Source organism: Cornus florida, unplaced genomic scaffold, assembly GCF_030987335.1.
Source record: "Cornus florida cultivar Cherokee Brave unplaced genomic scaffold, ASM3098733v1 CherokeeBrave_3.0.0_Hap2_Chr03, whole genome shotgun sequence".
NCBI lineage: Eukaryota > Viridiplantae > Streptophyta > Magnoliopsida > Cornales > Cornaceae > Cornus > Cornus florida.
In genome coordinates this window covers 16,701,986-16,774,074 of record NW_026775573.1, presented here as the reverse complement: position 1 = coordinate 16,774,074, position 72,089 = coordinate 16,701,986, and the positions used below count along the sequence as shown (strand labels likewise).

The following is a 72,089-nucleotide window of genomic DNA, read 5'->3' as shown; positions in this document are numbered from 1 at the left end:
ATATTTGACCCCAACTTTAGAAACCTACTCAGTCATTGAACTCGACGTTGTATTCCAATTGGGTAGTCCGCAACACTTAAACAGGTAGGATTTAATTTATCTACAACTTCTCCAACAACAGTCTCGATAAACGTTGACTCACACCTGCCAAATTATTTATTTATTTTTTAGATTATGAAAAAAAAATATGAAACAAAGCAATTTTTATAGTGAAAGATCAAATTAAATAAGTGATCAGATCGTTAATGTTTTAGATTGCTATTTTGAATAGAAGAAAGAGAATTTAGTACCCGTTGGCCACATTTTGTAGGACGTAACCGGACAAATTGCCAACCTTAGCTAGAGCTGACCTCCAATTTTTCACCGATTTGAAGTTGAACTGATTTTTGTGACTGGCAAACGCTTCTGCATAACAGCCCCTCTGTGATCGAACGTCGGAAGGTTGGACGTCATAGAAGACGGGAATAACAATCTGATTGAGTTTCCTCTTGCAATCCATAATCTTCACTAGCTCATCAAGGCACCATCTTGAGGACGCGTAATTTTGCGAGAATACAATAACAGAAACCCTTGATTCCTCAATTGCTTTGAACAATCGGGGACCAACTTCTTCTCCTCTTTTGAGTTTGGTGTCATCTCTGAATGTGTAAAAACCATGCCGATCCAAAGCGGCCAAAAGGTGGCCTGTAAATTTCTTGCGAGTATCAACACCGCTGAATGACAAGAACACATCGTAAACACAGGAATCCGCCATTTTCTAAGCTCAAGGACGAGATCAATTGACAGAATACGATCATTTAACACTCAATTTGAAAGGAATTAGGAGTCTCGACTGTTTATGTGGGTAAGTGAATGTCTTTTAGGCATCTCAACTGGGTTCAGCAATTAAAAAAAAGAGCTACTAATGTTGTTTGCTTTTGTGACCCCACTTGAGGAGAGTGGTAGGTATTCACCGCAGCCGCAGCGTAGTTTCTTTATCACCCAATTAAACCCAAAAAACAGTTCATGACTCCCCCATATGCCTCATCAGAACATGTTTTGAGTTTGATTTAACTTCTGCACCCAAAAAAAAAAAAAAAAAAATTAATAAAAAAAATTACTTGATCATTTATAAAAAATAAAAAATAAAAAATAAAAACTTACTAACCATTTTTACAATTAAATACTTCCATTATCGGTATTGTTTCGAGTCTAAAAATAAGATACGAATTCTCTCCTTGGGACATCTTTCCCATGCTGTCTTCAAAACTAATCTGAAAGCTAATATTAAGACAGTGTAGGAATGGTCTTCATCTTGAATTATTATTATTTTTTTTTCTTAGAGCACGTATATCGACCTAACAACACACATGTTATTCAAGTCAAGAGTGTATTACGAAAGCGAGACTTCAAAAACTTACCTGCTAAATTCTTACCAACACCGTTATACCCTGGGGCCTTCACCATGAATCCTTGATCAATATGAATCCTTTGATTTGTATGGAAAGGAAGTTTTTCTTATTCAATCACATTTGAAACAATTAAAAATCAGTTATCTTTAAGTGGATTTTTCTATATTTTTTTAGTGAAAATTTTATTTGATTTGAGAATAATTTGATATTTTGGTATAAGAGTATGGAAGGTATTTTAGTCCTAAACAATAATTATTAATGCATATATAATTATTTTATTTAATTTAATTAAAATTAAAATTAAACTTTTTAAATAGACCAATTTATAACAAATGTAAATGTTTATAACTCCGGACCTAAATGTAATATATATATATATATATATATATATATATAATCGGGTACAACCGATGACAAATTTAATAGGACGTATATCACTAAGCCGCTTTTCCATAATTTTTTGTCATTGTATAGTGTTTTATGGTAGGGCCTATTTAAGATATACTCAATTGGGATTCATAGTCCAAGGAACCTCCCTCATGTAATACCCTTTTGTTATTATAAAATATATAAATGTACCGTTCTCGTTGGTCCTTAATTAAAATCTTCACCCAATCCCCAAGACCTGAGCCTTGTTTGGATTTGAAGACTTTGATAAATAAAAAGCCTATCAACCTCTTATTATCATTGTATATTATAATTGGAAAACGATTTTTGAAATGAACCAAACATAACAAACATAGGCCGATAGGCGTGTGAGCTGTTTGATGCATTCATATTGATTTTAATAGTGATTTCAGACTATGACTTATTGGCTTAATTCAGTTGGAAAAGTATCAAATGACGACTCCCTTGCCTATGTTCTTAATAATGTCGAAGTGTTATGCTTGTAAACGAGTTGTCGAAAGACTTCAAAATCAATTACTTGAAAACTTAACTCTTATTCTTATTCATTATTGTGGGGGCAAAAATCTCTCCTTCCAATTAAGACAAGACACATCAACACATAAAGGACCACCACAATCACTAAGACTATTCAACTTTTAAATTGGGCCTCTACAAGAAGCTTAGGCCGGGTTGACTAAGCATGATGGGCTGAACTCATTAAGAAGGCCCGAGATGATAAGACCCCAAGCCCAATTACGAATATATTACTAAACCCATTTTAGTAACAGTTCTATTAGAAGAAAGATTATAATCTATCGAAACCAAATAATGTAAATCCTTGTTATAAGGATAGTATGATGTAATTCAGATTCTTAAGGGACAAGCAATGCGAGTCCTGAAAGGAATCAATTAGGGTTTTTTCCTATATAAAAAGGGCTTAGTACCCTCAATAAGGGGACAGGGGAAAAAGGGCAAAGTTACCAAAAAAGAGATCCAATTCTCATCGTCAGAACTACGTCCGGGTCCGGGACCTGATTCCCACACTCTATGAGGTGGGATACCTAGGCAATCTAGGTAATCCTAAGTTTGGTCATATCATCAAAATACCCCCTCAAGGTAACCCTAAGTTTGGTCATATCATCAAAATACTCCCTCATCTCTTTACAATCTCTCTAGTTTGTTATTTTTTCTCCATTATTATTTTGGGTGTATTAATTACAGAGATTTTGTTAACTTGTCAAAGTCGAACAAATTTTTGCACCTACACTTTGGCACCGTCTGTGGGAATTGTATAGAAATATATCCCCACCAAAGTTACAACACTTTAAATTAAAATCTCCAAGTCCAGCAACGTGACTTGAAATTAAAATCTTCTAAGTCCAGGATTTGAACCCAAGTCCTCTCCAACACACGTAACAAGCGCTGCAAGCGCAGACGTCCAAAAGTGCAAGCTGGCCGAGTCCAACATCCGAACGACCCACAAGGTTCTTTCCATCAACAATGCCGCTTAATATGCTTTCGCACAATAATGCGTAGCAAGACTGATGAATGGAAAGCCCATGAGGCATCACGTGTATTTGCCCTGGTAATCAGATGTCCATTCGAACCCAAAAAGCCATAAACTAATCAGATAAGTGTTTTGATCTTGATTTCCTGTTAATATTGATTTTATATATATATATATATTCTTGATCAACAAACCCAACCTGCATAATTATCATATAAGCACTAGCTAGGGTGAAGTGGTTAAGTGGTTAATTAGTCCCATAAGCCCTTTGTAGATCTACTATTTCGTGCTACAATTTTGCACTCACAGGCATGGAAAACCCCTCTGCAGACACACTGCTACTCTAACCCGGTGATATGTTTCCCAACTCATTTGCTTACTTCTTTGCCTTACTTGCAAACCAGCATGATTAAGTGTCTAGTTGCTCTCTGTTGATATTACTTATTTACTTATGCACACAAGTCATTTCACTTTGCCTTACTGATCGAGCACCACCTATATGTCAAAATCGTCTATATTTGCTGATTCTGCAGAAAAAATCAATGACCCATTCTTCTGATGCACTTTGCAAACCCACCAACGCAATTGCCCAATCAGTAAGCTTCCATGTGTTCTACACCACACATTTGTTCTTCTTATCTGCTTGAAAATATGTGTGTGTGTATATATATATATATATATATATATATATATATATATATATATATATACCCTCGGTAAATTAATTTTGCCAAGATATATTATCATCTTATCTTTACTTTTACATAAAACAAATTCTAAGCTGGATCCTACAGCTTTTCTCTTTGACAGTACAATAAAGCCTAAAAATTAGGCAATCAAGCATCTAAAGGAAATATATATTTGAGTACTACATCACATGAACAGAGGTTTTTGGGTGGACCAATATCTTAAGATCTCAATTATTAGGCAAACTGCCCAATCCGCGATCTCCTGAGGAAATTTTTGCTAACAACTAGTATGCTTTCATAAATTTTTGCTAACAACCAGTATGCTTTCATAAACATGTTCTTTAACTGCAAAATATATTTGTTGGGTCATACTAATCTGAACTCAAGCCTATTAAATCAAGTTAATCTTCAGAACTCAAGTTCGTAACTTAACCATCAAGTTAATAGAAAAACTAATTTTGAAAAAAATAACTCAAGTTCGTAACTTAACCATCAGGTTAATAGAAAAAATAATTTTGAAAAAAATACCTTTATGTTTTTGAAGAAACATGAATTCTCCCTCGCTCAAAATAAGCTATATCACTAGTAGCTATACCTTACGTAATGCTCTAAAAAGAATTATTGATGGAGTCTACTGCAAAATCTGATTTATTTTTACATATTCTGGTCAATTTTTATAAGGCCAATTACTTCATAAACCATTCATCTCAAAAACAAGATTACAGCAATAAAAAAGTACTACATTTGTATGACACCATCACTGATGTGGAGGAAAAATAAATAAAAAGTTCTTCCCAAATATATGTATGTATGTAAATACCAGTATGAGAATTGAGAAATTAGCTTATTGCTTCGTGCCCTCAAACGTAATCTGCTTTCAATAGCAAAAGAGTGAGCAAATCCTGTACTAGAATCCTTTCTTCTTCTTCTTTGCAGCCGAGACTTCAGCTCTCTCTCTTAGCAACGAAATCAGCCATGTATTGAACGACAGCCTAATGAATAAAGAAATCGAAGAACTTAATGTTCAAGCATCTCAAGGTTTCCAATGGATCTTGGCAAGGCTCTTAGGTCGGCAAAGTTCTTCCTAGCATTCAATTTTTCAAGACTAATGGCGAAAGAAAGGCTTTCAGAATATTCTTAAAGATGAGCTGTGTGATACCCCTCATTTCTAGAGCCACGGGTGATCAAGTCCGAGCACAGATCCGAAGGATACCAAACAATCAATATATAAATAAGCAAGAATAAAACTGAATTAAGAATAAAATACTAATACGCTGAAAGAAATCTAAAATAAAAACCCTTAAACTTTAAATAATAAATCAATATCATTTAAATCCTTCCAATCCGTACAACTCGGGAATCCATCTAGTGGACCCCTAATAATCCCAAATGATAATTAATATTACAGGATTAAAATCCAAAACTAAAAAAAGAAAAAGAAAATCCTATGCAGTCGGAAGAGTGAATGTCTGTATCTACATCAACACGATCAAGCTCTAAGCCTGGTACTGGCGAACACCTGAAAAATAGGAGTGGGTCAGGCCCACATGCAAGTTCCAATCTACTACAATCCGTACATAAACCCGATACGCAGATACATCCTAGATAGCTCGGCAATATCTACAATAGTCCATATATATATATATACACACTATAGGATGCTCACTGGCCTATAACATAGTTCAGCCTGGGTAGAAAGGTGACATACAAAACACGTTTTTCAGCGGCCAAGTACCTAGACTTACCAGGGAACTTTAGCTATATCTAGCTACTCAACCTTTGCAATATACGCACCCTAACCAGGATCAGGAGACTCAAGCTCGTACTACGGTACCATAAATATATATATATATATAAATTCCTTCCTGGTGCAGAAAGATAAAACAAATATCCATTATGTCGTTCAACTGTTTTAGTTGACAGGACATGTATCCATGTAAGATTTAACTATTTGAGTTAATCCATTCCTTATGTATGAATGGGTAGGGATTAGCGTTGTGACCTAATCCGTCCCTCCGTATGCCACCGTCCCATACCGGTGCATACATGCAAATGATGCAACATTTTATACAGTACATCAAATAAAGTCCACATTATCCATATAGTTGATAAACACAGAATTTAAACAAGTTATCAACTAAAAATCCAGCATCAAATGAGACAAAGCTTACTAATTCGTCAAGTTAAATTCCAGCATCCATCCAGATAATTGACAGAAAATATACATTTAATTCTTCAATTAATTCCAGGCCAACGTCCAATTAGACTGACAGAACCTAAGTACTAGTTCAGCAACTTAAATCCAAACCCTAACCCAAATAATTGCAGCGAAATGCTTAATGTTACAGCAATTAAGATTCCAAGCTTAAATCCACGTATTGCAGAAAAATAATTAGTATTTCAACAATTAACATCCAAGATATGCATAGATCAAACTTGTTAAATAAATGATCCTAGCGTACAACCAAAACAAGATTTACAAATGCATACATACTCCGTTAAATTGCTAAACCTGAATTAGGCAATTAAACTTCTTCCAACCGTTAACTGCCTGCACCGTTGTATACATTCCTACGATTAAACCCATGAGTTCAGAGACATTGATTTATCAAGTGTGGCTCTAATGTAGCATGGTACAATGATTAGAATCCATGTTCTAACCCTTTTAAATTTTTAGACACCGTTTACACATTTAAATCCTTCTGGTCCGTCAAGTTCGTAAACAGCCTGCAACTTGCATCCTAGGGCTTTAATATTCCATGAATTAATATTTAAAACCATCACAATAACCCAACCATAGTGGAAAAAACCCCAGTTAACCAAACAAGGCGTAATTTAAGCTACTGTAATCCACAAAGCCACAGAGCCTTCTCTAAAAAAACTGGAGAAGGCTCTAAACACCTAGAGACATCTCTAACCAAGGGAGAGCCTTCTCCAAGTTTTCAAGAGCCTTCTCTAAATGGATTGAGCCTTCTCTAAAAAACTGGAGCCTTCTCTAAGTGGATTGAGCCTTCTCTAAAAAACTGGAGCTTTCTCTAAGTGGATTGAGCCTTCTCTAAAAAACTGGAGCCTTCTCCAAGTAGATTGAGCCTTCTCCAAAAAAACTGGAGCCTTCTCCAAGTAGATTGAGCCTTCTCTAAAAAACTGGAGCCTTCTCTAAGTAGATTGAGCCTTCTCTAAAAAACTGGAGCCTTCTCTGAGTTTAAGCTTCTGTAACATACGTTGTAACACCCAACCACAGAACCTGCTCTGTTGTTTACTTTCTTACCATTGCATCCATTACGTCTGCAGATATAACTTATGCCATATGAGGATTTAAAGGTTCATGAAAACCATATTTAGAAACCCTTGTAAACTTCCAAACCCTTCTGAAAAATGAAACTTCTCCAAACAGTGTACAAAGAATTTTAGAACACACACACACAAGTGAGCCTGCTCTAAAAAACTGGAGCAGGCTCTTTACCACCTAGAGCCGGCTCCCTAACCCCTTGGAGCCAGCTCTTTGAAGGGGGAGACGACTCCCACAATCTGGAGCCTTCTCCTCTCCTACTTTGAGCCTTCTTTACTCCTTTGTTCATCTTCTTCTTCCACGGTGAACTTCAACCTTTTGTTCTCAGTTTTTTTTCTAAAGTTTTCAGAGTTCAAACAAGGTCTAAACAGCCCTAGAAATTCTTTGAATTCCATTATAAATTGATTTACAGAGGTTTAAATCCGAATCGAAGCAGTCTATACAAGAAAGCAAACACAGTTATACACAAAACATAGAACATATTTCAATTTAATTCCTTATGCATAAACAGTTGTTTTAAAGTTTTATTACATCCCTGGAGTCTATTTAGAATGCACAGAACACAAGTTTATAGGAAAGGAATAGACTGAAACTTGCCTTAAGATTCCGGTTTGAAACCTTTCAATGCCGTTGCTAAATTCCAGAATTCACCAAGAGCGTTTCTCCTCTGATCACAGTTTCATTCCACTATTGCTTCTTAATTCCATCCCGAAGCAACCCCTTTAATTAATCTCTCAAGACACTTGTGATTCTCTTTCTGTGTTTTCCTCTCCAGACCACTCTTTGGTTTTTCCTCTCAAGACCCTATCACGTGAATAGTGTTTTCCCACAACCCTAGCAGCCGTCTAAGAATATATATATATATATATATATATATATGCATCCCACATCCTAAGTCGGCTTAAACTTATATTTACAAGTTGTTAATTAAAACCTAATATAAGTCGGCGTCCCAAAATTATATGAAACTAAAACCCTAGCATACATATTTAAAACAAATAACCCACCTAAGCTTCTAGATAAAACACGTCAATTAAAACAAATAAATCAAATAAGTAAATTTAATCACAATTAAACGACTAACTAAAACCAACAAATAATCACACGTAACCAATTAAATAAAACAAATACATAATTACAATTAACCAATTAAATAAAACAAATAAAAAAAATAACAATTAACCAATTAAATAAAAAAAATAACAATTAACCAATTAATTTAAAATAAAGTCACACTAAATCAACTAAGCAAATAAACCACATACGTCACATAATTAAATCAAAATAATATAAAAAAACAAAATTAAATTCCCATTTTATCCCTTTTGAAAATTAGGGTTATTACAGGTTGCCGCTCAATGCCACAAACTTCAACAGACTTATCGGCTGGGTATTTTAAACATCCCAGTCCTTTTCAGACACAAATCTCTGGAATCAAATAAGTTTCCCAACTTTGATTTAAATATTAAATATATGTTTAACAGACCCCAGGTCCATATAAATTCAGATGGTGTTGAAGAAGTGCAAACTAAGTCTAACACCAAAATCGCAAAGTCAGCAAATTAGGGATTGCCAACAGAGTAGTCCCATACAATTTTGCAGCAAATATTCAAAGGACTTAAAGGTATTCCAATGGTTTAATCTTCGATCAATGTACGATTGCTGACTTTATCGACTTTAATTAATGTTTTCTTCTTAATTTCTATTATTGAATCAAAACCCAAGAGACATGATTAGGGCTAAGGTTTTTCTATTTTTCTTGTAGAAATTAAAAAGATGGTAAATCTATAGAATTTATTTACGCATATTGGGACGTTGAGTTTATGCAAAACCACTATCCCCTTGATCCACAAGGGTATATATCAAAATCTTGGTTTACCTGGATTATTTTATTTGATTTTAATCATGATCTTTAGAACAGTGGAGTATTCATCAAATTGGCATAAATGCTCAAAACTTTAGGATGAAAAGTTTTCTTTCAAAATTAAAATTTATTTTTTTCTTGGAGAAGTACCCAAAGTACTAAGCTTTCTTGATTAGATATATAAAAAATAAAAAATGCAAAAAACAAAGAGAGAAAAGAAAGACTTCGAAATCTTTATTTATATATATATATATATATATGAAGAGTATCGAGTATGAGCGTTGATGACGTCATCGCTTCTTAGATGAAAAGTGCAAAACTGATGCTTATACTTTGTGATTAATGTTTATATGGATTTTGATGGATACAAAAGCTACCTGATATCATCACTTTTTATTTGTTTATATTTGTGTTATGCTTAAACTTCATAGTTGGTTTTAGTTTTAAAAAAAACAATGCAGAACAAGAAAACTTTAGTTCAAAACACTTGCCACATAGCCAATAAAAATAAAAATAAAAATAAAAATAAAAAATGAGACTATTTTTCTTTCCTTAATGGGGGCAATACCTTCCGTAATGAGGCAAGATGAGCAGCCCTAAAGAAATAATTAAGAAAATAAAATATATTCTCTCTTTTTCTTTCTTTAGACATCGATAAAGTACAACTTTATCGACTTCTTTAGATAAGAAAACACTCAAACATTGCAAAGAAGGCCCATTGGTAACAGAGGCGGCCTCGAGCCATCTCCAAGCCTTGTGTCCAAAGGACCTCAAGAGTCCGAAGGGATTAGTACCTTCTTCTAAGGCATAAACATCTGCTGAGGAATAATAATCTTCGAACCTCAAGAGTCCGAAGGGATCAGTACCTTCCTCTAAGGCATAAACATCTGCCAAGGAATAATAATCTTTGGACCTCAACAGTTCGAGGACTTCAATTTTTCTCTAAGGTACAAAGAGCTGCCGAGGAATAAAATTCGTCTTCAGATCTCAAAAATCCGAAGACTTCAAAATTCCTCTGAGGCATAAAGAGTGTCGAGTAATAAAATTCGTCTTCAGATCTCAAGAGTGTGAGGACTTCAAAATTCCTCTAAGGCACAAAATAGCTGCCAAGGAATAAAATTCGTCTTCGGATCTCAAGAGTGCGAGGACTTCAATTTTCCTCTGAGGCACAAAGAGTTGCCGAGGAATAAAATTCATCTTCGGATCTCAAGAGTCCAAGTACTTCAATTTTCCTCTAAGGCACAAAGAGCTGTCGAGGAATAAAATTCGTCTTCGGATCTTAAAGGTCCGAGGACTTCAATTTTCCTCTAAGACACAAAGAAGTGCCGAGGAAAAAAATTCATCTTTGGATCTCAAGAGTTTGAGGTCTTCAATTTTCCTCTAAGGCACAAAGAGCTGCCGAGGAATAAAAAAATCATCTTCGGACCTCAAGGGTCCGAGGACTTCAATTTTCCTCTAAGACACAAAAAGCTGCCGAGAAATAAAATTTGTCTTCAGATCTTAAGAATCTGAAAACTTCAAAATTCCTCTAAGGCACAAAGAGCTGCCGAGGAATAAAATTCGTTTTCCGATCTCAAGAATCCGAGGACTTCAAAATTCCTCTAAGGCACAAAATAGCTGTCGAGAAATAAAATTCATCTTTGGATCTCAAGAATCCAAGGCCTTCAAAATTCCTCTAAGGCACAAAATAGCTACCGAGGAATAAAATTCATCTTCGGATCTCAAGAGTCCAAGGATTTCAAAATTCCTCTAAGGCACAAAATAGCTGCCGAGGAATAAAATTCGTCTTCGGATCTCAAGAGTCCAAGGACTTCAATTTTCCTCTAAGGCACAAAGAGCTGCTGAGAAATAAAAATCGTTTTCGGATCTCAAAAGTCCGAGAACTTCAATTTTCCTCTAAGGCACAAAGAGCTGCCTAGGAATAAAATTCATCTTCAGATCTCAAGGGTCCGAGGACTTTAATTTTCCTCTAAGGCACAAAGAGCTGCCGAGGAAAAAAATTCATCTTCAGATATTAAGAGTTCGAGGACTTCAATTTTCCTCTAAGGCACAAAGAGCTGCCGAGAAATAAAATTCATCTTCGGATCTCAAGAATCCGAGGACTTCAAAATTCCTCTAAGCCACAAAATAGCTACCGAGGAATAAAATTCGTCTTCGAATCTCAAGAGTCCGAGGACTTTAATTTTACTCTAAGGCACAAAGAGCTGCAGAGGAATAAAATTCGTCTTCGGATCTCAAGGGTTCGAGGACTTCAATTTTACTCTAAGGCACAAAGTGTGCCGAGTAATAAAATTCGTCTTCAAATCTCAAGCGTCCGATGACTTCAAAATTTCTCTAAGGCACAAAGAGCTACCAAGAAATAAAATTACATGAAAATTACTCCGAACTCAAAGAAGTTGAAGGTTAAATTTTTATGTAAAATTCCTCTAAGGCACAAAAGAGTGCCGAGAAATAAAATTACATAAAAATTACTTCAAACTCAAAGAAGTCGAAGGTTAAATTTTCATGTAAAATTCCTCTAAGGCACAAAAGAGTGCCGAGAAATAAATTTACATGAAAATTACCTACATCGCCGCCATCAAGGCATATTGTCCCAGCTTTTTCAAGTAACATGAACTTTTGGTTCACTACGGTTAATCAATACAATTCATTACACTAGATCCGATTAATCCCCTCTAGTTATGATTGCCAAATCAAACTAAAGGGAATTGGGGGCAAAGTGTGGGGGCAAAAATCTCCCTTTCCAATTAAGACAAGATACATCAGCATATAAGGGGACCACCACAAACACTGAGACTATTCAACCTTCAATTGGGCCTCTACAAGAAGCTTGGGCCGAGTTAACTAAGCATAATGGACTGAACTCATTAAGAAGGCCCGAGATGATAAGACCCCAATCCTAATTACAAATATATTACTAAACCCATTTTAGTAACAGTTCTATTAGAAGAAGGATTATAATCTATGGAAACCAAATAATGTAAATCCTTGTTATAAGGATAGTATGATGTAATTCAGATTCTTAAGGGCAAGCAATGCGAGTCTTCAAAGGAATCGATTAGGGTTTTTTCCTATATAAAAAGGGCTTAGGACCCTCAATAAAGAGACTGAGAAAGAAGGGCAAAGTTCCCAAAAAATAGATCCAATTCTCATCGTCAGAACTACGTTCTGAGACCTGATTCCCACACTCTATGAGGTGGGATACGTAGGCAATCTAGGTAACCCTAGGTTCGGTCATATCATCAAAATACCCCCTCATCTCTATACAATCTCTCTGGTTCGTTGTTTTTTCTCCATTATTATTTAGGGTGTATTAATTACAGAGATTTTGTTGACTTGTCAAAGTCGAACGAATTTTTGCACCTACAACTATGTAACATGAATTAATGAATCTCATCCTATATTATAAAGCTATTTATTAAATGAGATTAGATTCAACAATCATAGGTTATGATAAAAGTGTATTCTTTCAGAAATCTTAATAATGTAGTAGGCTACCAAGTGTTTTGTGACCTAATGATAGCATCTCCTCTACTTCTTAAAGTGAACAGTGAAGGTTCGAGTCCCCAAAAAGACAAGTTGAGTGTGTATTTCTTGCCAATGCAACAAAAAAAAGTTTCAACCATGGACCTCTTTATTGATTATGAGCTATTTTTAAAATCAAGTATAAACACTTAAATATTGGACTGGGCTTTTGTTGGGCCTTTGACATTCAATTGGCCAGTTTAGTCGGGTCACATTAAGACCCATATCCAGGCCCATATTTGGTCCAAGGCAGTCCATTTTGAGCATGGGTTGGGTAGAAAGCTAGGAAGCACAAGTAGTTCACCTAGAGGTGCCATGGCGGTATCGGAAACTTAGACACGACTTGAATACGTGGACACAGCTAAAAGTGTCATGAAATTTGAATATTTTATATTCTGGTTTGACAGGGCATGAACACAGGCTTTTGGACACTTCCAAGACACGAGGTGATTTTTGTAATTATTTTTATTAGAAAAATGAAATTCAATGCAATTTAAAATATATTATGGACTAATACTAAAAATAATATAAAATATCAAAACTAACAGATATTTAATTCTAAACTCTAAATTTGTGCTTTCATCCATGATTGTGTAAATAAAATAAATAAAAATAATTATTTTTTATATATAATAAAATATTATATTATTATTTTTTGACATATTTTTTTTTTCACCTTTTTTGACATATCAATACTATATTTGTTCACCATTCAAAAAAAAAAATACTATATTTGTTCTCTTTTTAAAAAAAAAAAAAAATTATTCTATTCCTATCGTACTCCTGTTTCGTGTCCTTTCCATGCTTGCTAGTCGAAAAGTGATATAAAGATCACAAACTTTAGGTTGGTTCTGATTACTCCTCTCTCTCTCACACACACACACATTTTGACATTAAAAATTTTGCTCTTCATGATTCTTCTGCCCAGAAACGCATCTTTGATCGTTGTTTGTTTTGTTTTGCTTCGTTTTTTTTTTTTTTTTAGGGTCTTAAACTGAAGAATGGGTCCCCCATCACCATGAAGAAGAAGCCAACTACTCATCAAACTCCAAAAATCACAAGTAGCACTCGTGTTCTTCTCATGAGCTAAAGGGAAAATAAGAAAACCGAAGTTACCAAAATTTAAATAACTTGGAGAAATATAATAACATAAGCAACATTAAATTTAAATTTAAGTGGTTTTTTATTTTTTTTATTTTTGTAAATTAAGGGACTTAAACACAAGCACATACGTTACTTCAAAATTCAATTCAAAAACTGAAGTTATTACCCAGCCCAGTCTCCTCCTTCGTCTCTTGGCGGGGATCCTCATTTAGGCAGCTTCCCTGCTTTTGTGCCATTCATTTTAATGTGGAGCATGCATCCTTTTCTAAAGTATTAGAGCCGGAAAGGAACCAAAATGTTAGCTCAGTCTTGACTTATCTAAAGTTCGGGTCGAGTTCGTTTATTAAACAAGAGAGCTAAGCTCGAACATAATTTTTAGGTTTTGTTGGTTTATTAAACAAGAGAGCTAAGCTCGAACATAATTTTTAGGTTTTGTTGGTTTAGGCTCATATATGCTTGCATGTATAATCTTCTGGTGAGAGTTGTAAACTTGGACGTCCTGAATTCAATTATCACAGAATACAAAAATACCTGGATTTAATTAATACGTGTGGTTTGCAGGTGATTGCATACGTACATCCGATGTGTACCTTACATCCATAAGTCCAAAAGGCCAGTAATTGAGATGGTTTCCCACTTCCAAAAATAAAAAATAAATTAATAAACCTTTGATCGGTCTGGTAGAAAATTCCATAACATTAGTGGCAATCAAATTATTCAACATATGAACTGGAAAGTTGAAAGCTTAAATATTTCTCTTATATATACGTCAGTGTGTCGGTTTTGACATTTCAGCAACCAAATTGGGAATCCTTCAATTAATCATGAATAATAATTATTTTATTTATTTCTTATAATGGGGCTTCATCGTAATTTAGGACATTTGTTCAAGATTTCACATTGATGAGTCATTCATGACAAAACAGCAAATGGAAGCCACTCACCATGGAGGATATATAGGATATCTGGAATTGAACAAAACAGAGGAATGTAATATTACACGAGTGATATGAACAATCTATAGTACAGGGGGAGGTTTTGTGAAATTAATCCTTTACAATCCTAGTATACCATGGATGGTTAAAAATATGAGCCTCACAGAGAATTCCATAAGTTGTCGACTTTATCACAAGCTCATTTTCATCAACTGGAGGGAACTCTGAAGCAATAGTGATTGGGTGAAGTGAGGCGGCATCATAATTGGGATCCTTCTCATCGTCCTTGTAAACCAGACAAACCCCACACTTGTTCACCGACCAGCCATTACATTGGTCTCTTACTGTTATCTCCATTTCATCTCCACTGTACAACATATAATTATGCAAGCAACGCCATAGATAATGTAACTGGTTTGGTACGTAGGTGAGCCACATCTGATCTTCAACTCTCGGATGATCTTCAATTCTTAAATGATCAAAACCAACTATTTGTGCTTCAAATTGATATGTAAACATCATGGTTTTATTTAAAAACTCACATACAATGTTAAACGAGCGAGTGTGTTTTTGGGAGCCAAGATATTCTTTCCAGCTGCCAGAAAAAGCAACACAGAGAATATAGCCTTGTAATATCCGACCCGCGAGCTGAGGCACCCGAAAACTTATAACATTTCCATCACTCTGGTAGTTGCACCACCTCGGAATCTCACTCCCGGGAACAACAATACTATACTGACCTATTTCTCGCAGTCCCTACATTGGAAGAAATTATTACTAGAATGGTCCTGAACTATTCAATAATTTCTCCTACATTGTACCTACGAGCTGGGACGAAGCCAGAAATTATGTTTAGGAGGCACAATGTAATAAAAAATAATAAGAAAGGGGAATTTTAATATCTTAAAGAATTATACATACAAAATTGAAACTTTTTAAAAGTATAGGGGATATTTTTAAAAATTTTAAAAAATATTCAACTAACCTCACTGTCCACAAGCTCTAACTTAATTGATTTTTAGTATTAAAAATTATTACATGGTGCTAGGACTATTAATCCCGACCAATTATAAAGCAATACATAAATAATAAATTAAAAAACTGATTGAAAACGACATAAGTTGACACACATTCATTTTTGTGCCGTAATTGTCCTGGGACCATATACTACATACATATAGAGAGAGAGTGAGAGTAGCGTACCGGATGACGGAGTATATTTCTTCTAAAATTATATGCCAAATTGTTGTTGACTAATATGGGACAATGGTAACAAGTCATGAATTCTGCTTCTCCAGCTTCTGATTCCATTGATATGCTTTGCAATGCGCAGCAGTGTACACGCAATCGCAATAAATTTACTGCAAGGTCCCCAATAGATTCAAGCCGACCACAATCGTCTAACTGGAGGACCTTCAGTAGCGGAAGGGTAGAGATGGTAGCTGGTAGGTTGGAAAATTTGTTTCTGCTAAGATTCAAATATTCCAAGGACATCAATCTACCAATTTCGATGGGCACATGTGTTATATTGCAGTCGTTCATAACTATTTTCCTGAGGCTACTTGATAATTGTAACGACGAGAAGCTTGATTCAAGTGGCCATCTTTGAAAGTATGTTGGCCACTGTAATTTGGAGCAGCCCGACAGATTGACTTCAATGACAGACTTCAACATGAAAATGGTAAGGGGAATCTTCTCAAGATTCTGGCAGTTATTCAAATCCAAGACAAGAAGATTTTCCAAACGTCCAATTGATTGGTGAACCTCTACCAGCTTTGTACAACCATTAAGCAACAATTTCTCAAGACTGGTGAACCCCATGAAGTCCGGAGTTTTGATCAAGAAACATGAATAACTGAGATAAAGGTATTTTAATTTGCCCAAAACCTGTCAGGAACAATAGAGAAAATAAATTTCCATCGTTCTATAAATTAAGTTTAAAGGAGATGAAAACAGTAATATAATGTACCTTAGTTCCTCTCCAAACTTGTTTGAGCTTGCTATAGCTCAAGTCAATGGCAACCAAATTATCCATAATTAAGGTTGGTGGTACACATTTCAAAGAGAACCCTTTCCAAGATAGCCATACAAGTATACCAGAGAGAGATTGGTAACTTCCACTTAAATGGACAAAATCGAGTTGAAGCAGTCTCAGCCTCTCCATCTTTATAAATGCATTCCAATTTAGTTGTAGACGATTCTGTTGGGAAACGTGCTAGTTTTAAAAACTTTTCGAGGGATTTAAATTCATAGATCTTGATTCATCACATAGAGACAAGTTTTATGCAAAAATAAAACATGATGTATCATTCAATTAAAAGATTGAATACTTACATCAATGTTTGAGTAAACCTTAGATCTCTCCGCTAAAGTGAATGTTCTCACTTATTGTAGATCCCTTTTGCTAGACACCTTTTTCATGGATCTCCATCTTCTTGGTAATTGTTTTGCCTTTAGGAATCACTCATAAGCCTCCATGAATGACCTTGGAAAACTAGGCTTGTGGGAGCCTCCATTAGATGAGAACATAAACCCTAATTTTCTAGAGAGAGAAAATTTATTCCTTTTTCCTTCTCATAAAAATCACCCCCTAAAATATACATAAACCATGTATATTTATAGGCAACATAAAAATAAAGAAAAGGAAACAACAAATCCTTCTCCATCTCTAATTCATATGTCTCAAATCTAATATGATTCCAATATCAAGTTGGGCTATGAGTGAGAATCCATTGGGCCTATTATTTTATTGGCTACAATGAATTAATAATTGGCCCGGTCCATGGACCCAATTCAATTAATTCATAAATTAATTTCTACTCCACTAAAAGAAATTAATTGAACTCCAATTAAATAATAGATAACCTCTAAGTCAATATTGCACTTTGACCCCTCTATGCATAATTAGTTATCGGATAAATATAGCCATCAATCCGACTACTTAATTAATATATTTATTTTGGTGCCTTTGATTATTTCTGGCTCGATCACAATAAAACATTTGTTTTGACAAAAATAATAATTTAAATAAATAAATATATAATAAATCATTTTGTCTAAAAACACACGAAGGCCTTCGAATTTACTTTGTGATCAAACATAATCAATACAAAATAAATACAAGTAGCAATGATGCAAATATTGAAAATATAACCCTCTAACTATTAATTACATAACTACCCAAAGTGTCGGTCTAAGGATCCCGAAGAATCCGCCGAACAAATCAAAGTAATTATTAATTATTAAAAGAGTCTATACTTTTCTCATGCTTAAGAGTCAAATGCCATGACGGTGATAGGGAGTAATTGCATACGACGGCTCTCGCAATATATCTCAACCTAACGCGGATCCAGTTCAAGTCTTAATTAATTATGAGTCCATCCATAATTATTGACTATGAACAATTTATAATTACTATTTATATATCATGCATTGATTGTCATCACATACATATATATAAATATTTCTTGTAATTACATGGACACTATCAATTTCATAGTGAATCGAAACATAATACATTGAATTCACCAATTATATAAATCATAAATATTTCAGATATGTCAGGAACATATGTCACTATAATCCAGATAGGAATTTGCTATGTCAGGGCATATAAATCCCAACAGCTCCCACTTGCCCTCATAGCCAATTCAAATTGCACCTAACTCCAATGTTATCCAGATGATGATCAAAATTATTGATCAATGACACCTTTGATAATGGATCAACAAAGTTGTGTTCCAATGCAATGTTCTAACTACAAGTGCATTTTCTTGCCGGACAATATCATATAGAACATGATACTTCCTCTCAGTGTATCTTGTTCCTCTATGGAACCTTGGGTCATTGGTTTGGACTACTTCTGCACTATTGTCACAACATAGCTCAATAGGCAGGCTAGTATACTCCACAACCTCTAAATCAGTGAGATCAAACTAATAGGCTTCCTTTGCCGCCTTTAAGGCTGCAATATATTCCACCTACAGGTTTGAGTCAGCAGTTGAAATCTGCTTAACAATCTACCAACTGATCTCCCTTCCATTAAGTGAACATACACTAAGTCATGAACCTCATAGTATCTACTTCTGATTGAAAATCAGAACTAGCATACCTGACTAGGACCATATCATTTACATCCATAAATGAGTATGATATCATTGATTCTCCTTAGGTACTTAATGATATTTTTCACAACAGACCAGTTGTCAAGTCCAGTATTGGACTGATCTCTACTGACTATCCCTACTATGTAGCGGATGTCCTGTTTGGTATAGACCATGGCATATATGAGACTCTCATATGCCGAAACATATTGTTCCAGTCTCATTTGCTCAATCTCCTTTGATAGTCTTGAAAAACTACTTACTAGAGAGAGCCATCGATATCAATAAAGCAAGAACTCATTCTTTGAGTTATGCATACCAAACCTGGTCAAAACTTTATCAATGTAGGATTATTAAGATAAGCATATTTTCCTTTTAACCTGATCTTGCAAAAGCTTGATCCTAGGAATCTAGCTTACATCCTGAAAATCCTTCATTTAAAAGTAATTGAACAACTACCTCTTTATTAATGACAAAACTTCCACATCATTCTAAATGAGTAGGATGTCATCAATATATATAGAATTGGAAAAATAATGACATTCCCTTGTATACTCATGATTTATTCACTAAGAAATCTTCTGGTATCTATTTGTAGATTAACTTACCTTCCATAGGAATCACCCTACTAGAAAGTTTTACAAGATCCCAGAATTTATTAGAATACATAGATTCCAACTCTGATTTCATAGTAACTCGCCAAAACGATCTGTATCCATATCGGTTCACGCTTCCGTGTAGCTTACTGGGTCCAACTCATGTTTAACAGGGATGTCCATAATGGTCTCACCTAAAAACATGATTCTGTCGAATTGGATGATAATCCTCCCACTACATCAATGTACCGATGCAAGAATCTGTGTTGTAGATGATGCTAACGCATCAATAGGGAATTCATATATTATTCTCAATCTCTATAATAAGTGTGTTCACTTGTGGTACATCTGGTACTCTTACCATATTCTCTAACACTATGCTACTAGGTATGTGATTCATAATATGATTCTCCTATAGATAAACAGTGAGTGTAAACAATCAACTTTTATCATTGAGATCATAAAATAATCAGTCCTAGTGACATTTTAGAGTAGCTATCAAATCTATCATGCATATGATCTGTTTCCAACTTACTTGTCCATATCAAGCGCACATGTGCAAGACTACCCCATATGTGCATGTGATTCAAACTAAGATTTAGTCAAAAACACAGCTCAACGGTATCCTTGAGACAGACTAAGATGGAATGCAGTTCATAATGCGCATCGATGTTATTAACGCTAAACTCTTAAATGAAAGAGATAATGTAGCATAGCTGATCATAGATCTAACCATGTTAAGTGGAACTCTGTTATTCCTATTTGACACCTAAATTAATTTAGCGTCAATTGCAGAAAACTGGTACACAACACCCTCATTGACCATATAGTCTTTGCACTATCCCAAGAAATACTCAAATACTCGATCAGATCGAAGTGTCTTGATAAGTTTACCTAATCTGTGCTCCACATCAGTCTTGACCCTTTCGGAATATACCAAAAGTATAAGACTTGTGTCGCAACAGGTAAATTTATCCAAAACGTGAGTAATCTTGATTGGATGTTCATAAGACTACACGTGTACGTGTGTACCGACTCCAATTGTTCTTTATGTCTATTTTATTTGGCTGATTAAGCCCTTAGAGTTATCTATCCTTCAAAACAAGATTCACAAGTTTGGTTTAGGCTCCTCTGCCTCACTAGGTAATAAACCTTCTTTAACCAATCTTTAAATCTCATTTTGATTGATTATAACCCAAAAATAGACACCAAAAATACAATGAGTCAGGAATAACAAATTTTCTCTTAACATTCAATCTAGAAGATGCAACATTAGTTTCTACATCCTGCAAATCTTAAGAGCTTGTGATTATAGTATATTAACCATCTTTCAATGCACCAGAAGCAATCGCATATCTATTCAATTTTATAAAACTAGTTTTACAAAATAACAATCTAGTTTTTATAAACCACAAGTGAAACAAAAATTAGATAGCGTCTAACCACTGTGCATAAAGATGATTCTCTAATACTAATATCCTCATACTCTCTAATTTCAGATGTAATACTCCCACTGACTTAACTACAACCTTGGCATCAGGTCAAAAGATAAATATATTTCCATATCATCAAGGCTTCTGGATTCCTGAAATCCTTACAATAAATTGCAAACATGTTTAGTGGCTCCAGAATCTATCCATCAGGAATCAATAGATACAACCACATAACATGGCTCAATGATTAAATATATATTTTCCTATGCCACGTCATTGCTTAGACAGTTTGTCCTTTAGTGTCTTAGTTAACGACAAAAGAAACAGTTTTATTCGCCCTCAACATACACTGCCTTATTCCCTTTAACCTTTTTGAATACCCATGTTCTGTGCTAGTCTAGTACTATTATCATCCTTCTTCTTTGCTTTGCCTGTCCACTTGGGCCTAGAAGAAGATGGTATAGACTAGGTTAGATTGATAGGAACGCCCAAACTCTTGATTATCCCTTCATCTGTTACCAATTCTATAAGAATATCAGCGAGTGTGAACTTAAACTGATTCCTTATTTAGTTCACTCTAACAGAGTCGAACAAGTTTGGTAACAAGGCAATAATCATGTCAACTTGAAACTTAGCACCCAAGTCAGCCCTATTGATCTCCAGCTAATTTTAAATAATAAACAATCATTTTCCAAAATTCGATTTCATACTGGAGTTCCTTAGGCTATCTTGATGCTATTCAAGTCTGATATAGTACTTTAGCATACTCTCTATCTAATCTCACCAAAACATCTTATTGACATTTAACATGATGCTTGAAGAAAATAAAATAATGTAAATGTTAGCTTTGGAGCGTATTCGAGGTAAACTCTAGAATATTGCACCAATTCATCTCATTTGTCTTATTTCACTTATTCAAAGCATTAATGTTCTCTTGGGTATCTTAAAGTAAAAGGATTAGGTTTTAGGAGTAGTAAATACATTTATACCACCACGTTGTGAATAAAATATCTAAGCTCCTTTCTCAGTCAATATTAATGAGATCCAGTTACATTGAATATGTAAGCAAGCAGATAAACTGGATTAGACATAATTAATTTGAATATAAATGCATTCATACAATATGCAAGGTGAATTATTAATAATGTCATGCATATTTAAAATTAAAATGAGCTTGTTAACCACATAATACAATAAATCTCAATCGAACAAGAGATCATTATCATTATTGGTGAACAATCCCTTTTAATTAATGCGGGTCCCTCAACTCTGTAGCATAATAAATCAACCAATCAATATGTCAATAACTTATCCTGTTGGAGGAGTTCATTATTACTATTGTTGAGATTCATTTACTATTAGGCGAGCACTTCCATTAAAATAGTATGTGGGTCCCTTAACCACTGCATGAAAAATCGAATAACCAATACGCCAATAACTTATTCGGTTGGCGAAGTTCATTATTGCTATTGGCGGGCAAATCCCATCATTTCCATATCTCTTAAGACAATTCCTTGTCTATCTATATGAAATGATTCCCGATTATGTTTAGCCTTTCTAAAATCACCTAGTATAGACCACTCCGTTGGGGAGCTAACACTATTGATTTTAGATTGAGTGTATAACGTTATTAATGCTCTAATGAAAAATAAAACATTAAATATCTTGTCATTATAATCTAGACTCTTTAAATCATGCGTAGGGCCTTATTTTTAAAGATCTAATTACAATGAACATTTAATATTATTATTTTCATGAGTTAACCATTCTTGTAATATTAAGACTCTTCAAATCATGCGTGGGGCCATATTTTTAAAGATCTAATTACAATGGTGTTAATAACAAAGGCCATGGGGCAATGTAAAAAATCCCCGCTCCCACTCAATTTTTAATCATTCATAATTAGGGTTTTCATTTTATTCATTTACATGATATAATGCATGCAAAACGTCTTGATTTTAATCCCATTAAATTTAGAAAATATTTGGACTTTAAATGATTCACTAATATTTAATTTGAAGCACACTTGAAAAATAATTTACAAAAATAATTTTTCGTTTCCCAATAAGTGCCCGCAAATTAATTAGTAATCTAATCCAATTAATTTTCATAATTTAATTAATGTAAATCAAGCCATTTAAATAAATATCATGGATACAATGCATGAATAATAATTAATTAACAATTATATATTCCATGCATTTCATACATCGCATAAATAAATAAATAACAGACAAAGCAAATAAAATGGTCAATGGAATCAGCTTTTAACATTTAACTACTCTAAGTATTGCGGGAAGATCATCCATCGGTTTGCAAACACCCACATCAGGCTGGTTCGCACCGGGAGAAGCAAAACACCACTTGGAACGCGCCTGGAGGGCCCCACACGCGCTCACACGCGCGTGGGGCATGCTGTAGGTGAAGACACGCGCCCCCATGCGCTGGCACGCGCGTGGGGCGCGTGGGACGCACCTCCACGCGCCAGCACGCGCGTGGAGGGAAGGTGGATTTGGCTGGCGCGTGAGACCCACGCGCCAGCATGTCATCTACGCCTCCAGCTCCTGGCGCGTGCTTTTCACGCGCCAGGCTCACCACCATAGACCTGCACTTGATTCTAGCCTCCTCCGACGTCTCTTCTCGCCGCCGGTGATGCTCCGGCCACCGGAAAAACGCCGAAAAATCCAGAAAAATTAATAAAAATTTCCAGAAATTAAATTAGGCCTTAAAAAATTCCAGAAAAATTCCAGAAAATTGCTAAAAAATCCCAGAAAATTTCTGAAGCCTAATTTAACCCTTTTGGACCTTCTTGAAGCTTCATAGCATCCTTTGATGAAGATTACATGGCTTTAAATAAATTTACAATTTGATATACAATGGAAAAATTAAATTACATCATTGAACTTTCAAACGGCTAAATCAAAGCCTTAATTACATTCATCCAAAGATAAAATTACATTCAATTAACCTATAAGCTTCATCCATGGCCCAAACACACATCATTATCCATTCACAATTATACATACATTATCATGTATCAATATATTAATTCATACATCAACATACATCAATAAAAATATATATGAATATAATTTTGGATCCATGAATGATGATTTTTGATAAAATCATGATCTCTAGTAATGAATCAAACCATGCTCTGATACCACTGTTGGGAAACGTGCTAGTTTTAAAAACTTTTCGAGAGATTTAAATTCATAGATCTTGATTCATCACATAGAGACAAGTTTTATGCAAAAATAAAACATGATGTATCATTCAATTAAAAGATTGAATACTTACATCAAGGTTTGAGTAAACCTTAGATCTCTCCTCTAAAGTGAATGTTCTCACTTATTGTAGATCCCTTTTGCTAGACACCTTTTTCATGGATCTCCATCTTCTTGGTAATTGTTTTGCCTTTAGGAATCACTCATAAGCCTCCATGAATGACCTTGGAAAACTAGGCTTGTGGGAGCCTCTATTAGATGAGAACATAAACCCTAATTTTCTAGAGAGAGAAAATTTATTCCTTTTTCCTTCTCATAAAAATCACCCCCTAAAATATACATAAACCATGTATATTTATATGCAACATAAAAATAAAGAAAAGGAAACAACAAATCCTTCTCCATCTCTAATTCATATGTCTCAAATCTAATATGATTCCAATATCAAGTTGGGCTATGAGTGAGAATCCATTGGGCCTATTATTTTATTGGCTACAATGAATTAATAATTGGCCCGGTCCATGGACCCAATTCAATTAATTCATAAATTAATTTCTACTCCACTAAAAGAAATTAATTGAACTCCAATTAAATAATAGATAACCTCTAAGTCAATATTGCACTTTGACCCCTCTATGCATAATTAGTTATCGGATAAATATAGCCATCAATCCGACTACTTAATTAATATATTTATTTTGGTACCTTTGATTATTTCTGGCTCGATCACAATAAAACATTTGTTTTGACAAAAATAATAATTTAAATAAATAAATATATAATAAATCATTTTGTCTAAAAACACACGAAGGCCTTCGAATTTACTTTGTGATCAACCATAATCAATACAAAATAAATACAAGTAGCAATGATGCAAATATTGAAAATATAACCCTCTAACTATTAATTACATAACTACCCAAAGTGTCGGTCTAAGGATCCCGAAGAATCCGCCGAACAAATCAAAGTAATTATTAATTAATAAAAGAGTCTATACTTTTCTCATGCTTAAGAGTCAAATGCCATGACGGTGATAGGGAGTAATTGCATACGACGGCTCTCGCAATATATCTCAACCTAACGCGGATCCAGTTCAAGTCTTAATTAATTATGAGTCCATCCATAATTACCGACTATGAACAATTTATAATTACTATTTATATATCATGCATTGATTGTCATCACATACATATATATAAATATTTCTTGTAATTATATGGACACTATCAATTTCATAGTGAATCGAAACATAATACATTGAATTCACCAATTATATAAATCATAAATATTTCAGATATGTCAGGAACATATGTCACTATAATCCAGATAGGAATTTGCTATGCCAGGGCATATAAATCCCAACAGATTCCAATTGAATCGTAGTTCCGGCAAGTTTAGGACTAAGCCTTGAACTGCTTTTGTCCCCTGATGATAGTAAAAAGTTGTAGATAAAGAATATAAATACTTGTGTATATATATATATGTGACATTGTGTTGAAAATAGGTTTGCATCCTAGATTGTGTGATTTTCATGATGTGTTGTGTGTGGAGGCATTTTCAAAGTGACAATATATGTAATCAATTAAGGTGTTGGGTTCTTACTGTGTTATTTCTCAATACATCGAGAATGTCTTCATGAAACCACAATCTACTACGTTCACCCGGCTCTTCAGGACATTCTTGACGGACGATCTCTCTAGCCATATCTTGAATTAGATCATGCATCTTCAGCTGGTTATGCCCATCAATACTTACAAGACAACGACGAGATAGAACCCCAATATCAGATTCCAGATAGAAATCACAGCCTTTTAGAATTTTGATTGGCAAATGTTGGTCCATTCCAACAAAAAAACATGCAATATCTAAGAATAAACCCTTTTGTTTATCATCAAGTGCATTGAAGCTCAATGCAAGTTTTTGTTGAACGTCATGATCAGGAATCTTTTCCAACTTCTCCAATTTACCTTTCCATTCAGGTTCAGTTTTGTCCGACAAAAAAGAACCTAAAATTTCAAGAACTAAAGGAAGCCCCTTGGCAGAACTCACTACTTTCTGAGAGAGGTACTCATAATCTTTTTCAAGACGATTACTCCTAAAGGCATGCCAACTGAAGAGTTTGAGAGATTCCTGCTCATTCAACACATCAAGCTCATACACCTCACTCACCTTATCCAATCGAAGGGAACTTAATGAAGACAAATCTCTACTTGTTACTATGATTCTACTTCCACCACGTAACAAATCACGATTTATGGCTAATGCCCTCAATTGGCGCACATTATCCACGTCATCGAGAACAAGAAGAACCCTTCGATGCCATGCTCGCTTTTTAATCACCTCAATTCTATGATCCTTGCATCTTATTTTCTCATTTCCATCCTTTAGGAGATCCGAAAGAAGCTGTTTTTGTAATTTAACAACACCATTGGTATCCCTAGAAGTTCGTCCAACATCATTAAGAAAGCTACTGCTTTGAAACTGATGAATACGATGTACGCGATTATACATTGCTTTAGCAATTGTAGTCTTGCCTATTCCACCAATCCCCCATATGGCAACAATCCAAACATCATCGCTATTGGACCCCAACTTTAGAAACTCACTCATTTGTTCAACACGATACTCTATTCCAACTTGGTACTCTGCAACACTTAAACCCGTAGGGTTTAGTTATCAGCCGCGTCTCCAACAATAGAATTAATAAATCCTGACTCGCACCTGCCCAATTTTTATTGTTTAGGAGGGGAAAAAAATTAAACTAAGCAATTTTACATACAAAGAGGTGAAAGAACAAAATAACTAGTAGAAAGTGATCATGTTTTAGATTTCCGTAAACTACACTTACACAGAGTTAAAGAGCCTCAAATAACATAATATTCTATCTTTAAAGTTCATTTATCACTTTAATTAAATTAAGCGAAATAATTACATATGCGAACTATTATTCACGCCCAAAATATCTATTACTCAAGAACAATCATTTAATTACCATGGTTGCTAGTGTACCATTTATTGAGGCAGCCATCTAAATGTATTTCAATAAATGTGTACCAATTTTTTTTTTTTTGGATAATAATTACATATGCATCAAGAACTATTGTTATGTGTATAGGAAAGTTCTTACATTTGCAGGTTTATATTGGTATGAATTAGGAGATGAGATTAACGTTAGGTGCACAGGAAAAATTTCTATATATGTTGACTGCTGCTAAATTGTTTGTTTTAAATTAACATTTGCAGGTTTGAATTAATATAGATTACGAAATACAGTGAAAAAATGGCACATAAAATTTTTCAATGTGTGTGTTTATATATATATATCATATAGAGTGGTGATCTCTTACCACCGTAGAGCAAGAAATCAATGCACACAAAAAAAATAATAATAAAAAATAAATAAATAAATAAAGAAGGTATAATGATTTTAGATGAATTATGTCAAACATTTATATTCTCCTTTTGAGGATTTCTGTTGACAAAAAAAAAAAAAAAAAATGTATAATGATTTTAGATGAATTGTGTCAAACATTTATATTCTCCTTTCTAGGATTTCTGGTGACCAGTCTTACAATTTTCTATTTCCTACTCAATTAAGGTACGATCATGTTACAATTTTCAGTAATTCTAGTTTCTAGGCAAGGCAAATCCCAAGTAGAAGACAGGTTGTTCTTTTTTTTTTTTTTTTTTTTTTTTTTCTGCCAAATCATATGTAGTGCGTAGACACCTCATTTTGCCCCTATTCATTTGTAAGGGCATTTCGACAAAAAAAATCAATTGAAGATTGTAATCTGACCACACTAATAACACTAATTTCGGAAAATTAAGAAAACAAAACAATTCGACGGCCAGATCAGAAAATGAACATTACCATTAGGTCGGAAATGTCCAAGAACTTTTGGTTATACCTAGAATTAAGTTCCTAAACAACTCCTGAAATAGTGGAACTCAATCAAGAAAAGGGCAAAATCAATATTTTGCACACCTAACATGGTTGGATTAATTTGATTTGACTTGAAAATTGGGCAAGTCTCAAATTTCAAATTAAAAAATGAATATAATAATAAATATAATAATCTATATGTATATATACTTGACACAGTTCACAGTAGCTTCTTGATGTGGACTAATGCCCAAATCATAGATATAATGTCTATATATATTATCTATATTTATTATCTATTGTGTGATTCATGCGGTGAACCAACAAAGTGATTCGTAGGTCAGTGTTCGCACTTCTAAAGTGCGAATGGAATCATAAAAATTGTTTCTTGCTGTCCAAGGAAGGAACTCTATAAATACACAAGGCTGTGAGAAAAGGAAGAGAAAACCCTAAAAACGAGTCTATCCAATCACTCACTTTCATTCACAACTCCTCCATATTCATAAGCCTTCCTCAAAAGTAAGTACTGTAATCTATCTGTCTTCTACTCCTTCTGACATGATACCCTTGAAGATATAGTGTACACCGTGACTCCCATGGACCTATATCCGGGATGGACCAAAGAATGAAAGTATTCCCTTCAACCTACCCTTCAAAGCGTAGTTTCCAAATAGGTTAATTTTATGCAAACTCAATATTATTGTGGTGTGTGCATTCATCCAAATAAAAATAAAAGTAATTCTTATTTTACTTTTTACACAAATATTCTTTTCTTTTCTTTTTTTTATTGAGCATGATGGTTTCATTACACCTTATTGAGTTATTGGACATGATAGTCATATCTTGTAAACCATGCTCCATGACTCTTAATACGTGGGTAGTTCTAAACGTTTCAAGGTCATGATATTTGTATCGCACAAATATTCACTTTTATTTTTTTATATTTATAATCTTTAACTATTATGTTGTCTAAATCAAGGTTTCCTAATAATCATTCAAAATCTTTGTTTTTTAAAAAAAATTTATTAAATATTTGGTTTTAAAATTTTTTTCATCAAATTAATATATTTTGGTTTTTAAAGTTTTTCCTCAAATTAATATATTTGATTAAATAATACCCATAAAATTCCTTAATCATTAAACTCTTTTCGAATATCTAAAATTAATATATTTTAGGTTAACTAAGGTCATTAAAAATCAAAGATAAATAAAATTATCATGTTTACGTAAAAACAACTAAAATTCTATTTTTCAATTCAAACATGAATTATAAATCTCTCAAATTTTAGGATTTTGTTCTATAGTAAGCTAGAAAATTAACTCTTTTATATTTATGTCTAATAGGTCAATCCTCTTCTAAATGATTAGAAGAATTAGTCAGGTAATCCCATAAAAAAATAAAATAAAAATAAAAATAAAAAGGCCAAGTTGCAAGAACTGCCTGGTCATAAAAGTCTATATCTTTTAGAAATTAAAAGTTTTTAAAACAATATTTTCTTAAAATATAAATTTTCTAAAAATTACACCTGCTAAAAATAAATTTTCTTAAAGCACAAGTTCTTTAAAACTCCTATTTCTTAAAATAAAACTTTCCTAAAATAGAATTTTCCTAAAACTAAAATTTCCTAAAATAAAACTTTTCTAAAAGTCACATTTCTTAAAAATAAAACTTTCCTAAAGTAGAACTTTCCTAATTAAAAGATCAATTTTCAAAAAAAAAATTTCCTAAAAGTCATATTGCCTAAAATAAAACTTTTCTAAAAGTTGTATTTGCTAAAATCAAAATTTTCTAAAAGTATGTTTCTTAACATATTTTCTATAGTTTTATTCAAGATCACCTTTTAAATTAAAATATTTTAAAGCCATAATTCAAGGTCTTTTCCAAAACATTCTTCCAAAAATATAAATTATTTTTCAAGTCTCTTTTAAAATTCAAATTCAATCTTTCGAACTTGAAAATCATATTTTTCAAATACAAAGTCTCTATTAAAATTTAAATTCTAACTTTTAGAGAACTCTAAGTCAACTTTCTTTACAAAATTAATAAGCTTTTTAAGAACTCTTTAAGTTCACTATTTTCAATTCGAACTTTTCAATAAATCTTGTTCAACGTTACCTTTGGGCTAAAAGGTACACTCTTCCAAAAACTCTTTTTGAAAACACTTGTACAAATTCACTTTTTAGGTTCATATGTCATATCTTCAAAATCAAAGTTGTCTAGAACTCTTAAGTTCACTCTTTTAAATTAATTTTATAAAACTCTTATGTTCGATAATCATTCTCTTCACCATTTAGTAATTTTTAAAGTTTCGACTTAATTGAACTAGATTAGACCTAATTCCTATATATCATGTTATATTTTAAATTTACGTATGCCTACTAAGGCATAGATCATATCACTTTGGTAAGGTCTAACTTTTATGGTAATATTAAATCATGCATCTGTAGAAAATTCTATATTTTAACTCATAAATATAACATGAAAAATAAGATAACCGTGTTTTAAGGATGCGTGGCCAGTGGGTGGGTGCCTAACACCTTTATCATGCATGAGCAGACCACCAAATCCACTAATTTGGTTCACGAAGGTTAAATGGTAGTCAAATATATCTAGGACCCTTATTAGACCTCTTGTGTGTCAAAATAGTTAGATATTCTTCTTACACCTTAGACATTCATTAGTTAACCCAACACACCTTAATCCCATGTTAGGTGGCGACTCTAAATAAACATTAATAGGCCCTATTCATAATAAGTATCGGCTCTAGCCACTCCGTCGCATTAAGCTTCCTTTTCCCCATAAACATTTAACCTTAATCCTTAGAGATGGCGAAAAACCCGAGGTGCGACAGTGTACATTACAAAAAAATAACAAAATCCATGAAGATGTATCAATAAGAACAAATATTTCTTAATTTTAATTGAATATAAAAAGATAACAAAATTTTTGTTTCAAATTATTCAATGACTTAAAGACATTGATATATATAGTGCTTTTAGTATTCAAAAGTACAACACCCAATTTTAATTTTATGCACGATGAATAAAAGAGTGAGCAGAGAGATAAAGTCATTCACCTCTAAAATATTCAAGGAGAGATTCTTTTATAACTTTGAGTTTATATATATATACACACATATATATATATGTATATATATATTTTGCCCTTTATTGTCTTTTTTTTAATCTTCCAGCAACATTTATAAACTCACAAAATATTTTTTTTTTTTATCAACCACGAAATATTGATTAATAATAGATATGTATATATTTTTAATATTAATTTAGGAAACTTTTAAATGGGGAGAAAACTAGTTTAGAAACTTTTAAATAGACTAAATAATAGTCTTGTTAGATTAGGAAAGGAGAATGGTGAGTTTGAAATATAGCCGTAGGATTATATATAATGGTCATTGTCAGTGGTGTGATATAGAGCGGTGATCTATTGCTCACTTTGTGTAACAAGATAATTAAATAAAATTTGTAATTACACAAAAATAATCACTTAAATATCTTAATAATCATGGGTACTTATTAATTAATTAATCTAACAAGCTTTCATCCAAACCCCATATCACATCCATCAGTCCAACCTTCCTTAAGCCCAATCTACTTAATTTAAATAAATTAAATTTATTAATTACAAATAATTAACAATTAAATCACACGAGCATAAACACACACATAATTAAATAAACAACTAAATCATGACATTCCACAAACCAAAACATCCTACCAATTCAACAAGTAAAATACGAAATATAATTTAATTTAAAATATAATTAAATAAAACAAGACGATTAAATAAAACACCCAATTAACTCAATCAAACTAAAAGCAATTAAATAAATCCTTTAATTAAATTAAAAATATAATTTAAATAAAACAAAATAATTAAATAAAACACACAATTAACTCAATCAAATTAAATTAATTAATTAAATCCTTTTAAATATAGGGGTATTACATTCTTCCCCCTAACAAAAGAAATTTCATTCTCGGAATTCACAAATCCATGAAATGAAAACTCTGGTTATCCTTTAATTAATAAGGACCCACGGTTTTGAAGATATTTAAATAATTATTTTGTATAACTATATATATATATATATATATTGGAGCAAGGAATTTTATCCACACGATGGACAATGACCATTGGATATAATCATACGGTCATATTTCAAACCCACCATTCTCCTTTGGGACCTTATTTAAAAGTTTTTAAACCACTTTTCTCCCCGAATTTAAAAGTTTTCTAAACTCACAATAGATATATATATATATATATATATATATATATATATATATATTATCAACCTCGAAATATTGATTAATAATAGATACTTATTTATTTTTTGGTAATGTTAATTTAAGAAACTTTTAAACGGGGAGAAAAGTGATTTATAAACTTTTAAAAAGATTAAATAATAGTTCTATTATATTAGGAAAAGAGAATGCTTGGTTTGAAATATGACTATAGGATTATATCCAATGGTCATTATCCGTGGTATGGATAATTCCTTGCTCCATGGTGAACAAGAGATCGATCACCACTATATATATATATATACCACATGCGGATCCAAATGCTTTCCAAGTTGAAAGTTTAACACAAAAATCTTATTTTTCTAAATTTTTTTGAGCAAATGAGTTATTTGATTTAAGAAAAGGATAATTTGGTATTTTAGAGTAATAGTTTGGAAGGTATTTTAAACCTAAACAAAGGATTTCAACGCTTATGTAATTATTTTGCTTAATTCAACCAAATTAAAAAATCAACTATTAAAATTAATTACTTTGTTTTTACTCCTAATTCTACTAAGAATGTGTTCGGTTACATGAAATTAAAATCTTGGAATTGGAATTGAAATTTGAGAAAATTTTGGTTCAATTTTCTTAGTTATTTTTCTCCAATTCCACAAATTTTAATTTCAATACTCCAATTCCATGCAAACCGAATACACCTAAGTATAATTTTTCCTTGGAAAGAGAACTTAGTACCGATTGGCCTCATTTTGCAGGACGTAACCGGACAAACTGGCAGCCTGAGCTAAAGCCAACCTCCATTTCTTCACCAATTCTAAGTTGAATCGCTTTCTGTGACTGGCAAATGCTTTTGCATAACAACCCCTCTGTGACCGAACGTCGGAAGGTTAGATGTCATAGAAGATTGGAATAACAATCCGATTGAGTTCCTCCTTGCAATTCAGAATCTTTACAAGCTCATCAAGGCACCATTTTGAAGAAGCATAATTTTCCGAGAATACAATAACCGAAATTCTAGATTGCTCAATTGCTTTGAGCAATCCGGGACCAATTTCTTCTCCTCTTCTGAGTTTAGTGTCATCTCTGAATGTGTTAAAACCATGCCGATCCAAAGCAGCCAAGAGGTGGCCCGTAAATTTATTGCGAGTATCAACACTGCTGAAAGACAATAACACATCGTAAACAAAGGAAGTTGCCATTTTCAGAGCTTAAAGGGATCAAACAAAAGGAAAGGTTTGTGCGTAAGAGGAGCAGGGCATGGCCTTGACTTATATAGATCACCGATGACTTCTTTATTCTTTGGGATTATTACATGTAAATGGTGCTAATGACCTATATTTGCCATTTAATGGAATCAAAGTCTCATAATTTTGAAAAAATAAAGTTGACTAAAATGCTAACGTAGATATGAAAAAATACTGTTTACCCTCACTGAGGTACCACTTTTAAGCACGTACCACTTTTTGTGTATCAGGTACCACTTTTGTTTTAGACATAAAGGTATTACTTTTATCACATAGGTACCACTTTTATGCACATAATACCACTTTTTGTGTATCAGGTAATACTTTTTTGTGCAGCACAAAGAATGGTATCTGCATGCACAAAAAAGTGGTACATATGTGCCTAAAAGTGGTACATTAGTGAAGGTAAACAGTATTTTTTCACGTTTTTATTTTTTGAAAATTATCGGACTTTGACTCCATCAAATGATAAATATGAATCATTAGTACCATTTATATGTAATAATCAAGAGCGGATCTAGGGGTGGGCTTTGACCCACCAGAGTTCACCCAAAACAAAAAAAAAATTATTTTTTTAGTAAAGGTAATTTTAGCCCAGTTCAAAAAATAAATAAATAAAGTAATACTAACTCACTCCAAAATAGATTAACCCACTCCATTATTTATATCTGAATAATAATCTCTTTTTCTTTTAACATTTTTTAATTAGCAGAGTTGGTATGAAAAGATGAGACGAAAAAGAAGATTGATGCAGAAAATGGCCAGTTCTTTTTCTTTTATGGAGTTGGTATAGAATAAGAGGGAAAAGACAAATAGGTTGATAGAAAGGTCATGTTTCTGTTTTACAATAAATAAATAAATAATACTTTCCGAAAAAATAAATAAATAAATAAATAAACAATTCTAAGATACTATAAACAAGAACTACTTTTGAAAAATTATCAACACGATGTTACGTGGATTTGACGAAATAGGTTGCCCATTAATATGTTGTGGATACATTTACCATTGTTACATATAAATTATAACCATAAATAATATTCATTCGAGATTGGAGAAGGCTCGGCTGGAACAACATCCTCTCTCCTGTTTCTGTTTTCAATTCCAACAAGTTAGTGATATAACCTGTTAAAATATTGGATAGTTGGCTTAAAATTTTTTTTTTTTTTTTTTTTTTAACGAACCATAACTAAATTAATAAAATCAAATTATTATTTCACAGAAAAGGATCCGGGTTTTGAAATGGCAAGATAAGGCATATGAAATTTAAATTTAGGAAAGTAATTAGATAAAGCCTAAGGATGAATTGTGAAGGAAGACGAGGAGATCAAGAGTTCTATTAGAAAAATGAGAAGAATCAAAGATGAAAAATTTAGAGTAAGTGTCTTTTAGAACTTAAAAAATAAATAAATAAATAAATACAAGCACATATATTCGGTATTGGAAATTCAGGTATTAAAATGATTTAAGCATTACATATCTAAATATAATGATGCTCAGGCGATGGAATTTTTACTAGTAGTACATAAAGACTTAAAAATTAGAAAGACTAAAATAGAATGAATGAAATGTAAATTTAATAAATAGCAATCCAAGATTATGGAATACTCAAAATCATCATTTCCAATACTTGGGATTGCTAATATAAAAAATAAAATAAAAAATCAGAATAGATAATGATATTACCAGTGCAATTGGTGTAGGTTGAACCAAATGGAGATACCATAGTGGTATTTAATGTAATAAAATGGGGCAGAGTGGCGGGCTGCAAAAAAACAAGACGAGAAGAATGCAATTAAAATTTTAAAAAGTTTATAAATCAGTTGTAATCAAATTTTCTTTACAATATTATTGTTAGTAGTATATATATTGAGAAAATTACAACAAAAATGAGAAAATTACAACTAAAACGAATAGATATGAAAGCTTTTATTAAAAATATATAGAGAAGAGTGAATGATAAGTTATAATAGTAGGTATGATAAAATATGAATACGATAATATGATAAATTGTTAAAAAATAAAAAAAGATACAAACACGAAATGGATACAACAATAAAATATAAATATTTTTATTTTTATTATATATAATTTAATTTTTACTTAATTTCTAAACCATTTTTTAAAACAAACCCATTCAAATTAGGTCTACAACAAAATTTTCTAAAATCATAGACCAAAATAGCCAATGAAATCATAGGCCCAAATACCATTAATGTAATATATATATATATATATATATATATATATATATATATATATATATTACGGAATTAAATTTTATCAACAATGGTTTAATTTTTCAAACATTCAAATTTTGAAGAAAAAATAATAATAATAATTGAGTACTTTGATCTCACTTTGAGAAAGGCATATCATTGATTATTACCTTAACCAAAGATTCAGAGGAAAAAAAATGAAAAATTACTAAACAAAATTTATGAAGTTATACCAAAACACTATTTTCGAGAAGAAAATATTGAAGTACTTTTAGTAACTTGTACAAGAAACAATAATAAAAAATTTCATTTAGCCAATTAAAATATTTTAATATGTATAATATTATTACTATTGTTGGATTTTTTGTCATCTAGTCTAATGACACTTTAGTTTTTCCTACTTCGTAATGCTCCAAGACTTGTTGACAGAGGATTAATTTTAGAATTATTATTATTATTATTATTTTTATTTTTATTTTTTGTAAACACCATTTAACTAAAATGTTTGACAAGGAAAGGAAGATATATGTATTTTTATTAAATACAAGGGGATGGTAGTGTAATTTTATCTTTACTGAACTCATATAATATAAATTATATTATACATGTGTATATAAATGTAAAGGAACTAATGACATATTACAATTAGGACTACCATAATAATGAATTTATATTAGTGTAATTTTTTCTTTATTGAATTCATATAATAAATATTATATTATACATGTTTATATAAATGTAAATGAACAAATGACATATTACAATTAGGACTACCATAACAATGAATTTATATTTTTGTTTGACAATATTTGAGCTTTCAAAAGTAGATTAAAAAGGTTTGAAATTTTATATGAATTATGAGGACGCAAGTTTTATTATTTCGGAATTCATTATTTTGGGGCTAATAAATAAGTGTTTTGAAAGTTGTGGGGGATGCCAATTAAAATTTTGTAAGAATTTTGAGGATAGTAAGTTAATTTATTTATAAAATAACTATTTTTGAAGGGGCATAATAAGAATTTTGAACTTCGGCCCTTGGTGAATGGGAGATTTACTGATGAGATAGATTTTAGAGATAGTGAGAAAATAAGAAAAAAAAATACATCTGATTGGCAATATAGCAAAATTTTAAAAAAGAAATACAGGTGTAATTAATCTTAAAAGAATATTAAAAAAATAATTAATTAAATTTACTTACACTTTCCAAGAGTTTGGACAAATATCATATTGAAATATTTTTTCAAAATTACTATCACTAATGTTTGTAACGTTTGATCTGTTTTTCACTTATAATTCAAAAGTAAATTTTTAATGGTGACAGATTATTATGTAAAAAGACATTATTACCCTTTTAATTTTGCATTAACTCATTGATAATTAAAAAGACATTTCTACCCCTCTCTCTCCTCTCGTTTCACTACCTATGTTATTGCATCAAATAAAGACAAAATTAATTGACTAACTGTGGGCCAAATCAATTCACTAAAAGTTTGAAATTTGAGAAAAGGGTGTGGAAGTTTGGAAGATCAATAATGGCATAGATCGATCACCAAGCCCAAGCAAATATTGAAAAGCAAAGACTAAAAAAAGAGGAAGTAGTTACATTAAAGACGTCTTCCCTGTTCCGACCACGTCGAGATGGACCTCCGGTGGGCCCACTTATCTCCAATCCACTTTTTCATAATTTTTTGTGGCTTTATAGTGTTTTCTGGTAGGGCCCATTTAAGATATAACTGGATTCATAGTCAAGGAACCTCCATCATGTAATACCCATTTGTTATTATAAAAAATATAAATGTACCTTCCTCGTTGGTCTTTAATTAAAAGCTTGAAGCAATCCCCAAGAAAGACCTGCGCCTTGTTCGGATTTGATGACTTCGATAAATAATAGACGCCTACAAACCTCTTCATTATTTGGAAAACGATTAAACATCACAAACATAAGCGTGTGTAAGCAGTTTGATGCATTCATATTTATTTTAATAGTGATTTCCGAGTTCAGAGTATGAGCCGGTTGGAATTACTTCTCGACTAAGAATATTTTTATTTTAACAAAGAAAAATGCTAAGGACAGTCGTTTCTCAGTCACTCTTTTTATTGACTACTTTAACTCTCATTGCTTGATGCATTCATATTAATTTTAATAGTGGTTTCCGAGTTCAGAGTATGAGCCCGTTTAGAATTGCTTCTTGATTAAAAATATTTTATTTTAAAAAATTATATTTAAATGTATTTGATAATCATTAAAAATACTTTTAATAATTATCAAATTTAGTTCAATAGAATTTATCATAAAATTAACAAAAAAAATTAAAAAATATATATTATTACAAAACAAATTAAAAAATAATTTAATTATGACAAATATTTATTATAATGTGTCACCAAATATCTAACATTATTTTTACTCACCACAATTTTTTAACAATTCTATTGATAAAAACGTTTTTTATATTTCAACAGTAACTCCAACTGAGCTCTATGACTTATTGGCTTAATTCAGTGGGAAAAAGTATCAAATGACTCCTTAGTCCTTGCATATGTTCTTAATAATGTCGGAGTGATATGGATTATAAATTAGTTGATGAAAGATTTAAAAGTCAACTGCTTGAAAACTTGACTCTTATTCTTATTTGTCAGGGATGGTCGAATTAGGCATTAATTCTAATTCGATCCGCTCTTAACAGATTAAGCAAATCTTAATCCGCCACCGATCCGTTATCCGAGTAATAACGGATCAAATCAAATTAAACCCGCAGATTGAATTTTATCTAAATTATTCATTATTATTATTATTATTTATTCATTTTTTAACCATAACCTAATAGATAAAATTTTAATTTATTTATATTAATTCATATATTTAAATAATTATTAACTAATACACCCTCAGAATCCATTAAATTATTATTAACTAATTAAATTAACTAATATATTATTTGAAAATACATATATATAATATCTGGGTAGAAATCGGAGCCATCTAGTATTTTGATGGCCAAATCTTGGTCCATTCCAACCAAAAAAAACATGCGATATCCAGGAATAAACCCTTCTGTGTATCATCAAGTGAGTCAAAGCTCTGCCTTAGTATATCTTGAACTTTAGGATCAGGAATCTTTTTCAACTTCTCCAATTGAGCTTGCCATTTAGGTACCGCTTTACCCGACAATAAAGGACCTAAAGTTGTAAAAAGTAAAGGAAGTCCATTCGCATAACACACTACTACGTCAGAGAGGCTCTCATAACCTTCTAGGGGACAGTCTCTTCTAAAGGCATGGAAACTGAAGAGTTGAAGTGATTCCTCCCTATTCAACCTTTCAAGCTTATTCGCCACATCTACTTGAAGTGACTTTATTGCAGTCAAATCTCTAGTTGTTACTACGATTCCACTTCCAAGACGTAACCAATTACGATTTATAGCCAAAGCACTCAATTGGCTAACGTTATCCACATACGCCATGCTCGAAGACACTTCCCGTGTCTTCTCACAATCGGCTGACTAGTTGTAGGATCCATCACAACAATGTAATTTTAGGAAAGTCAAGTCACTACACACGAGTCTTGATACATAGAATTCTCATTGCATTCAAAAAAAAAAAAAAATCCTTCTTTTTATTGAAGTACACGCTTTCCCTCAATCTTTCACTGTAGAAGTCTTCAAATGGGTCATCTATGTCCTAAAAAACAAACAAACAAACTAAACAAAAATAAATAAAAAATAAAAAAATAAAAAATCTCCCAATAATCCAATTGTAATTTGGCTCGGATTGGGCGGGCCGAAGTTGCACCCCATAGGAGGTGACTATATTCCTTTATAAATTCTTCAATCTGCTTATCTACGTCACCAACGTCATATGGAGGAGTAGGGATAATATCAGAGGCAGTAGTGAGCGGGTGATCTGGAGGAGGACGAATAATATCGCAGCCATCAGTGAGTCTAGTGACCCAGTGACGTGAGGTATCATGAGTCCGGATTATTCTCATCGCCCTCGTAAATCAGACTAACCCCTAACCTCTTCACCCATAAACCTAAACGTCTTCCTAGCACTTGTCTAATTGTCATTTCCACTTCATCTCCATCTTCCAACCAACAAAGTTTAAGGTGCCGGATTGGTATGTAGGAGAGGAACATTTGTTCAAATCTATCTGCATGCAAATTTATTTGTATTTCACAATGTGGTCCCTGAGACCACTTGGTTTTATTAGAAACGCAACATGTAGTGATGTATGGGAATGTAACATCTCCTGAGACGCGGTGAGAAAAAACAAAGCAGACAATAATCCCTTGTATTATCAGACCCAGCTGAGGCATTCGAAAACGTATAAAGTATCCCTCACTCTGGTAGTAGCACCACCTCGGAACCTCACCCCCGGGAAAACAAATACGCAACACTTCTCGAAGTCCCTACATTAGACCCACGAACTGAGTTAATTGGTTTCTTCTAGTACTACTACTACACATATAGGGGGAGAGGGAGAGAGTATTGTATTTGTACCTGATATCTGAGGAGATTTCTTCTAAAATTATATGCAGCATTGTCGTTGACTAATTTGGGACAACCTTTAAAACTCATGAATTGTACTCCTGCTGCTTTTGATTCAATTGACATGCTCTGCAATGATGTGCAGTCGTCTGCCCACAATTCCTTTAAACTTACTGGAAGCGCTGGAAGTGATTCAAGCTGACTACATGTGTGTATGTTGAGATTCCCCAGTCGTGGAAGGCTAGTGATGGTAGCTGGTAGGTTAGAAAATTTGTTTCTGCTAAGATTCAAATATTCCAAGGACACCAATCTACCAATTTCACTGGGCACATTTGTTATATTGCAGTTTTCCATATATAATGATCTGATGCTACTTGACAATTGTAACGACGAAAAGCTTGATTCGGGTGGCGATCTTCGAAAAAATGCTGGCCACTCTAATTTGGAGCAGCCGGACATATTGAAATCAGCGAGAGACTTCAACATGAAAATGCTCAAGGGAATCTTCTTAAGATTCTTGCAATTCTTAATATCCAAGACAATAAGATTTTTGAGACGTCCAATAGTGCGGTGAACCTCTACCAGCTTTTTACAATCATTGAGCAATAATTTCTCAAGACTGGTGAGTCCCGTGAAGTCCGGAGTTTTAATCAAGAGATAGGAATGACTGAGATTGAGGTATTTCAATTTGCACAAAAACTGTCCCAAATAGAAAGAGACAATAAATTACCACGCATGTCATTCTATTAATTAAGTTTGAACGAGATGAAACAGTAGACTCATCATACCTTTGTTTCTTCCCAAACCTGTTTGAGTTTGCTATAGCTCAAGTCAAGGGCAACCAGATTCTTCATAAAGAAGGATGATGGTATACATTCTAAAGAAAATGCTTTCCAAGATAACCATACAAGTTCTTTAGAAAGATGTTCGCAGCTTCCACCTAGTTGGGCATAATTGAGATTAAGCAACCTCAGATTCTTCATCTTTGCAAATGCCTTCGCATCTAGCTTCTCTGATTTTGGCGAGTTCAGGACTAAGCCTAAAACTTCTTCTGTCCCCTGATAATAAATAAAAAGTTGCAGATATAAGAATATATAAATATATATATCTATGTAACATTGTATTGAAAATAGGGTCACATCCCAGATTGAGTGACTTTCATGATGTGTGGTGTGCTATATGGCATGTTTACAAGATATGTAATTAATTCAGGGCATTGGGAACTTACTGTTTCATTTTTCAGTACTTTGAGAACTTCTTCATAATCCCATAATCTACTACGTCTGCCTGGATGTTCAGTGGATTGTCGGCGGACGATCTCTCTAGCCATTTTTTGAATTAGATCATGCATCATAAACCGTTCATGTCCATCAATGCTTACAAGAAAACGACGAAATAGAACCCCAATATCATGATCTGGATAGAAACCGCAACCTTCTAATATTTTGAATGACAAATCTTGGTCCATTCCTACAAAAAAACATGCAATATCTAGAAATAAACCCAGCTGTTTACCATCAAGGTTATGGAGGCTCAGCATAAGTTTTTCTTGAACATCATTATGAGGAATGTCTTTCAACTTCTTCAATAGACTTCTCCACACAGGAACGGTTTCGCCCAACAAAGAGGAACCTAAAACTTCAAGAACTAAAGGAACCCCCTTAGAATAATTCACTACTTCCTCAGAGAGGATCTTATAGTCTTGTACAGGTGGGTCTCCATTAAAGGCATGCCAATTGAAGAGTCGAAGAGAATCCTCATCACTCAACTCTTCAGGCATATACATCTCATCCCCTCCAAGTCCCAGCGATTTTACTGAAGCCAAATCTCTAGTTGTTATTATGACTCTACTTCCAGGACCTAACAAATCACGATCTATGGCTAATGCCTCCAATTGGCACTTGTCGTCCACATCATCAAGAACAAGAAGAACCTTTCGACGCCTTTGATCCCATGCTAACTCTTTTATCAACTGAATTCCATTATCCTCGTCTTTTACTTTCAGTTCACTATCCTTTAGGAGATCACGAAGAAGCTCTTTTTGTAACTTAACAAGGCTCTTGAATTTTCCAACTTCAGAAAGAAAGCTACTGCTTTCAAATTCACTATGTATGCGATTATACATCGCTTTAGCAATTGTAGTCTTACCTGTTCCACTAAAACCCCATATGGCAACAATCCTAACATCTTCGTTTTCCAACCCCAGCTGTAGAAACTTACTGAGTCGTTGAACACGATATTCAATTCCAACTGGGTAGCTCGCAACAAATAAACACGTAGGATTTAATTGAGCTATAACTTGTCTAACAACACGCTCAATTAATGTCGCCTCACACCTGCCAAATTTTTTATTTTTTCATCAAAAAATGAAACTAAGCAATTTTCACGTACACAGAGGTGAAAGATCAAAATAAATAAGTGATCAAACTTTACGTACCCGTTGTTCACATTTTTTCGGACGTGACCGGGCAAATTTCCAGCCCTAGTCAGAGCCGACGTCCAATTCTCCACCAATTCCTTGTCGCGCATTCTGGCACCGAGTTTTTCTTCATTAAATGCATAGAAATTCTTTTGTTTCCGAACGTCGGAGGGGTCACCGTCATAAAAGATGGGAATAAGACTCCGATTGAGTGTGTCCTTGCAATTCATGATCTTCACGAGCTCGTCAAGGCACCAACGTGAGGACGTGTAGCTTTTCGAGAATACAATTATGTAAAGCTTTGATTGCTCGATTGCGTTGAACAATCCGGTACCAATTTCTATTCCTGTTTCGAGCTTAGTGTCATCTCTGAATACGGAAAAGTTATGCCTCTCCAAAGCGGCCAAGAGGTGGGCCGTAACGTTCTTGCGAGTATCCTCACCGCTGAAAGATATGAACAAATGGTACTTACAGGGAGCTGCCATTTTCAAAGCCCTGTTAGATCGAAGGAAATGAAAGGAAAGGTTTGTGAGAGAGAGGAGCAGGTGAAGGAATAACAATAACCTAGACTTATATAGATCAGCTCTAAAGCGTAAGTTTCGTGCAATGGAAAAGGGAGGAAAGGGAAGGGAAGGTGATGGAGGAGGATTAAAAATTTGTGTTTGGCAAAAATTGTTGGAAGGAAAGGGAACCTTTTGGAAGGTTAAACAGTGTTTTGCTTATCCTCCCAAAAATGGGAGGAAATGGAAGAAAAGGGAAGGAGAGGCTTGATGAATAACTTCTGATGCCAAATTTACCCACACAAAATCAAGGATTTAGTTTGCAAAACAAGAATTACAGAGCTTGATTAGTTGATTTAGAAAAAAATTAAAACAAAACCAATACATACAAGTTAGCAGTTGCAGAGAGAGAGGGAAGCAAGCTTGAGAGATGAGAGACAGCCGCTGAAGCTTGCGAACGGCGAACCCGAACTGGAACAACGAGAGATGGAAACTGAAAGAGATGGGTTTTGATTTTTGGAACAATCTGAAATGATATGCCGATATGGGTTTTGATATAGGTAATAGGTTTTGAACTTTTGATTCTTGCAACAGATAGATAAACTGTAATATATGGGTTTTGAACTTCTGATTCGCGTAGATTGTAGTTTGCAGTTGCAGAGAGAAAGAGAGAGGGCAAGTTGAGAGTTGAGAACGAGAACAGAGAGATGGAGGCGGCGATTGGGGAGGCTGAAATGATTTGCCCTAAAAATTTATATAGATATATATTTATAAATTTATCTTTTAAAATATAAAAAGTATAATAATAAATTTATTTAAATCCTTTCTCTTTCTTCTTCCTTCCTAACATAATTATTATCTTTTCTATTTTTTTTCTTTTTCCTCGTAACAAGTCCACGGTACCAAACATAATGAAAAGCACAGACACGGTTTGATATCTAGACCAATGTGTAGATGATTGATTTGATAAAGTGTGTAAAGAATGAGTGAGTCGCAGCATATTGCTTAACATGATTTATTTATACAAAATACAAGTAAAAAATAAAAAATCTGTTATGTATATGTTGATACCAAAAATCTACATGCTCCGGAGTCGGTCGCGATTCCTGCAAAACAAGAGCAGTGATGACCGGCGTGGTGCCGGCCGGGTGTACTCCGACGGTCAAGTTAGTACTTGACGATCTAATATCCGATAAGAATTACATATAAAATTTATGACGTACCTTTTTAGGTTGACTGATCATTTCTTTTATAGAAGCATTGATGGTAGTAGTTATTGAAGCGAGATTCTCCCTGATCCAAGATGATATCGTTTCCTTCTTACAGGAATGGTAACTGTCGTTACACATGGTAACCAAAGATTTTTTATAATTCCATAGAGATTTTGGGGAGGATAAATCCCTTACCCTTATCTTATTTTGACTTTGAGTTGCCTATTATTTTTATCCTCATCAGTTGTCTCCCATTCTCTTGCTTGCTTGTCAAGCATCGAGAATGTGAAAGTGTGTTTTTTACTAGCATCTCTTTGGCAGAAATCATTCTCTTTTTAAGTTAACCCTTGTTGGGCGACCTCTTTTTAGTTGACCTCTCTTACTCCTTTAATAAGGAAACGGATTTGCCCGAACTTCATGAGCTGAGGGAGTAGGCTTTCTTAAGCTGAATGAGCTTACCTTTTAAAAAGGGAAGTATATTTATGAGCTTTACTCAGCTCGCCCCTTAAAAAGGAAAATATATTTTACGAGCTTCACTCAGCTCGCCCTTTAAAAACGGAAGTATATTTTACAAGTTGATTTCAACCCCTTTTTAATACGGAGGACAACAATTACGAGTTTCATTCAGTTCGGGCCCTTATAATACGTGGCACTTTTATATCAATCCCTTATAATACGGGGAATGGCAATTACGAGTTTCATTCAACTCGCCCTTTAAAAAGGAAAATATATTTTACGAGCTTCATTCAGTTCGCCCTTTAAAAAGGGAAGTATATTTTACAAGTTGATTTCGACCCCTTTTAATACGGAGGATAATAATTACGAGCTTCATTCAGCTCGAACCCTTATAGTACGGGGCACTTTTATATCAATCCCTTATAATATGGGGAATGACAATTACGAGTTTCATTCAACTGGCCCTTTAAAAAGGAAAATATATTTTACGAGTTTCACTCAGCTCACCCTTTAAAAAGGGAAGTATATTTTATAAGTTGATTTCGACCCCTTTTAATACGGAGGATAACAATTACGAGCTTCATTCAGCTCGGGCCCTTATAGTATGGGGCACTTTTATATCAATCCCTTATAATACGGGGAATGACAATTACAAATTTCATTTAACTCGCCCTTTAAAAAGAAAAATATATTTTACGAGTTTCACTCAGCTCGCCCTTTAAAAAGGGAAGTATATTTTACAAGTTGATTTCGACCCCTTTTAATACGGAGGATAACAATTACGAGCTTCATTTAGCTCGGGTCCTTATAGTATGGGGCACTTTTATATCATTCCCTTATAATACGGGGGATGGCAATTACGAGCTTCACGAATTTATCCTTTTAATATGGGAGGTTCATCCTCGTGAGTCTGATTTTCCAGAGCTTCGTGAGCTTGTATCTTTAATAAGAGAGGTTAACTTTCTGCCCCCATTCCCAAGCTTGCTTCTCACGCACAAGGAACACTAATGTTCTCTTTCTATTTGCAAAGTTAGCAAAGCAAAAATAAAAGGATAGATGTACAGTTTGAACGGATAATATATATACATATTTATATATATCAGAATTGGTACAATTAAGGCAAAAACTTATCATTGAGCATCATAGGACCAAAATCATCAATGGAACTAGCGATTGTTCTCTGGAATAAGAAACTTTTTTTTTTTTTTTTAAACTGTGAACAATACCCGCGGGTACTATTCATGTGAATAGTACTCACAAAATATATATATATATATTTTTCTACACCCTGTGAACAGTTCCCCCGCGGGTACTATTCATGTGAACAGTACTCACAAATTTATTTTTTATTTTTATTTTTATTTTTTTCGGAACAATACCCGCAAAGCGTAGTATTTTATTGATTGAAGGGTCCCCAGGTGAACTACATCATTATGTAGGTGAACAATATTTTGCAAACAATTAGAAATACATAAAAAATTGTTTCTCTTTAAATCATGTGAGGAAGTGTACACATATATTTTGATATACGCGTAATGCATGAAACTTACCCGGTTAACAGTGATGATGAAACAACTGCTAGAGGTCTGGTGGGGCTTTCCAGCAATTTTATCGGATTGAGCAACTGTACCCTTGCTTTTGGCCACGCCATCCATGAACTATTCTCTTTCTTTTAGAGAAAGCCAGATTATAAAGGGACTGAGTTGCTTTTAAGTTTTGTCGTAGATTTCCCTTGTACGAACCATGATTTGTTGTGACTAATATACGTTCCCACAGACGGCGCCAACTATTGATGCCAAAAATCTACACGTTCCGGAGTCGGTGGCGATTCCTGCAAAACAAGAGAAGTGATGACCGGCGTGGTGCCGGCCGGGTGCACTCCGACGGTCAAGTTAGTATTTGACGATCTAATATCCAATAAGGATTACATATAAAATTTATGACGTACCCTTTTAGGTTGACTGATCATTTCTTTTATAGAAGCATTGATGGTAGTAGTTGTTAAAGCGAGATTCTCCCTGATCCAAGATGATATCGTTTCCTTCTTACAAGAATGGTAACTGTCGTCACACATGGTAACCAAAGATTTTTTATAATTCCATAGAGATTTTGGGGAGGATAAATCCCTTACCCTTATCTTATTTTGACTTTGAGTTGCCTATTATTTTTATCCTCATCAGTATATACATCATATGGAGCCTACTTTGCAAGTGGGTATGCAAGTTCGTAATGCAAATTCCAATTATAAAAATGTAGTAATGTAGCTAAATCGTAACTAAGAAGTAAGTGTATGTGACTGGTTCGCTATAAATATGATTATTGGTGAATTGTATTTGTACACTTGAATGAGTCAATAAAATAACTCTCCCTCTCTCTCTCAATGTCCTCTCCTTGGTGTTTTTGTTCGTGTTAATTTATATTTGTTCTGGTATTTTATGGTGGATACGGAAAATGATTTTTTTTTATTTTTTATGGAGTAGGTATTGAATAAGAGGAAAAAGACAAGGTTGATGCAATAATCATGAATACTTTTATGGGAATGGGGAAATTACCAATCCCAAATAGTTCCCCATTCATACGGGAATACATTTAGCATTGCCTTTTATTCAATTTTACTAAGTAAGTTTATTTATCTAAGTAAAATAATTATGACCATGGATGGTCTAATCTGCAACCAGTTTTAGACTCTATTTTAGGGCATCATTTCACTTAATGATTTTACTTAATGATTTCATTTTGACAAATAAACCTAACTTGTAATATTACCACCCTTGATTTATATTTTTTGTTGTGTGCCGCAAAATATTTTTAAGTTGTAACCTAAAAATTACAAAAATATATTCAGTAGAGATTGGAGAAGGCATGGCAATGTAGGGCATATAGGAAAATTATTTTGGCTGGAAAAAGAGATGTGTAACAAACTCATGGACGAAGGAATTGTCAGGAGAAAGGATTAATTTTTTTCAAATGTGAAATCACTTTGACTTATCAGCTTAATTCGGTGGGAAAAGTCTCAAATCCACTGTAATGACTTTTGCCTATGTTACCAGCGATGTCAAGTGTTTATGATTGTAAATGAGTTGAGTTCAGGTTCAAAGTAACTTAACCCATGAGTGGATGAATCTCATCCTATATTATGAAGCCATTTATTAAATGAGATAAGATAGAATAATAATAGATTCTGATACAATGGTGTTCTTTCAGAAAGTTTAATACCCATTTATTGATCATGATCTATTTTGAATTATGACCTCATCTGAGGAAAAATTATACTTCGAGTGTCTCCCAATGCACCACGCACCTTCAATAATTTTTTCAAATGTGAGAGAAAATAAGCATTCTGATACTACTACATTGTAGGTATTCAGAATCTTGTGAAAGAAAATATTACCATTAGCCTAACGTGGAGCAGTCGGAGAGATAAAGATAATGGTGAGATTTCAACAAGAATATTTTCCTGAAAGTTTACCCCAAATATAATATATATCAAATTCAAAACTAGTTTGACAATGCATTACTACAGTTAGATATTTACTTATATAAAATCATTGAATATCAACTCAAAAAAAAATAAAAAATAAAAAATTAGTTTGACAATGCATTGGGAATCTAATATGTAATCTGATATGGATATAATTGACACAAAACCAACCATTTGATATTACTTATATAAAATGATAGACCTACCCAAACTCATTGGAATGAGTCTTCTACTTTGGAAATCATAATAAACAAACCAACAACTTATTTTGCATATAGTGAATTATTTTGATTTTAAAATTAGAAAAAACAGAAGAGCTTACAGTATGGGCTGAACTTACTTTGACCTAAAACTCCCCAACATAAAAAATGATTATGTGTGGAAACATAAAGGAAACCTCTTATTCAGAAAATGATAATGATTTGTTTTTATTTTTATGGAGTAGGTATTAAATAAGAGGAAAAAGACATGGTTGTGCAGAGGATACACTTCCAGATAATTTAAATAAAGATTACCTTTCGAAAAGTAAAATTACGGATCCCAAATGGTTCCCCATTCATATGGGGATACATTTAACATTGTCTTTTATTCAAATGAAGAAAGGTAGTTCCTACACCTTGCGTGTCTTCCAGTGCACTACGGCACCTTCAATATTTTTTTTTTAAATATCAAAAAAAAAAAAAAAAAAAAAAAAGGAGGCATTCGGGGTAATACTATATTGTAGCACCCAGAATATTCAATAATTTTTATAAACATGAAAGAAAATAATACCATAAGCCTAGTGTGGAGCAGCCAGAGAGATAAATATAATAGTGAGATTTCAACAACAATATGTTTCTTGGAAACTTACCTCCAAGTATTAAATATCAAATCCAAAAACTAGTTTGACAATGCATTAATAATTTAATACTTTATCTGAAATAGATGTAATTGACAAGAAACCTACTTTTAGATATTTACTTATATAAAATCATTGAATATCAACTCCAAAAAAAAAAAAAAAAAAAAAAAAAAAAAAAAAAACTAGTTGGATAATGCACTAGGAATCTAATACCTGATCTGATTTGGATATAATTGACACAAAACCAACCATTTGATATTACTATATAAAATGATAGACCTACCCAAACTCATTTGAATGAGTTTGAATGAGTCTTCTACTTTGGGAATCATAATAAACGAACCAACAAGTTATTTTGCCTATAGTGAATTATTTTGATTTTAAGCTTAGAAAAAACAAAAGAGGTTACAATATGGGCTGCATCACATAGTCATTTAAAAATGGCCCAGAAATTTGGTACCAAAGAAGCTCCGTTAACCTTCCACTCTACTTGGTGTCACAGGGCTAAATCACATCACGAATTTTTTTGCCTCTGCGATGGCACTTGGGGCCACCAAGTCTCAGCCAACACAACAACACAATACACACAGTATAGAAATATAAAGAAGACACACACAGTTTACAGGGACAAGCCCCAACCTTTGCTCATATTAAACATATTACAAAGGAACATGAGTTCGTACAAGGAACAACCAAGGCTCACACCCTCTCCTCTGTTCCCTTTACAAAGCCCACCTTAGCATTATATAGGCCACTCTCAAAACCGCCCATAACTGCCCACTAAGATGATGGGTGACACCCCCATCCACCTAGGGTCGTGCTGGCACCCTCTAAATGAGCCAGCACTTATAATGCAGTTGACAAGCCCAACTGCTAGACTTGTTGGCATGTGCTGCTCATGCCACATAACCACAAGAAGTTAGATTCTGCATGGTGGAGGAAACCACCCTTAACCGCCTGTGTGTTGGTCCTCTCAGAATTGTGCCACATGTTTAGGAGATTACTCAGCACTCCCCCACTTCCCATGATGAGTGGGAAGTGCTAGTAACTTCCCCCCAACCAACCGAGCCCACTAAGCCACCACCTCTTGTAACCGCAAGCCATGACTTTGTGTTATCCATGCTCTAGCCACATCTGAGTCAACCTTGTGAACCTAGCCCAAGCCAAGTCCACCAATCTGCACCCACATATATATGTCTCTGAGTGCACGGCGTGCCAAGCCATGCACGCCCGTGCGCACGCTCGGGTGCACACCAAAGTGCACGCCGGCGCACACACTAGTGCCCTTCTTCGCGCGCCATGTTTGTACCCTCATGCGCCCGTGGCTGTACACCCACCTGGACGCCCATGTGCACGCCGAGCTAGACGCTCGCGCACACTAGGTTAGACGCCTACCCGCGCACCTACCTGCACGCCCGCACGCTCGCCGCTGCACCCCAGCGCGCGTGTCGGTGCACACTTGTTTGCCCTTCAATATCTTGGATGCTCCCCACTTGTGCAACCATCTTGGAGTGGTGCAACACGTGCCCATGCACGTTGGCTAAGCCCTCTAAGCAAGCCATGCCATAGCCCAACCGATGCGCTCAACAGACCCCCCCCCTAATATAGTCTTAAGGAAATCCAGCACTCTGACAGGAGTAAACATCACCCATGCTTGAAGAGTCATAATGGCCTTTCAGACCTTTCCCGACATCCAAATTGAGTGCCGTCTGCGCCAACCAACTTCTATGGACTCAAGGTATCTCCCATAAAGATCCCGAGTCAAAACTCCAAGTTTCACTTTTCGCCATATTTACGAAAGTGCCACTGGGCACCCCCAGTGCACGCCGAGCATCCTTTTAAGCATCTTGTGTGCACGCTGAGCATCTTGTGCACGCTGACAACCCACTGAGCACCCTCATGGCTGTCTAATCAAAGCCAAAGTATTCCTAAGACATGGCATGGCCTTGAAATGCCCATGTCTTCCCTTGGACAACCGTCAAGGGGCTAACACTTGGCCATATGAGCATGAACTTACTTTGACCTAAAACTCTCCATCATAAAAAATGATTATGTACAGAAAGGAAACCTCTTATACCACATCCTCAAAAAAATGATTTTATAGGAGAAGTTTGTATCGATTACTTGGTTGGAATGTGTTGAAGCATATAGAGTGATTTCATTTTAAAAATAATAATGATAAATGATATATAAAATTATCAAAAACAACGAGCTTTATTTATTTGTCAATAGATCATTTATTAGGGGTGTTATTATAAATTTGTGTGTATATATATTCGTATATTTTGTTTTTTAGTTGTGACTAATTTTATTTATATTATTGAAAAAGTCAGTTTTTAATTTTCGCCTAAGGCCCCAAATTAGATTGAGCCGCCCTGAGTCAAATCTCAAAAGATTGAATAAAATTTTATATATGCAAAAGTAATCAATTTTTGGTCAATTTTCTTTTATAAAATTATGTATTTAAATGCAATCATTAATATGATTTAAATTTTGCACTAAATCATGATATATATATATCTATATATATATATCAATATCAATAATCCTTTTTAAAATAAAATTTGAATTTTTCTTAATAATTATACTATAATATTATTGTAGAGAAAGTTATGTTTTAATGTTCAAAATTTGTTAAAAATGTATACTTATCAAATTATCTTACAAGTATTGGATATATATATATATATGTTAAAATTATGTATACATTTAAAAAGTATAGGACATGCATCCATCAGTATCAAATAAGTATCTAGTGTAAAAAGTGAATAATGTCTTTATATTATAATAATATATTATATGATATTTTTATACTAAGAAAATAGAGAAAAAAGTAAAATTATTATTTTTATAAAATTTGGTCAACAAAATTATTAAAAATAAAAAAAAATAGCAGTGTTATTAAATACACACGTCAAATCTTAAGAAAAGTCAAAATAATAAACATTAAACATTATCAATGTGTAATTAATTCAAATTTAAAAGGATGTCAGTGTAATTTATTCTTATAATTTGGACTACAAAACGACTATTTCAAACTCGTAAACTATAAATTATAAATCACGATTCTTTTATGTGGGACAATTAATAATAATAATAATAAAATAATAAAATAAAAGAGGTCACTCGCCCGCCAATCCGTCTACATGGACTTTTGATGAGCCCACCTACCGGAATAGGCCCATTTAACATTTAATTGGTCTTCTTTGTAAAGCAACCTCCCCCATATAATATCCTTTTCTTTTCAAAATATTAATCCCTCGTTAGACCTTAAAAGCTTGACTAAATCCCGGCCGCTAAATAAGATCTGAGCCTATCAACCTCTTATTATAAAAATGGAAAACGACTTTTGAAAGTGAGCCAAACATCACAAGCATAGAGTCTGCCTCTTATTATATAAATGGAAGGCGACTTTTGAAAGTGAACCAAAGACTTGGTTTGACCATGCATTATTAATTTAATACCTTTTCTGAAATGGATGTAATTGACACAAAACCTACCGTTTGATATTTACTTGTATAAAATCATTGAATATCAACTCCAAAAAACTAGTTTGACAATGCACTAGTAATTTAATACCGTATTTGAAATGAATATAATTGACACAAAACCTACAATTTAATTTTACTTATATGAAATGATAGACGTACCCAAAACTCATTTGATCATATTATGATACAATTCTGTTCTTTCATAAGGTTTAATACCCATTTATTGATCATGATCTACTTTCTTAACAAAGTAAGAAAGTAAATATACATATATAGGGTTAAGTACAAAAAATTCTCTTCGACTTATAACATTTTTCAATAAATCCCTCTGTCTAATTTTTTTACAAAAGAACCCTACTCGACTTGTAACCCTTTTCTAATAAATCCTCCTTGTCTAATTTTTTTATCAAAGAAACCCCTTCAGCTATCTAAGGAGGTAAAAGAGTTGATATTTGGACCAAAATGTCCATTTATTTAAATTTTAATTTTTTCGAATTTTAAAAATTCATATCTCACAAACCGTACATCCAAATTTTGCAAATAATGTATGCCCAGAAAGCTCATAAAACAAGGATTCAATAAATATAAGATTTGTTTAACAAAACTTCATAACCAGAAGAAATAGACAATCTAAAAATCTAGTGCAAATATCTTATTTTATTTTATTTTTTATAAAATACTCAAATTATTTACAAGAAAATTTTCAGCATTATTCATTTTCATATGAAGCATAACATATAAAAAAATTAACCCCAATAGAGACTGAATATTCAATTTTTATTTATTTTTTAAATGGCGGGTCTATAAAAGAATAAAAATACTTTGATGCAAAATATGATATCTCGTGAAATCGATCTCTGTTGGGGCTAAATTTTTTATATATTCGGCTCCATATGTAGATGAATAATTCTGAAAATTTTCTTACAAATATCTAAAGTATTTTATTTTTAAAAAATAAAGTAAGATTGTTGGAGTAAATTTTTAGATTGCCTATTTCTCTCTGGTTATAAAGGTTTGTTGTACAAATATTATATTTCTGAAATCCTTATTTTATAAGTTTTCCGTGCATATATTATTTACAATTTTTAAATGTGCAGTTTATGATATATGAATTTTTGAAATTCGAAAAAATTAAGATTTAAGTAAAAGGGCATTTTGGACCAAATATTAACTCTTTTACCCCCTTCAGATAGTTTAGGGGGGTTATTTGGTAATAAATAAAAAAAATAGACAATGGAAATTTATTGAAAAAATGTTACAAATCGAGGGGGTTTTTTGGTAAAAAAAAAAATAGATAAGGGATTTAGTGGAAAAGACTACAAGTCTAGAGGGTTTTTTTATACTTTGCCATATATATATATTAATGATATGAATTTTTAAATTGATGGAGTAACTAACCCTACAAAAAAAAAAATTTGAATTATGACCTCATTTGAGGAAAAATTACACATTGCGTGTCTCTCAATGCACCACGGCTGCATGCCCCTTCAATATTATTATCAAATGTGAAAGAAACGAAGCATTGGGGGGAATACTACATTGTAGGTATCCAGAATATTCAATAATTTCTATAAACATGAAAGAAAATAATACCAATCGCCTAATGTGGAGCAGCGTGAGAGATAAAGATAATGGTGAAATTTCAACAAGAATATGTTCGTGGAAGCTTACTTCCAAATATAATATCAAATCCAAAACTTGTTTGACAATGCATTACTAATTTAATACCTTATCTGAAATGGATGTAATTGAAAAGAAACCTACGGTTAGATATTTACTTATATAAAATCATGAATATCAACTCCAAAAAAAAAAAAAAAAAAACTAGTTTGAAAATTATTTAATAATCTAATACCTAATCTAATACGGATATAATTGACACAAAACCAACCATTTAATATTACTTATATAAAATGATACACCTACCCAAACTCATTTGAATGAGTCTTCTACTTTAAGAATCATAATAAACAAACCAACAACTTATTTTGTATATAGTGAATTATTTTGATTTTAAGCTTAGAAAATAAATAAATAAATAAAGCGTACAATATGGCTACAACAGTCATAGGGATGGCAACGAGGGCGGGTTTGGACGGGTGTACCCTCCCCCGCCCCTGCAATAGTTTAAAAACCCCGCCCAAAATTGTAAAAACGGGGGGACTTTTCACTCCATTCCTGCCCTCGTTTAACATTTTTGCACTGCAGGTACTCGTCCCGCCCCATTTAAGACCATAATTTATTTATTGTTGAAATAGATTTACTCTTTTTTTCCCTCCTCATTTTCAGTTCTTCACCATTGCAACTTTCCTTTTAATCAAATTCATTTGTTACTTTAATATTGTTATATAGGTTACTTAATATATATACACTAAAAAATATATATACTAATGAAATAAAGGTACTTAAGTAATTTGCTAATCTAAACAGGGCGGGGCAACCTCCCCCCCCCGCCCCCCCCCCCCGGGCGCGGCATCAAACCTGCGCAGATTTTTATTACATCGAATCATTCCCACCCAAAATTTGGTACCAAAGAAGCTATGTATGAGCATGAAGTTACTTGAGCATATTCTAAGTAATGTTTTATACCTAAACAGAAGGAAACCTCGTATGCCACATCCTCTAAAAAAGTGATTTTATAGGAGAAGGTTGTATCGATTGCTTGGTTGGAATGTGTTGAAGCGTACATTTCAAAAAATTAATGATTAATGATATATAAAATTATCGAAATCAACAAGCTTTATTTATTCATCAATAGATCATTTATTGGGGAGTTGCTATTTTTTTTCCTGGTAAATATTAGGGAGTTGCTATGGTGTAGATATAATGGTTACATCCAGACAAGTAGATCTCAATTGCAGAGAGACTATATATGTATCCTTCCTTTGGACCCCATACGGTGATGAGACAAATCTCAAAAGATTGAATCAAATTTTATGAAAAAAAAACCTTAAGAATGTTTTTGACAAAAAAAAAACTTCTCAATTATCCTGAGTGGGTATTCTAACTGATGGCCATTTAATAAATTTTTGAGGTAATTTTTTGGATCAAATTATCCCTAATTGTAAAGACACTAATGTGCCTTATTGTAACTTATTAAACCTAATCACCTTTTAAATACTCCAAAGTACACACCCTTATATATGTAATGTTTATATATATATATATAGAGAGAGAGAGGGAGAGGGGAGGGGGGTGGTTTAAGTGCAAAATATTTCTTAAACTATTGCCTTTTTGTAAATAACTCCCCCTGAACTATTAATTTGTTATAATTAAAGATAAATCAATCACAAAAGACTATTTTACCCTTTCCCATTAAAATTTTTATTTCTTATTAAATTATTTTTATTATCTTTTCTCTTATATAAATATCAATTATACTATTTTTCTAATTTTAGTTTTAGTATCAATTTATCATAAAAATGAAAAAAAATAAATAAATAAATAGATTTGTAACTACCATTTTCTAAATTGATTAACTTATTATTAAAACTTTATTATTTATAATAAAACGTATTATAACCAATTTAAACATTTTTATCATAAAAAAATATCATTTTTTTCATAAAATACTTTTGCATAAAAAGCCTTTTTTCATGAAATACATTCATTAAAAATTAAAAAATTTAACTAATTTTTCAAAAAAAAATTCTACTAAATTTTTTTATTTAAATAATTAATTAAAAAAGATAAATGTAAAATTTATGTAAATTTAATAAAAAATATCTCATCAAATTAGTATGAATTTTTTCATAATTTATTTAGATAAAAAATATATATGAAATGTAATTGAATAAGAAGAGTCATTATGGTAGTTTAATAAAATATAGTATAATTTTTGGGGCAAATTGTAGCAAAATAAGATAATTTAAGGAATTTTATGCACAAAACATAGTTTAGGAGGGTTATTTGTAAATTCAAACATAATTAAAGGAGATTTTTTTGCACTTTACCCGTATGTATATAAATTACTGTTTATTACTGTTGATTTTCTTCACAACGCCCATGTTTGAAAAAAAATTCGTGTTCAACTCTGGAACTAAGAAATTTGTGTTCACAAGTGGAACTAAAAATATTCGGAATTGTGACTGGAATTTGAAAATTTCTTAGACTGAAGCATACCGTCACCCAAAAAAGTTTGAGAGAAGTGAGAGATAGCAAATAGATATAGAGAGATAAATATTGCAAAAAAGTTTGAGAGAAGTGAGAGATAGCAAATAGATATAGAGAGATAAATATTGCAAAAAAGTTTGAGAGAAGTGAGAGATAGCAAATAGATATCGAGAGAGAAATATTGTAGAGAGAGAGAGAGAGAGTGTGTGTGTGTGTGTGTGTGTGTGTGTGTGTGAAATTATAAGTGGGTCTGGCATGAGGGGTGGGAAGGCTTATAACTGCTACTTCAATTCTATACACTTTATCTGCAAATGGGTCTTGTGGATATTCTGGTTGGAGTTATGTGATTGATCTATGTCTTTTTATTTTATTTTATGAATTTTGAAGGTGGCACAGGTGGGTCTGTGGAGGACAGTCGATTGTGTCAGCGGAACATTGTTCGATCCATTCTACCATTCTTCAATGATGGGGTTTTAATGTTACTATTATCATCATGAACAAATGGGCCTTTCAGATCTTGTTTCTTCTTGGATTTTCATTAGATTATGATTTGAAGGAATAAAAGAAAGGTATGATTTCTTATGTTTGTATACCAAAAAACAATTCTCGTGAAAACCTGGTTAATCGGAGAGTGGGGGAGAGATACAAATTCAGATATATATATATATATATATATACCAGAATGTTCAATACATGAACAATATATATAATAAATAAACAGAGAGGAGATGCAGCCAGTTCAGGACACCGGAAATGGTTCACCTGATATTATACGTGTATTGAAGAAGATGAACAGTGACAAGAGGAATAAGGTTGTGTTTGGGGGTAGTAGCCTGTTATCCTTTTCCCATTTTAATTTATTTGTGGATAAGATTGGCTTTGTTGTCACATTTTGATTGGATTTTGAAATTATCAACAGCCACAACATCAAGTCAAGGGCTTAACTGTCAAAACTACGTTGTTTTAATTAACGAGTAATTTGGTCTAAAAAATTACCTCAAAAATTTATTAGACAGTCATCAGTTAGATCCCCTAAAGATAGTTGAGGGGTTTTTTTGTCAGAAACATTCTTTAGAGGGTTTTCTGGCAAGTGATTAATAGTCAAGAGGGGTTTATTGTAGTTCACCCAAATTTTATATATGCAAAAGTAATCAATTTTTGGTCAATTTTCTTTTATAAAATTATGTATTTATATATCAATACTTCTTTTTAAAATAAAATTTGAATTTTTCTTAATAATTATACTTATAATATTATTGTACAAAAAGTTACATTTTAATGTTCAAAATTTGTTTAAAATGTATACTTGATCAAATTATCTTACAAGTATTGGATATATATATATATATATATATATACACATTTAAAAAGTATCAAACATGTATCCATAAGTATCAAATAAGTATCCGTCCTCCTTAGGCTTGGACTCAGATGGCTCAAAACTTAAAAAGTGAAGTTTAAACTTAACTTAATTCGTTTTAATTTAGGATATCATTTTTTTACTACTTGTGGGATGGTTTACCAAAACGGATGAAGATGGGTGGAGGGATACAATTAAAAAGGGGTTAATCCATTAAATATGGGTATGCCCGATTGTCATAAGGGCAATTTTGTTTTTTACAAAATATTGGTGATTTACATGACCAGAACAATGCCGCATTGGGGTATTTTGCAAAAAAGAAAATAGCGGTTAAGTGTCAAAATAGTAGTTCAGGGGTTTTTTTTTTAGAGGGAAAATAGTTCAGATTTTTTTTTTGCACTTTACCTTAAATATTTTAGCAACTAAAATGGGAATCCTAATTTCGTTCAATTAATATTGAATAATGATTTTCTAACTTTTTTTTTAGAATCTTCCCTCCTTGTTCTTTTCTTCTTTTTTTTTTCACAGAGCTTTAATACAGTTTAGTGTTGGGTTTTATGGCTTGAATTCGGTGTGCAAGTAATGTTCTGGGAGAAGTAAATAGGTTAAAGTTATTTGGAACTGGTTCAATATTTTCTTGAACCCATTGGACATTATTTTAACCCCAATTGAACCAGTTCAAGAAAAAGTGAACCAATTGGACGTTAAAATTAGAAGAACGTTATTTTAGAGTTGAAGAATGATATAATAATTCCTTGTAGACAAACTGGGAATACTTGTACAACAAGGAATCGAGTTTGAAGACCATAAATAGAGATGGATTGAGATCAAGGTGCATAGAGAGAGAGAGAGAGAGAAAAGATGTAAAGGGTTTAAGGGTAAGTGTTGTGATTAGAGGAGAGTATATGTAATTCTCGAGTGTATAGACCTCAAAAGGGATGAATAGTGAATGAATGAGGTTTTGATATCTGGTTGTATATTTTCTTCCTTGATACGGAGTATATACTAGTGAAATCTCTCTCCATTGACGTAATCCTAAAATTGGTTGAATCATATAAAATATTATATTATACGTGAATATGTATAATTATTATCTCTATATATACTTATATCCATATGTGTCCATGTATGATGATCATACTTTCGTTATGTGTAATGGAGATAAAATTTAACTCCCAACAACCAATCCTTAATTGAATTGGAGAGAGTTAATTTTTCCTGACATTTAAGACGTTTACTATAGATTTCACATTAATGAGTCATTCCTTAAATGACAAAACAACAAATAGAAGCCACTCAGCATTCACCAACTTTGATGAGGAGATCTGGAAAACAGAGGAATGGCTTTTTTACAAATTTCATACTACGTGTTACAAAAGTTATATGAACAAATTTTATAGTACAAGAGGTTTTGTGAAACTAACCCTTTTTCTCACAAGTTTTGTAAAGAACCGAGGGACACTATTTCGAAGCAAAATATTTGCTTCTTCTTGCCAATCTAGTAACCACTTAAGAGACCTTTAACCAAAATCCTGGTGAGCCCAAAATCTTGAATCACCACATGTCAAAAAAAAAAAAATTTAGTTTTACTGTATATTAATTCACAGCCCGGTTCATATACAATACTATTCTTCTTCTTAGCCCGGTCCACTTTACAATTCTGGTTCCTCCCCTGCTATAAATGTCATAGTGAGGTAAAAATACGAGCCTCTAACAAGAATTTCAAAATCTTCACTGCAAGCACATTTTCACAAGTTGTGTCGTATTGCATTCAACGGTCCACATCACATCAATATGTGAGTAACATGTTATGTAGTGTGGATCATCAAATGCAATATGTCACTTTTATTGTACTACAATTTGAACTCTTAAATGAATCCATTGCATAGTTTAAGACCCCCAAAACTTGTTTCACTTTTTTTATATTAGTTTTCAGTAACTAGTTTTCATCTTATATTTTTCTCTTAATTTTTAGAGATAAATCTTTAACATATTTTTATATTTCTTTATAGTTTTAAGTTTTCTCTTTTATATATATACTATTGCAAACAGGAGGCACTTCAAAATTCACTTTGCCTAAATTTTTTGAATTCAATATTGTTTTATTATTCAGTTCATAGGTCTCACCCGTAATTAACAGTCCAATATCCAGTGTAATTATAGTTATTGAAAGTGCTTAATTGGCACAAATTTAAAGTTAATTAGTATTAAATTATGTTAAGCTCGCTCACTAATAAACCTTTGTTCGGTCTGGTAGAAAATTCCATAACATTAGTGGCAATCAAATTATCACATATGAACTGGGAAGTTGAAAGCTTAAATATTTCTCTTATATATAGTGTGTGTGTGTTGGTTTTGACATTTCAGCAACCAAAATGGGAATCCTTCAATTAATCACGAATAATAATTATTTTATTTATTTCTTATAATGGGGCTTTTGTTGGGATTTATATGCCCTGACATAGCAAATTCCTATTTGGATTAAAGTGACATATGTTCCTAACGTTTATGAAATATTTATGTTTTTATACAATTGGTGAATTCAATGTATTATGTTTCGATTCATTATAGAATTGATAATGTCCACTTGATTACAAGAGATATTTATATATGTATGTGATGGCGATCAATACATTTATATAAATAGTAATCATAAATGGTTCATAGTCGGTAATTATGGATGGACTCATAATTAATTAAGACTTGAACTGAATCCGCGTTAGGTTGAGATATATTGCTAGAGCCGTCGTATGCAATTGCTCCCTATCACCGTCATGGCATTTGACTCTTAAGTATGAGAAAATTATAAACTCTTTTATTAATTAATAATTACTTTGATTTGTTCGGCGGATTCTTCGGGATCCTTAGATCGACACTTTGGGTAGTTATGTAATTAATAGTTAGAGGGTTATATTTTCATTATTTGCATCATTGCTACTTGTATTTTTTTGTGTTGATTATGGTTGATCACAAAGTAAATTCGAAGGCCTTCGTATGTTTTTTAGACAAAATGATTTATTATATATTTATTTATTTAAATTATTATTTTTGTCAAACAAATGTTTTATTGTGATCGAGCCAGAAATAATCAAAGGTACCAAAATAAATATATTAATTAAGTAGTCGGATTGATGGCTTTATTTATCCGATAACTAATTATGCATAGAGGGGTCAAAGTGCAATATTGACTTAGAGGTTACTTATTATTTAATTGGAGTTCAATTAATTTCTTTTAGTGGAGTAGAAATTAATTTATGAATTAATTGAATTGGGTCCATGGACCGGGCCAATTATTAATTCATTGTAGCCAATAAAATAATAGGCCCAATGGATTCTCACTCATAGCCCAACTTGATATTGGAATCATATTAGATTTGAGACATATGAATTAGAGATGGAGAATGATTTGTTGTTTCCTTTTCTTTATTTTTATGTTGGTTATAAATATACATGGTCTATGTATATTTTAGGGGTGTGATTTTTGGAAAGAAGGAAAAATGAATAAATTTTCTCTCTCTAGAAAATTAGGGTTTATGTTCTCATCTAATGGAGGCTTCCACAAGCCTAATTTTCCAAGGTCATTCATGGAGGCATATGAGTGATTCCTAAAGGCAAAACAATTACCAAGAAGATGGAGATCCAAGGAGAACGCATCTTGCTAAGGGATAAGTGAGAACATTCACTTTAGAGGAGAGATCTAAGGTTTACTCAAATCTTGATGTAAGTATTCAATCTTTTAATTGAATGATACATCATGTTTTATTTTTGCATAAAACTTGTCTCTATGTAATGAAATCAAGATCTATGAATTTAAATCCCTCAAAAAGTTTTTAAAACTAGCACGTTTTCCTAACAGTGGTATCAGAGTATGGTTTGATTCATTACTAGAGATCATGATAAACTCATCATTCATGGATCCAAAATTATATTCATATATATTTTTATTGATGTATGTTGATGTATGATTTAATATGTTGATATATATTGATACATGATGATGTATGAATAATTGTGAATGAATGATGATGTATGGTTGGGCCATGGATGAAGCTTATAGTAATATTGAATGTAATTTTATCTTTGGATGAATGTAATTAAGGCTTTGATTTAGCCGTTTGAAAGTTCAATAATGTAATTTATTTTTCCCATTGTATTTCAAGTTGTAAATATTTTTAAAGCCATGTAATATTCATCAAAAGATGCTATGAAGTTTCAAGAAGGTCCAAAAGGGTTAAATTATGCTTCAGTAATTTTCTGGAATTTTTTGGAATTTTTCTGAAATTTTTTGAGGCTTAATTTAATTTTCTGGGAATTTTTCTGATTTTTCTGGAATTTATCGGCGATTATCCGGCGATGGAGCGTCGCCGGTGGCAAGGGCAGTGCCGGAAGGAATATTAGATGATTCAGTGCTTCGCGATCCACCAGAAGTAGGTGCAACCACATATAGAAGCCAATGATTGTAATCAACATGAGAGAAATAATCCTGTGTAGTGCAACTGTGGTGCAATCAGCCAAATTGAAGCTGAAGGAATTACTGGCGCGTGAGGAGCACGCGCCAGTCAAGTTGAAAAGGTCAACTACCTGGCGCGTGAGGAACACGCGCCAGGTAAAGCAAGCATCTTCCACGCGCGCGTGTAGGCGCGTGGAAGAGCGTCCATGCGCGTGCCACGCGCTGCAGCGCCTTCCAGGCGCGTGCAAGCGCGTGGGGGCGCGTGCCTTCACCTGGTGCAGGCCCAAGGCGCTTGTGAGCGCATGTGGGGCCCTCCGGGCGCGTTCCAAGTGCTGTTTTGCTTCTCCTAGAGCGTACCAGCTCTCTACAGGTGTTGACAAGCCGTTGATGGACGCCCGTACAACAAGAATAGTATTTAAATGTTAAAAGTTGAATCCATTGGTCATTTAAATTGTTTCTGTCTGTTATTTATTTATTTAACTGATGCATGGAATAATTAATTGTTTATTATTATTATTCATGCATTGGATCCATGATATTTATTTAAATGGCTTGATATATATTAATTAAGTTATGAAAATTAATTGGATCTGATTACTAATTAATTTGAGGGCACTTATTGGGAAACGCAAAATTATTTTTTGTAAATTATTTTTAAAACGTGCTTCAAATTAAATATTAGTGAATCGTTTAAAGTCCAAATATTTTCTAAATTTAATTGGATTAAAATCAAGACGTTTTGCATGCATTATATCATGTAAATGAATAAAATGAAAACCCTAATTATGGATGATTAAAAATTGAGTGGGAGCGGGGATTTTTATACATTACCCCATGGCCTTCGTTATTAACACCATTGTAATTAGGTCTTCAAAAATAAGGCCCCACGCATGATTTGAAGAGTCTTAATATTACAAGAATGGTTATCTCATAAAAATAATAATATTAAATGTTTATTGTAATTAGATCTTTAAAAATAAGGCCCTACGCATGATTTAAAGAGTCTAGATTATAATGACAAGATATTTAATGTTTTATTTTTCATTAGAGTTTTAATAACGTTATACACTCAATCTAAAATCAATAGTGTTAGCTCCCCAACGGAGTGGTCTACACTAGGTGATTTTAGAAAGGCTAAACATAATCGGGAATTATTTCATATAGATAGACAAGACATTGTCTTAAGAAATATGGAGATGATGGGATTTGTCCGCCAATAACAATAATAAACTTCGCCAACCGAATAAGTTATTGGTGTATTGGTTATCCGATTTTTCATGCAGTGGTTAAGGGACCCACATATTATTATTTTAATGGAAGTGCTCGCCTAATAGCAAATGAATCTCAATAATAGTAATAATGAACTCCTTCAACAGGATAAGTTATTGACATATTGATTGGTTGATTTATTATGCTACAGAGTTGAGGGACCCACATTAATTAAAAGGGATTGTTCACCAATAATGATAATGATCTCTTATTCGATTGAGATTTATTGTATTATGTGGTTAACAAGCTCATTTTAATTTTAAATATGCATGGCAGTATTAATAATTCACCTTGCATATTGTATGAATGCATTTATATTCAGACTGATTATGTCTAATCCATTTTATCTGCTTGCTAATTTCAATGTATGTGAGCTTCATTTATAATGACTAGAAAAGGAATTTAGATATTTTATTCACAACGTGGTGGTACAAATGTATTTACTACTCCTAAAACCTAATCATTTTACTTTAAGATACCCAAGAGAACATTAATGCTTTGAATAAGTGAAATAAGGCAAATGAGATGACTTGGTGCAATATTCTAGAGTTTACCTCGAATACCCTCCAAAGCTAACATTTACATTATTTTATTTTCTTCAAGCATCATGTTAAAATTTAATAAGATGTTTTGGTTAGATTAGATAGAGAGTATGCTAAAGTACTATATCAGACTTGAATAGCATCAAGATAGCCTAAGGAACTCCAATATGAAATCGAATTTTGGAAAATGATTGTTTATTATTTAAAAAATTAATTGGAGATCAATAGGGCTGACTTAGGTGGTAAGTTTCAAGTTAACATGATTATTGCCTTGTTACCAAACTCGTTCGACTCTTTTAGAGTGAACTAAATAAGGAATCAGTTTGAGTTTATACTCGCTAATATTCTTATAGAATTGGTAACAAATGAAAGGATAATCAAATAGTATAAATATTCCTATCAATCTAATCTAGTCTATACTATCTTCTTCTAGGCCCAGGTGGAAGGGCAAAGGGATGATAATAGGACTAGGCTAGCACAAAACATGGGTATCCAAAAGGTTAAAGGGAATAAGGCAGTGTATGTTGAGGGCAAAGAAAACTGTTTCTTTTGTCGCTAACTAAGACACTAAAGGACAAACTGTCTAAGCAATGACGTGGCATAGGAAAATATATATTTAATCATTGAGCCATGTTATGTGGTTGTATCTATGAATTCCTGATGAATAGATTCTGAAGCCACTAAACATGTTTGCAATTCATTGTAAGGATTTCAAGAATCCAGAAGCCTCGATGATATGGAATATATCTGTACTTGACCTGATGTCAAGGTTGTAGCTAAGTCAGTGGGAGTATTACATCTGAAATTAGAGAGTATGAGGATATTAGTATTAGAGAATTATCTTTATGCACAGAGGTTAGATGCTATCTAATTTTTGTTTCACTTGTGGTTTATAAAAACTGTGTTGTTATTTTCTAAAACTGGTTTTATAAAATTGAATAGATATGCGATTGCTTCTGGTGCATTGAAAGATAGTTAATATACTATAATCACAAACTCTTAAGATTTGCAGGATGTAGAAACTAATGTTGCATCTTCTAGATTGAATGTTAAGAGAAAAATTGTTATTCCTGACTCATTGTATTTTTAATGTCTATTTTTGGGTTGTTATCAATCAAAATAAGATTCAAAGATTGGTCAAAGAAGGTTAATTACCTAGTGAGGCAGGGGAGCCTAAACCAAACTTGTGAACCCTGTTTTGAAGGATAGATAACTCTTAGGGCTTAATCAGCCAGATGAAATAGACATAAAGGACAATTGGAGTCGGTACACACTGACACGTGTGGTCTTATGAACATCCAAGCAAGATTACTCACGTTTTGGATAAGTTTATCTGATGCAACACAAGTCTTAAACTCTTGGTATTTTCTGAGAAGGTTAAGACTGATGTGGAACACATATTAGGTAAACTTGTCAAGACACTTCGATCTGATCGAGGATATGAGTATTTCTTGGGATAGTGCAAAAACTATATGGTCAATGAGGGTATTATGTACCAGTTTTTCGCAATTGACGCTAAATGTATTTAGGTGTCAAATAGGAATAACAGAATTCCACTTAACATGGTTAGATCTATGATCAGCTATGCTACATTATCTCTTTCATTTAAGAGTTTAGCGTTAATGACATCGATGCGCATTATGAACTGCATTCCATCTTAGTCTGTCTCAAGGATACCGTTGAGCTGTGTTTTTTTACTAAATATTAGTTTGAATCATATGCACATATGGGGTAGTCTTGCACATGTGCGCTTGATATGGACAAGTAAGTTGGAAGCAGATCATAGGCATGCTAGATTTGATAGCTACTCTAAATGTCACTAGGATGGATTATTTTATGATCTCAAAGATAAAAGTTGATTGTTTTCACTCACTGTTTATCTATAGGAGAATCATATTATGAATCACATACCTAGTAGCATAGTGTTAGAGAATATGGTATGAGTACCAGATGTACCACATATGAACACACTTAGTATAGAGATTTAGAATTATAGATGAATTCCCTATTGATGCGTTAGCATCATCTAGTACACAGATTCCTTCATCGGTACATTGATGTAGTGGGAAAATAATTATCCAATCCGACAAAATCATGTTTTTAAGTGAGACCGTTATGGACATCCCTGTTAAACATGAGTTGGACCTAGTAAGCTACACGGAAGCATGAACCGATATGGATACAGATCGTTTTGGCGAGTTACTATGAAATCAGAGTTGGAATCTATGTATTCTAATAAATTCTGGGATCTTGTAGAACTTTCTAGTAGGGTGATACCTATGGAAGGCAAGTTAATCTACAAAAAGATACCAGAAGATTTCTTAGTGAATAAATCATTAGTGTACAAGGGAATGTCATTATTTTTCTTAATTCTATATATTGATGACATCCTACTCATTTATAATGACGTGGAAGTTTTGTCATCAATAAAAATGTAGTTGTTCAATTACTTTTAAATGAAGGATTTTCAAGATGTAAGTTATATTCCTAGGATCAAGCTTTTGCAAGATCAGGTTAAAAGGAAATTAGGCTTATCTTAATAATCCTACATTAATAAAGTTTAAACCAGGTTTGATATGCATAACTCAAAGAATGAGTTCTTACTTTATTGATATGGATGGCTCTCTCTAGTAAGTAGTTTTTCAAGACTATCAAAGGAGATTGAGCAAATGAGACTGGAATAATATGCTTCGGCATATGAGAGTCTCATATATACCATGGTCTATACCAAACAGGACATCCGCTACATAGTAGGGATAGTCAGTAGAGATCAGTCCAATACTGGACTTGATAACTGGTCTGTTGTGAAAAATATCATTAAGTACCTAAAGAGGACCAAGGATATCATACTCATTTATGGATATGATGATATGGCCCTAGTCAGGTATGCTAGTTCTGATTTTCAATCAGAAGTAGATACTATGAGGTTCATGACTTAGTGTATGTTCACTTAATGGAATGGAAATCAGTTGGTAGATTGTTAAGTAGATTTCAACTGCTGACTCAAACCTGCAGGTGGAATATATTGCAGCATTAAGGCGGTATAGGAAGCCTATTGGTTTGATCTCACTGATTTAGAGGTTGTGGAGTATACTAGCCTGCCTATTGAGGTATGTTGCGATAATAGTGCAGAAGTAGTCCAAACCAATGACCCAAGGTTCTATAGAGGAACAAGATACACTGAGAGGAAGTATCATGTTCTACATGATATTGTCCGGCAAGAAAATGTACTTGTAGCTAGAACATTGCATTGGAACACAACTTTGTTGATCCATTATCAAAGGTGTCATTGATCAATAATTTTGATCATCATCTAGATAACATTGGAGTTAGGTGCAATTTGAATTGGCTATAAGGGCAAGTGAGAGCTGTTGGGATTTATATGCCCTGACATAGCAAATTCCTATTTGGATTAAAGTGGCATATGTTCCTAACGTTTATGAAATATTTATGTTTTTATACAATTGGTGAATTCAATGTATTATGTTTCGATTCATTATAGAATTGATAGTGTCCACTTGATTACAAGAGATATTTATATATGTATGTGATGGCAATCAATACATGAATATAAATAGTAATCATAAATGGTTCATAGTCGGTAATTATGGATGGACTCATAATTAATTAAGACTTGAACTGAATCCGCGTTAGGTTGAGATATATTGCGAGAGCCGTCGTATGCAATTACTCCCTATCACCGTCATAGCATTTGACTCTTAAATATGAGAAAATTATAAACTCTTTTATTAATTAATAATTACTTTGATTTGTTCGGCGGATTCTTCGGGATCCTTAGATCGACACTTTGGGTAGTTATGTAATTAATAGTTAGAGGGTTATATTTTCATTATTTGCATCATTGCTACTTGTATTTATTTTGTGTTGATTATGGTTAATCACAAAGTAAATTCGAAGGCCTTCGTATGTTTTTTAGACAAAATGATTTATTATATATTTATTTATTTAAATTATTATTTTTGTCAAACAAATGTTTTATTGTGATCGAGCCAGAAATAATCAAAGGTACCAAAATAAATATATTAATTAAGTAGTCGGATTGATGGCTTTATTTATCCGATAACTAATTATGCATAGAGGGGTCAAAGTGCAATATTGACTTAGAGGTTATTTATTATTTAATTGGAGTTCAATTAATTTCTTTTAGTGGAGTAGAAATTAATTTATGAATTAATTGAATTGGGTCCATGGACCGGGCCAATTATTAATTCATTGTAGCCAATAAAATAATAGGCCCAATGGATTCTCACTCATAGCCCAACTTGATATTGGAATCATATTAGATTTGAGACATATGAATTAGAGATGGAGAAGGATTTGTTGTTTCCTTTTCTTTATTTTTATGTTGGTTATAAATATACATGGTCTATGTATATTTTAGGGGTGTGATTTTTGGAAAGAAGGAAAAATGAATAAATTTTCTCTCTCTAGAAAATTAGGGTTTATGTTCTCATCTAATGGAGGCTCCCACAAGCCTAGTTTTCCAAGGTCATTCATGGAGGCATATGAGTGATTCCTAAAGGCAAAACAATTACCAAGAAGATGGAGATCTAAGGAGAACGCATCTTGCTAAGGGATCTACAATAAGTGAGAACATTCACTTTAGAGGAGAAATCTAAGGTTTACTCAAACCTTCATGTAAGTATTCAATTTTTTAATTGAATGATACATCATGTTTTATTTTTGCATAAAACTTGTCTCTATGTAATGAATCAAGATTTATGAATTTAAATCCCTCAAAAAGTTTTTAAAACTAGCACGTTTTCCAACAGCTTTATCGTAATTTAGGACATTTGTTCAAGATTTCACATTGATGAGTCATTCATGACAAAACAGCAAATGGAAGCCACTCACCATGGAGGATATATAGGATATCTGGAATTGAACAAAACAGAGGAATGTAATATTACACGAGTGATATGAACAATCTATAGTACAGGGGGAGGTTTTGTGAAATTAATCCTTTACAATCCTAGTATACCATGGATGGTTAAAAATATGAGCCTCACAGAGAATTCCATAAGTTGTCGACTTTATCACAAGCTCATTTTCATCAACTGGAGGGAACTCTGAAGCAATAGTGATTGGGTGAAGTGAGGCGGCATCATAATTGGGATCCTTCTCATCGTCCTTGTAAACCAGACAAACCCCACACTTGTTCACCGACCAGCCATTACACTGGTCTCTTACTGTTATCTCCATTTCATCTCCACTGTACAACATATAATTATGCAAGCAACGCCATAGATAATGTAACTGGTTTGGTACGTAGGTGAGCCACATCTGATCTTCAACTCTCGGATGATCTTCAATTCTTAAATGATCAAAACCAACTATTTGTGCTTCAAATTGATATGTAAACATCATGGTTTTATTTAAAAACTCACATACAATGTTAAACGAGCGAGTGTGTTTTTGGGAGCCAAGATATTCTTTCCAGCCGCCAGAAAAAGCAACACAGAGAATATAGCCTTGTAATATCCGACCCACGAGCTGAGGCACCCGAAAACTTATAACATTTCCATCACTCTGGTAGTTGCACCACCTCGGAATCTCACTCCCGGGAACAACAATACTATACTGACCTATTTTTCGCAGTCCCTACATTGGAAGAAATTATTACTAGAATGGTCCTGAACTATTCAATAATTTCTCCTACATTGTACCTACGAGTTGGGACGAAGCCAGAAATTATGTTTAGGAGGCACAATGTAATAAAAAATAATAAGAAAGGGGAATTTTAATATCTTAAAGAATTATACATACAAAATTGAAACTTTTTAAAAGTATAGGGGATATTTTTAAAAATTTTAAAAAATATTCAATTAACCTCACTCACTGTCCACAAGCTCTAACTTAATTGATTTTTAGTATTAGAAATTATTACATGGTGCTGGGACCATTAATCCCGACCAATTACAAAGCAATACATAAATAATAAATTAAAAAACTGATTGAAAACGACATAAGTTGACACACATTCATTTTTGTGCCGTAATTGTCCTGGGACCATATACTACATACATATAGAGAGAGAGTGAGAGTAGCGTACCGGATGACGGAGTATATTTCTTCTAAAATTATATGCCAAATTGTTGTTGACTAATATGGGACAATGGTAACAAGTCATGAATTCTGCTTCTCCAGCTTCTGATTCCATTGATATGCTTTGCAATGCGCAGCAGTGTACACGCAATCCCAATAAATTTACTGCAAGGTCCCCAATAGATTCAAGCCGACCACAATCGTCTAACTGGAGGACCTTCAGTAGCGGAAGGGTAGAGATGGTAGCTGGTAGGTTGGAAAATTGGTTTCTGCTAAGATTCAAATATTCCAAGGACATCAATCTACCAATTTCGATGGGCACATGTGTTATATTGCAGTCGTTCATAACTATTTTCCTGAGGCTACTTGATAATTGTAACGACGAGAAGCTTGATTCAAGTGGCCATCTTTGAAAGTATGTTGGCCACTGTAATTTAGAGCAGCCCGACAGATTGACTTCAATGACAGACTTCAACATGAAAATGCTAAGGGGAATCTTCTCAAGATTCTGGCAGTTATTCAGATCCAAGACAAGAAGATTTTCCAAACGTCCAATTGACTGGTGAACCTCTACCAGCTTTGTACAACCATTAAGCAACAATTTCTCAAGACTGGTGAACCCCGTGAAGTCCGGAGTTTTGATCAAGAAACACGAATAACTGAGATAAAGGTATTTTAATTTGCACAAAACCTGTCAGGAACAATAGAGAGAATAAATTTCCATCGTTCTATAAATTATGTTTAAAGGAGATGAAAACAGTAGTATAATCGTACCTTAGTTCCTCTCCAAACTTGTTTGAGCTTGCTATAGCTCAAGTCAATGGCAACCAGATTATCCATAATTAAGGCTGATGGTATACATTTCAAAGAGAACCCTTTCCAAGATAGCCATACAAGTCTACCAGAGAGAGATCGGTAACTTCCACTTATATGGACAAAATCGAGTTGAAGCAGTCTCAGCCTCTCCATCTTTATAAATGCATTCCAATTTAGTTGTAGACGATTCCAATTGAATCGTAGTTCCGGCAAGTTTAGGACTAAGCCTTGAACTGCTTTTGTCCCCTGATGATAGTAAAAAGTTGTAGATAAAGAATATAAATACTTGTATATATATGTGAGATTGTGTTGAAAATAGGTTTGCATCCTAGATTGTGTGATTTTCATGATGTGTTGTGTGCAGAGGCATTTTCAAAGTGACAATATATGTAATCAATTAAGGTATTGGGTTCTTACAGTGTTATTTCTCAATACATTGAGAATGTCTTCATGAAACCACAATCTACTACGTTCACCAGGCTCTTCAGGGCATTCTTGACGGACGATCTCTCTAGCCATATCTTGAATTAGATCATGCATCTTCAGCTGGTTATGCCCATCAATACTTACAAGACAACGACGAGATAGAACCCCAATATCAGATTCCGGATAGAAATCACAGCCTTTTAGAATTTTGATCGGCAAATTTTGGTCCATTCCAACAAAAAAACATGCAATATCTAAGAATAAACCATTTTGTTTATCATCAAGTGCATTGAAGCTAAGTGCAAGTTTTTGTTGAACATCATGATCAGGAATCTTTTCCAACTTCTCCAATTTACCTTTCCATTCAAGTACAGTTTTGTCCGACAAAAAAGAACCTAAAATTTCAAGAACTAAAGGAAGCCCCTTGGCATAACTCACTACTTTCTGAGAGAGGTTCTCATAATCTTTTTCAGGACGATTACTCTTGAAGGCATGCCAA

The 72,089-nt window shown here is 33.1% G+C and overlaps 5 protein-coding genes and 1 pseudogene across 5 annotated transcripts in view; all 6 read right to left on the bottom strand.

The window, feature by feature from the left end:
* The window catches only part of LOC132299714 (disease resistance protein RPV1-like), a 2,645-nt pseudogene extending 1,251 nt beyond the window's left edge, over window positions 1-1,394 (bottom strand).
* Window positions 1,395-14,802: 13,408 nt separating this feature from the next.
* On the bottom strand, window positions 14,803-16,855 carry LOC132301187 (probable disease resistance protein RPP1). Its single transcript, XM_059798463.1, has 3 exons — window positions 16,661-16,855; window positions 15,895-16,578; window positions 14,803-15,447 (listed from the first exon to the last, which is right to left on the bottom strand). Exons 1-3 carry the CDS (start codon window positions 16,853-16,855, stop codon window positions 14,803-14,805), a joined length of 1,524 nt encoding a protein of 507 aa, XP_059654446.1.
* An 8,773-nt stretch (window positions 16,856-25,628) lies between these two features.
* Window positions 25,629-26,660, bottom strand: LOC132301186 (disease resistance protein RUN1-like). The gene has a single exon (XM_059798461.1). It carries the CDS (start codon window positions 26,658-26,660, stop codon window positions 25,629-25,631), a length of 1,032 nt encoding a protein of 343 aa, XP_059654444.1.
* A 6,426-nt stretch (window positions 26,661-33,086) lies between these two features.
* On the bottom strand, window positions 33,087-39,125 carry LOC132301185 (disease resistance protein RPV1-like). Its single transcript, XM_059798460.1, has 2 exons — window positions 38,683-39,125; window positions 33,087-33,357 (listed from the first exon to the last, which is right to left on the bottom strand). Exons 1-2 carry the CDS (start codon window positions 39,123-39,125, stop codon window positions 33,087-33,089), a joined length of 714 nt encoding a protein of 237 aa, XP_059654443.1.
* Window positions 39,126-39,626: 501 nt separating this feature from the next.
* LOC132301184 (disease resistance protein RPV1-like) lies at window positions 39,627-43,053 on the bottom strand. Its single transcript, XM_059798459.1, has 5 exons — window positions 42,587-43,053; window positions 41,378-42,485; window positions 40,938-41,207; window positions 40,162-40,848; window positions 39,627-40,070 (listed from the first exon to the last, which is right to left on the bottom strand). The coding sequence occupies exons 1-5, from the start codon at window positions 43,051-43,053 to the stop codon at window positions 39,627-39,629; spliced, it is 2,976 nt and encodes a 991-aa protein (XP_059654442.1).
* A 19,301-nt stretch (window positions 43,054-62,354) lies between these two features.
* The window catches only part of LOC132301182 (disease resistance protein RPV1-like), a 10,235-nt gene continuing 500 nt past the window's right edge, over window positions 62,355-72,089 (bottom strand). The window contains exons 1-5 of the mRNA XM_059798458.1: window positions 71,582-72,089; window positions 71,123-71,410; window positions 70,356-71,039; window positions 69,285-69,904; window positions 62,355-62,517 (exon numbers count right to left, since the gene is read on the bottom strand). The exon at window positions 71,582-72,089 is cut by the window's right edge and continues 500 nt beyond it. Of these exons, the coding sequence (XP_059654441.1) occupies window positions 62,355-62,517; window positions 69,285-69,904; window positions 70,356-71,039; window positions 71,123-71,410; window positions 71,582-72,089 (2,263 nt within the window). The remainder of the gene's footprint in view (window positions 62,518-69,284; window positions 69,905-70,355; window positions 71,040-71,122; window positions 71,411-71,581) is intronic.

What these genes read in the sequence shown, in the direction of transcription:
- LOC132301186 (XM_059798461.1), bottom strand. Translation starts at nt 26,660, where the DNA reads ATGAGTGAGTTTCTAAAGTTGGGGTCCAATAGCGATGATGTTTGGATT.
- LOC132301185 (XM_059798460.1), bottom strand. Translation starts at nt 39,125, where the DNA reads ATGGCGTATGTGGATAACGTTAGCCAATTGAGTGCTTTGGCTATAAAT. An exon ending in GATATCGCATGTTTTTTTTG is followed by an intron (nt 33,358 to 38,682) that starts GTTGGAATGGAC and finishes ATTGTCTTTCAG; the next exon opens with CAGTGTTGATACTCGCAATA.
- LOC132301184 (XM_059798459.1), bottom strand. Translation starts at nt 43,053, where the DNA reads ATGGCAGCTCCCTGTAAGTACCATTTGTTCATATCTTTCAGCGGTGAG. An exon ending in AAGTACTGAAAAATGAAACA is followed by an intron (nt 41,208 to 41,377) that starts GTAAGTTCCCAA and finishes ATTTATTATCAG; the next exon opens with GGGACAGAAGAAGTTTTAGG. An exon ending in GAAATCTCCTCAGATATCAG is followed by an intron (nt 40,071 to 40,161) that starts GTACAAATACAA and finishes GGTCTAATGTAG; the next exon opens with GGACTTCGAGAAGTGTTGCG.
- LOC132301187 (XM_059798463.1), bottom strand. Translation starts at nt 16,855, where the DNA reads ATGGAGAGGCTGAGACTGCTTCAACTCGATTTTGTCCATTTAAGTGGA. An exon ending in AAGTTTGGAGAGGAACTAAG is followed by an intron (nt 16,579 to 16,660) that starts GTACATTATATT and finishes TGTTCCTGACAG; the next exon opens with GTTTTGGGCAAATTAAAATA. An exon ending in GAAATATACTCCGTCATCCG is followed by an intron (nt 15,448 to 15,894) that starts GTACGCTACTCT and finishes CTTCCAATGTAG; the next exon opens with GGACTGCGAGAAATAGGTCA.